This window comes from Struthio camelus, chromosome 1 (assembly GCF_040807025.1).
Source record: "Struthio camelus isolate bStrCam1 chromosome 1, bStrCam1.hap1, whole genome shotgun sequence".
In the NCBI taxonomy this organism is placed as follows: domain Eukaryota; kingdom Metazoa; phylum Chordata; class Aves; order Struthioniformes; family Struthionidae; genus Struthio; species Struthio camelus.
In genome coordinates this window covers 66,675,340-66,747,428 of record NC_090942.1, presented here as the reverse complement: position 1 = coordinate 66,747,428, position 72,089 = coordinate 66,675,340, and the positions used below count along the sequence as shown (strand labels likewise).

At 41.3% G+C, this 72,089-nt stretch overlaps 1 long non-coding RNA gene across 1 annotated transcript; it reads right to left on the bottom strand.

The window, feature by feature from the left end:
* Positions 1 to 24,177: 24,177 nt before the first annotated feature.
* LOC138067476 (uncharacterized) lies at positions 24,178 to 40,371 on the bottom strand. Its single transcript, XR_011141477.1, has 3 exons — positions 36,725 to 40,371; positions 36,415 to 36,568; positions 24,178 to 30,579 (listed from the first exon to the last, which is right to left on the bottom strand). It is a non-coding gene; the product is annotated as an uncharacterized lncRNA (long non-coding RNA).
* Between the last annotated feature and the right edge of the window lie 31,718 nt (positions 40,372 to 72,089).

The following is a 72,089-nucleotide window of genomic DNA, read 5'->3' as shown; positions in this document are numbered from 1 at the left end:
ATTGCCATTGCTTTGCCATACATCCCACCTAGAAAGGGAGAGGAGAAAAATCCCAGGAATGTCCTTCCTAATCTTCACTTCCACCTCCCATGCAGGAGCAAGCACCCCAGGAGCAACAGAAGGGCAATAGCTGAGCGGAACAGCAGAGACAGGCAATCACAGAATCACAGAATGGTTGAGGTTGGAAGGGACCTCTGGAGATCGTCTAGTCCAAAACCCTTCCTCAAGCAGGGTCACCTAGAGCACATTGCCCAGGGAGGGCGTAAAGGTCGAAGGGATATGAGGGCATGAAGTGATGTCAGACTGCTCATTTTTTAAGACCCTCAACGTGCTGCTCTGAAGTTACATTATCAGCACTTTTTTTCCGGATTTCTCTATGTGTCCTTATTCTGAGCCTGGCTACAGGATCATCTCTAACAGGTTCTTTGTTATCTGAGCTCAAGTGCAAACTCTCCCTAACTGTGGTTCAAGGCTCCACTCCCAATACAGCTTTCAGGCGTTTCAGCTTTGTCTGCCGCTCTGTGTGCACACAACTGGAGAGCCAATTTGACATTAAGACAGTGGGAGATGCACTAACATCTATTTTCTTACAGGAAATACAGCTGTAAATATAATAGGCTTGTGTAAAATAAGGAATGTTTCCTCTGAGGCATCTCTTCAAAAAGTGTAAATGCCCTGCCATGGATGCATACACACACAAAGTCTTATCACCCTATTTAAAAAAAAACAAAACACACACACACTCTAGAAGAAGTAATGCGATAGAACTTTCAAACATGCTCAGGGCACTTCACTGCACACCTTCTATTCATCTAATGACTAGATTTTATTACATAGTAGCCCAATTCTAGCTTAAGGCAAATTCTGCTTTAGCTGGAGGTTTGAATCCACTGTAAGTGCAATGAAGACTGAAACTGTAGACAGTCCCGCTGTTTAGAATATTAAACATTACTAAATTGCTTTGAAAATATCAAGCAGAGGAGTTTTATGGTGAAGTATTCACCCTGAAGATGTCTCTGCTGAGAAAGCATACCATACTGCTGAAGCCAGGAGGCTGAGAGCTAGTTTGCAGGCTGGTCAATATACAAGTTTTAAAGTAAAGCAATGCTGCTCACTGTCACAGTCATCTGAAGGTGAATATTTATGCTTTGCCAATTCATGGAAATTTAGAGCTGAAAACTAACTACAGGATTTATTCATGTGGGTCACTCAGGTATTGGCACTGAGAGTCCTCCAAAGCATGTGAAATCTTTCAGGCACAGGAAAGGGGTGACTAACTTCTGCCTCTGGCAGATTGTTAGGGGTAAAAATTAACATCTATGTGACCCTAGGAGTATCACTATGCTCCAAGGGAGCAGCTTTTCTATTTGGTGCTCCATACCAATGCCCATGCTGTCATTAAGAGTCTATATACACTGCTACTCCAACAGAATCTTTTTAAGAAACGTGGAAATGGGACAGGCAGGAGAAGAGCTGAGGAAGAGTCAACAAGGAGGGTGCCAGCTGCCTTTCTGTGGTCCACGCACAGTGAGGGCAGAGAGCTGGTGGTGGTGCTCAGGAGCTGTCATTCCTCCCCATCATCGGTACTCTCATATAGAAAAGATAACTTTTGTCACCTGGCTATTTTCCAGAAGGCTGGGCAGGTAGAAATTCCGCATTTTCCAGGGCTTACTGCAGAGATTTAGAATTGTCCCTATATGTCATCTTTTAGTAGTTCATTGTGTAGAATAACTTATGATCTAAAAATATAATAGGGAAAACAAGGCGATAAGAGATCCAAAGTCAATAGTTTGCTAGGTCTTACAAGAAAAATAATCCCTTTTTCACTGGAAATGGAAGCTCATGGTGTCAGTAGAGTTCGGGCTTTGAAGAGCTTTTGCCAAACCCAAGGTGGGGTCCACTTTGCCTTGACACCTCAGACTCTGTGAGAGCCCCTTGCAAAACTTCTGTCAAACAAGATATCTTTTAAATTTGTCTTGGCTCTATTTGAAAACCAAATCTGGGAGAGGGGACAAGCTCCTCTGAACCAGAAAGGCTGTCCTACAGCCAGCCACCTGCCTTGTTCAAGAGGCATGCTGCATTTGCCTGCTCTTACTCCAGGCCAGAGCAACAGCATCTGTGCCTGAAACAGACATTGGTCTCCTTTCCACTACAGAGATGGACAAATTGAGATTTATGCATGAATTGACTCGCTCACAGAATGAGTTAACGGTAAAGCTGGGGCTAGAAACCAAGAGCTGGTCCTTCCATTCCTCTGCCTAACACGTGAGGCCTCAGTTTGACACTCGGCTGGGTTGTTCAGCAACAGTGCCATATACCAAGAAGAGAAAGTAGTTTCCACAAGAGCTCAAATAGTACCCTTATAATTAGGAACACAAAGGAAAAAAAAAGTAGCTGTATATTAGCTTCCAGGAGAAGAAAAGAAGCTCTTTCAAAACCAGACTACTGGCAGTTGAATCTCATTATTTGTGATGACTCTTGCTAGCCTCTCAGCTGCAGTTTACAGCTTCCTGCACTAGTGATTTGGATGGTAGAGTGGCATCAAACCTCACAAGAGGCCAATATGAGCCTTACACCGGTATACAGTGCTACCCTGGATTTGTAAGTTGGAAGGTACCTTCACGCATTTTCCAGTTGCCTTCCTGCCCCAAAGCTCTCCCACTACCTTAATCGAGATGTCTGGGCTCACATTCCCAGGGGCACTCAGATGTTGAACTGTTACTTTACAGACCTCTGTTTAAATACCCAAGATTTAAATTCTGCCCATGCAGCTTTGCAGGTGTCTGAATTCCTTGTGGGCCCTGCGTTCCTGTGAAATTCCTTAAATGCTTCCATCACTGTCTCTATCCTAGAAACATGGAGCAGCTCACTTACTTACTCTTTCATACTTGAAACAAAGCATTTACAAACTAGATGACTGTAAATGTCCCTTCTCAAGTCTCATGTTCCACATCTCAGTCTTTTTCTATATAAAATAAATCAGGGAGCAGAGAGCACACATCTTTTGCTCTGAGACTTGACTGTTTGAAAACTCACCTGCTTTATAAGGTACCTCGGTTCAGACCCTTTCCCTGTGTGAGGGGATGTGAATATGTATCATAGAAAAGGACTCACAATCTTAAATTACAGCATCTTCTGAGATGGAGCTTTTTGGCTCTGTTGTTGAATCAGTTACTATCTGCAAGAGGCAACTAAATATTCACTGTGGCAGAGAGAAGGAACGTGAAGATGACTCTTCAGTGAGCGGTCACGGCACTCACACAGGAGGTGCAGGTCTTACCACCTGCTCTGATATTCCACCTTTTTTACTTGGAAGTAGAATTCATTCGGTTAAAAGAATAACGTTATAGACACCTGACTTATTTATGGAAGATGAAAATTCAAGCTGCCTCAGGAATAAAAGGTATTTGAACAAAGTTTTTTGGCACCTTAGCCAAGTACAGTAGCTAACTAACTAAGAAGAAATCCCCCTTCTGTTTTAGAGGTCCAAAGTCAGGAGAAGATTCATGTTTATGAACCTGCACAAAGACAAATAATTCCCACTAGCTTGAAGCTCCAAAGAGATACTAAATTTAATATGCCTTTTTCTCTTTGGTATTTCCTCTCGACTAGCTTAGCTAGTTTCTGTGTTTCAGCCTAGATTTATGTGAATCACATTCTCAGACACCAGACTCCCTGCCCTGTACAGATAGCCTGGATACAAAACTGGGGTTGTGAATACTGCTCTGAGCTAAGTTCAGCATGCTCGCAGTAAGCATAGCAACGCTGACCCATGGCCTCTCCTGAACCAAATCTTCATAAAATCGGTGTGCTAGTGTGACTGCTTTGGTTCAGTGAGGGTAGCACTATATGAAAAATGAAGATTACATTTTTTTTGCCCCAAATTTTCAAGAGAAAATGCAAATTTGTTTGTGAGGGTAGCACTATATGAAAACTGAGGATTACAATTTTTTGCCCTAAATTTTCAGGAGAAAATGCAAATGTGTTACTGCCCTATTTCTTTATCTGTATTTTTCAGTTCAGTTCCTCAAGTATCAGTCAAGGTGGTGGCACTCACACCAGCCCGCAGAGGAACGAACGTGGAGATGCAGCAGTCAGCATAGGTTAGCACGGAAAGTTACTGATGGGAGTCTGACTTCTTTCTCTCCCTGTGCCTTATACAGACTATTAATTTTCATTTGTGGTCCTGGGACAGTTGCTGATGTAACTGCCAGAGTTGCACCATTTGAGAGAAGCTATGCCGATTTACATCAGCTGATGAGGATGTAGTCCTTGCTGGGTAGTGCCCTTTACCCTTTCGGTAAATTAAACTTTTTAAAGATTTCAGGAAATCTGCTTTGCAACTTGTTGGCCCTCAGTGTAAGCTCCACTGGCAAGAGGCCAGTGCAAATATCAAGGCAGTGACTTGCAGTTAAGCAAAAGAAAATGCTATTAGCAGTGCTACTGTAAGATGAGGCCCAAAATGAATCAGACAAGAACTCTACGTCAAATCACTGCTAAAATCATAAAATAAGGTCAATTATTCAGAGAATTTCCTGCCTTTCAGCCTATAAAGTCAGTGTTCACAGCAGTGAACGTTCACAGGAGGCAATTTATGATTAATTCCTCAGAACAGCAGAAAAAGGTCTCTTCAGTAAATACAGCCATGAAATGTTAAATTCAAAACAAAAACAGAAAAGAGGTTGACAATATAAAACAAAAATAACTGGTGCCATCTCTGGAGCAGAGGGCAACACCAAATGATAAATACAGATTCATTACCATGAGTTATTACCAAGAGCTGTCAGAGCAGAGCTTTCTGCAAATTTTCTGTCTTAGTTGAGAACACAGCCCCAGATTCATTACAGTTTGCTGAAATTCTGAAAGTGTCCTGAGGAAAAGAGTGAAGAAAATGCTCTGGCTAGTGATTTTAAGACTATTAGATCAGAGATACAGTGAAGAGGGATTATGTAGTGATAATGTTAGAGGTGAATAATATAGTGGCACTATGTAAAGAGAGAGTCAAATGGGAGTGAGATGAGGCTGGATGATACATGGGATGAGACTGGATTATATAAAGAGGGTGGCAATACAGGGGTGCAATTAAGAATGAGAGTCCAGATGGAGATGAGGTTATGAAATCAGGATACACAGAGCAGCTCTGGATAAAAGGCCTGTGATAAGACTCAGACCAGTTGGAAGCACAGAATGACAGTTAGAGCTCATGTTTTCCTGCTGTGAAAAACTCCTCTGCTCAGTGCTTGTGTGGGACACCACACTCGCATTCCCGCCTGTTTATTCCAGTTTAGCATCAGTGTGACTCTAACCCTTTCTCTCCATGCTGACCAAGTAGAGCGTTCCAGCTCTTCCTTTCTCCTCCAGCAGCCCTGAGGACAAAGCAACAAGGTGCACAACAGGTGACCTTCCAAGCAAAATATGAACCTAGAGCAGAACACCTGCAATATGATCTTTCCTCAACCCCACCAAGCTTTTTCACATTCAGAAGTTACAAAGCAATTGTATTACTGCTGCAAATTGAAATCTTGCTAGTTTCTAGTTGCCTAAAGAAGCCCCTTAAACTAAGGTGGCAGTTTGCTGGTGGGGAGGATGCAGGATGTTAAAAAATCCAAAAGATTGGGAGGTCTGATGTTTGTCTGGCACTGCAGAACCACTGCACATGCGCAGATCTTCAGGGATACAATAGTTACTTATCTATGCTGCCAGTATTCTTGGCTGTCAGGCCTCCAGAGAAGCAATAAACCATTTTCTGAAGTAGTAACGTTTTCCAATACGAGAACAACTTTGGAGCAAAGGCCTTTGAGAGGATTTTCAGGACCCTTCAGTTTCTTTCTCTGCAGGATGCAGGCATCAGGCAAAAGGCAAACTTTGGGTAAATCACTGACTTTTCTCTATCTTGGTTCCCTGTGTGCAGAAAAGGGAAAGCAGTGCTGCTTTTGTTCCTCATCTATTTGTCTCTTTAGACTGTAAAAATCTTTTGTCCAGAGACTGTCTATGCCATACCAAACATGTGATCTGTCACTGCTGCTGAGACTGTGGGGTGCTACAGGCACCCAATCAATCCATCATACCTTGCCTCTGATTGTAGTGAGCCACAAAGCCAAAGGAAAAAGATAAAGGTTTATTCAAAGAGGCCACATCCCAATTTGTTGCCAAATGACCTAATCAGCAAGGATATTTAGCATGCAGATTTGTTCAGCAGCCCTGGGGGGTGAAAAAGTGACTAGAGCCTCCAAGTTAAAAATCAAGAAACCTGTGTCAGTGCTGGGAGGGGATGAGGACAGATGAAAGGCAACAGGTACTAACTCCTCACTTTTCTAGGGCTTTCCTCAGCTCCCTGTTGGGAATCAGCAACTTGATCATAATGATTAGAGCTGAGACACACAGTTTCACTGACAACACAGAAAATAACACACACAGGCTGGAAATGGAAAGGAGGTCAGGACCAATTAAATCACTCAGGCTGCACAGACTGAACTAGAAATCAATACCCTGTACGCATGAACTGCTGAGTGACAGTTCAAGACATACTTTTTCCCCCACATGCACCACTATTTATCTGGATAAACAGTGGTAAACACGATAGCACCTTAAGGCCCTAGACTGCCTCTTTTGCTCCCAGAGGGAGGACAGCTTCTGGATTTAACAGCTCATGATTATGGCTAAACTCTGTCCAGGATGGTAGTGGTTAGGGTGAAAGAACAAAGATGAGTTGAAATCAGGTGTGCAAAAGAGTTCTTACAAAGGCTTTAAAACGCTGCAGCTTTCAAGAGGCTCTCTTTCTCACTGTGATCCCTCTCTCTGCTAAGGCTCCCAGGACATCCTCTCTCCTTAGGTGTATAAATGCAGCGGAGAGAGAGGTAGATGGAAACTTCCCGGCTGCTCTGCACAGCCCAAGGGGCCATTCAGTGCTAAGGGTTTGTCCTCCTCCTCAGCGGTCTACAGCTGCCCAGCACCATGCTGCTTCATGACCTGAAGTGCTACACCATGGAGATGAAGCTGGCCCAGAGCCTTTATGAAACTGTTTTCAATAATGCCACTTTCCTACAAAAAATAAACAAACAAACAAAAAATAAAAACAAAAGAAAAAGAAAACCAAGCAAACAGAATCTGTGAGTGAATAATAGGCACCCAACAGTGTGTCTTCTCCTCCGGAAGAATAATGGATACACAGAGCAGGCTATGCCCTCACTTGAGAGGTTCATAATCTCTCAAGTTAATGTACATTCCAGTTAATGAGGATTGTAATCGCTGGCATCAGGCCCACATTTAGCTCAGCACCAGCCTCAGCACAAGGGAGGCATTCAGGAGTAGCTCACATGCAAAGGAAGGAGAAACGAGCTGCCAATTGTGTCAGACTGTTGCCTCAGGGGAAAATCTAGCTTGTGTTGCCACAGCCCGCTGTGTTTCTCTGACCCCTTGAAGAACTGGCTGCTTGTCCTGTGCCTAGCACCCACAAAGTGCCAAAATTAATAGCATATGGTTCTTATTATCTGCCAAGCTTTCTAAACTGTGTGCTGCAGAGTACATGGGTGACAATGCACCCAAATTACCTTTCATAGTGATAGGAAACACGTAGGCTACTTTGTTGTTGAAGCATTCTCACTTCCTTCCTTCCTCAGCTGGGTGAAAAAGCTTGAAAGCAAATGTAATGGAAAAAACAGCAAAGTCCCACCTCCCTTTTTTCTTTGAAGGATTAGACGTACGTGTATATGAGTGTATATGCATGTGTGTGCATGTGTATACATACAGAGAAAGAGAGTATATTGCTTAGAGGAGTACTCTCTGTGAGAGGGAAAATGTCTTTCACACCTGCAAAGCATGGTAATATGGAATCTCTTGAACCGCACAGATCTTACGTCTCTGATGTCTGCCCTTGTCATTCATCAGAATTTGTACCAGCTGCTCCTTGCATCCTGGGCTGAGCTATGAAGCTCCAAAAGACCAAAAGACCAGTCTAACTATCTCTAGACTTCCACAAAATCTCCTGTGAACTAATGGTACTGGCCACAGTGAGAGATTTAGCTTGTATTTGCAAGCTGAACAACTCGCTATTGCTAAGTTGCTTTACTTCAGTGGAGCTTGAGATATTATCATTGTCCCCAACTGTTTCTGTAGCACACAATAGCAAAAACTATAGTGGAGGCTAGATTGATCCTTTTTTTTACATCACCTGCGGCTACAACAAAGGTAATTGTTTACAGATGGTGAATATTGTACCGCAAAGAGAGGGAGAAAGGACTTTGTCCCTTTTGGAAGCAAGAAAATCAATGAAATTAAGTGAGCCTAGAGGTAGTAAGGCATTGTATGATGAATATATTTATTCTTGGAAAACATCAGTTAAATGAAACTGAAATTTTCAGGGTTAGGGGAGAGAGAATATGTTTACCTGTTGTGGGAGGAAATATTTCTAAGCCCAACTGAAACTGTTGGTCAAGCTATAAAGAGTCCAGTCCTCAACAAATAAATGAAATCTTATGATGCCTTGCTTCAAGATATGGAAAATCTGGATTCAATCCCTTGTAACTCTCACATCTGAGATAAGAGGTCTATCTGTCTATTGACTACATGAAAGTAAGTGTTCCTCAGGCTCATCTCTTGTCAGCACTCCATTTTCTACAAGTAAACTAGTGTTAACTCAGGCAGAGACCTAAACTTGGCTCTTCCGTGTCCCATGTGACTGTTTGACTCCTGGATAACACCTTCCTAACTCTTCTAATGAATAATTATTTACACAAAGTGAAACCCTTTTAACAAAAGAAGAGAAATGAAGTACAATCTCCTTCTCTGAATGGTATTGGACTTGTCTTGATATAGATAGAACACTTTTGATGCTGGAAAAAGTTTTGCAGGGCAGGAAGCCTGTTTTCCACTCAGCATTAATTGTGGCCCTGTAACATGAGATATGATGAGCAAAGCTAAGCTTAACAAATCTCATTAAGTGGGGTTTGAGTACTAAAATCCAAACCAAGCTTGGTCTGAATTCAATAATTCTGTTGAGTCCACAAAGCTCAAAGGAATTATACAGATAGTTCAAAAAAACAGTTCCAATTTGGCTTCTCTTGGAACTAGATTGTTATGCTAGGCTCCACAGAGAGCGGTAGTGAGTTTCTATCTATAGATACAGGTTTTATGATTATCCTCTTTGGAGAACCATTCAAATATCTAACGCAAAACACGATGTCTGTGTGCCTGTCTCCCTTTCATATGTCTATATTCACACAACTGCGACATCCTATCTTTAAGCCAGAGTTCTTATATTAGGTTTCCTCTAGTGCAATTTATATCTATAACAACATGGCACTGCCTGGAAGAGCTCAGCACTGAGAGGGTGCAGAGGTATCGCTATCCAGAGTGCAGGAAGAACAAATGCATCAGGTTTAGAGGCCAGAGAGGCCAGGTACTGTCAACAGAGCTGGAGGAAGGTATGATGGGAGCTGGACAAGAAGTTACCAGCTCCATCTCACTCTTTGCACCAGGGCTGGTGACAACAGTCCTACACAGCTGGCATAGTGGGACTAACTGTTGCATCAGAGGCTGCAAAGCTCTTATACTGCTCTCATGCAGAAATAAGGTGGCCAGGAAAGTGTGCAGTGGTGTAACGGGAGATAAGGAATAGTTCCACTACTTCAGTGCTGCAGACCAGATAGTAAAAGGGAGAACAGAGGAAGGAAATGCAGAAAAAGAAAGAGGTTACCTTCTAGCAAATGCAGGTATACTTGTAACATGGAAGAAAAGGTTTGAGTTAGAGTGCAGAGCATGGCTGGAGTTCAGAAAAAAAATAAATAAATTCTCTCTTAGCATGAAGTGCTAAGTACTGTACTCCTGCCCCTCGCTTGCCCAGAAGAGCCACTCTCCGCTTTAACCTCAGTAAATCTCTGTGGGTCAGAGACTCAGGCAGTTGAAGTGGCTGTTTACTGACTACTCAAGAAACACAGACAGCTTACTTGGATGTGCATTTCTACTTAGAGGTGCCTGAAGTTGAGTGAAGTGAAACCCATCTTTCCCACTCCTCCTCTCTGCTCCTCTCTTTGTTCTCATTGCAGTGCTTACTCTGGACTCTGACCCCTGGCACTAGCCTGAGCCAAAAGCAGGATTGAAGATTCACCCATTCAAAGCAGAGTAATAGCAGCATCAAATTATACATGTGTAAAAAAATCTCCTCTCCATTCCCAACCTGATGTTTCCACTGACTATTACAGGAGCAGATTTGCCAGGGGGCTCACTGGGCTGTGAGCATCCCCCCATTCCCCCCAGACACTGAGGGAAGCCTGTGGCCCATGTCAGGGGATGAAGAAAGGGCTCATCCACTCCAGCCAGAATGGTTTCCTCCACTTCTGTATCCTTATTAAGTCTCTGGGCTCCTAATTGACCTCCTTTCCTGGCTCTTCAGCTGGTCAGGCTGGCTCAGCTGCGAACTTCTTGGACTCATTGGCCTGGAGTCAGCTTCCTTCTAGGGCAGGTCTCATGCCTGTTGCCCACTAAGGGTGCAGGGCTCATTGAGCATAGAAAAAACATGAGGTAAATTTTACCTAACCACAAGTTGACACCACCACAGTGATGCCAACTGTGTTGTATATAGTGTGTGCTCACAGGTGGTTTAGAAACCAAACAGCACTTTAAAAAAAGTAGGAAAAAGCAGCATGACACAATCCCCCTGAGACCATTACTATGCCCAAGCAATCTGTGAACGTACAATGTATACCACTATTCAGTTTATTATTTTGTAACCTCCTTTTGTGACCTATATAATGTCTTGAACATAAAAAATAAGACAGCAGCACCAGATGTGTAGGGGGTTACAAAATGATATACATTTCCCTTCTAAAAGGTCCTGCTATCTGCTGGCATAATACTAGCATTTGCCAGCATAATTGAGGGAAAAGCAAAATGTGACACTATCTTTAACAGCTGGTTCTAACAGTTGTGCCATATTTTAGTAAAACTGGGGGAAAGAGAGACAGATTATGCTAAAGCAGATGCTGGCAAGTATCAAAGTGAGATTAAATGTAAACGTTAGTAACTGAAGAAGCAGAAAAAAAAGGAATTTAACATAATCCTTTTTGAAATTTCAAATTAAAGACGATTGATCCCTTCTCTTCTCTCTCTCTCTCTCTTTCGGCCACTATCTTCCCTTTGTATTTTTATTTTGACAGTAAGCTTAATGGAAAACATCAACAGCTGAGCTAAGTATCTGAAGCCTCGGACAGCAAAAGGAAGGACGAAGGCAGCTTTATAGATTTAGCAGGTTACTGCCTCTGTGACAATAACCTCTTTCATTTCCTCCACCCCCTCCCTCCAGGGATGTGCATGTCCTGCTGTCTTTAGTTGGAAAGCAGAAAGAAATTTAGGAGATAAATGGGTTCAAGCATGTGTCCCAGGGAGATAATAGCTCTGACGTCATTCTAATTTTCTGCTAGTAAGCTGGGGCTTGGTCCTGAAATACTTTCTCAGGCAAGGAGCCCTTACATGTAAGAGGTGTCCCATTTTCCTCACAGAATAAGATTTGCAATAGAGTTGTTAGATCTTTATGGCTTATTGATTGGGGAGGAACCTTATATTTGGTATTCGACTGCCAGAAGAGAGATAGGCCATTCAGAAGCTAAAGGAGAGACTGCTTCCCCCAGTGTGTCCACCAGCGAGCAGCCACAAAGCAGGGAGGATTTAAATTCTCTCTGGGAGCTACAGTTGATCTGCATGTTGTTTTTAGCTCTTTGTCCCTCCTTGTCCTACAGCGTCCTCTTTTAGTGACCCAGTGTCTTGCTTCCTCCTGTTATCAGCCCCTGGGGTAGGATGAATGGCAGGAGGATAGCAGTCTTAGGAGCTAAGTGTGGAATGCCAAATTTGTGGCTTTGAATTGTTTACTTCTGCTTGTTTACTGTGCCTTCCTCCTTGCTCAAATGCAACTCTTATTAATTTACTCAAAATTGTAGTATCTGCAAGTGCCTGGTATCTGTGGTTCCTATGGCTTGCTAAACAGTCTGCTGAGGCATTACTGAATTCCAGGATAGACAGTGAAGAGGTATGTGCCAATGTCTCCCTATTGCCATCTCTCTCCCACATGCAAACACACTCACACAGAGGAAGCAGCTGGCCCCTTGGCAGAAGAAGGTAACCAAAATGTCCAAGACCCCACCCAAGATTATTGAAGTCATTACGAAGACTCCCAACAGACTCTTGGTCAGGCTTATAATGAACACATACTTTTAAAATTAGTGTTCACCACTGTGACAGGGAAAGAAAAAAATGTGCTTTATTTAGCTTGTGGCTGTGTCTTGGCCTGAATCTTCTCTGTACATTTAAAACAGGCTTCTATGCGGAGCAGCCTCTGACCTGGATTAGAGGTGTTTTAAGCCTGGAGGTTATAGCCTAGGCTCTGCTTGGACTTGGGCTGGTATCCCCTTTCCTTGCACTGACAAAACACACATGAAAGACATCTGCAGCCTCAACCCTCTTTCCACAGTTCACTTTCCACTCCCATCCCCACTAAAGGCAAGTTTTCCTGCAGCTAGCTGGGAAGGAGCTCTAGACAATCCCAATATAGCTGACAGGTAAGACCATACGCTGTCTTGCAGGGTGCTGAAACCAGCCTTAGGCTAAACCAGAATTGCATACTGGGGAGTTGAAAGGAACCAAAAAATGTTTGGTGTCCTGGTACACTATGGCCCATCTCAGCTCATGCAACACAAGTACATAATGATGGAGGGAGAGGTATAATTTTTCAGTAGAACCAAAGAGCCTAAAAGATATACTGAATGGCTGCCATACTGTACATATGCAATTTATCCTATTGCTTTCTGCTTTTCAAAATTTCTTTCCCCCCTAATTGGGAGGGAAGACAGGGGACAGGAGGTACAGAAACTCCTTATGGAAGCAAGCTGTGCAGTGGTGCTCTGCAGTGTCAGTGATAACAGGGAACACAGCGTACGTTCCTACCATCACCATGGCAGGTCATCTGGGAGACCGCAGACAGAAATTTCACAGTGGTTTGGAGGCCCCCTTTGTAAAACGGGGAAAGTTGTGTTTAGGCAAGAAGAAAGCACACTTCTTCCTCCCATAGAGAAATTAAATGTTCAAGACCTCAGACTTGGCATGAAGGCTAGGAATCCTATTTAAATGCAATATTTGTTCTTAACAAGAGAGCATTATATAGCTGTTTTTTTTTAATTAGCAATTTGTGATGAGCAAATAAGACTGTTGATATTTAGTGTCTGTGCCAGCTAGGAAGGTATATTGTCGTTTGATATGCATTGCATTTTGTTTAAATTGTCTAGGGAAAATAAATATTATATTCTTTCCGGCCTTAGAGCAATTAGTCTGGCCCTGGAGCTATTTCTATGTAGATTGTTATGAAGCATGTTCAAAAAGCTGACAAGGAAAAGACCTTTGTAATACACTTGGGAGGACCATTTTTAGCCTAGCTGTTGATTTTTATATATCACTGTATCTAAAATGCTTTGCCCAGCAAACGGGGGCAAAGAATTCTTGATTTCAGGAAGAAATGTTTCAATATATGACTGACTGTAAGACTAAAATTATGCCTACAAGGTGAAAGTCCTTCTAAAAATACCCATATATATGAGAGCTACATATAATTAGAAGAACAAAAGCGCTTGTTGCATACAGATCAATATTTGGAGAAACAGTGGAAAAGGTTAAGAATTAAGGAACTAACCTACGCTATGAGTAATCTGTAAAAGCAAGTCTTAAATTATGTGGTAGAAAGAAAATAACATAACTTACTGTAACTCAAATGAACATGCACTGAACAGTGAATATATTTCCTGAATGCCTCAATGGGAAAGATGTCTGCTACCAAAAAAAGGCTGAACTCTTGGTGTTGCTATGTAAATATCACATTTGGTAGCTGCCTCTAAGATTTCAGGTCTGAGCTTGATCAGTGGAGACTTGAATCTGATGCAGCCATCCTGTCCCCAGGACCAGAGCTCAAATGCAAACCAGTTTTCTCTCATGCAAAGGTGTCTGGCTCACTCCAGATGAGATGCAGAGAGAAAGTCATCTTAGCAGTATTGAGAACAAAGCTAATACAAACGTAGTTTCAGCTAAAAAGGCCAGGATTTCAGTCTGAGGCTTCACTGACACTAGAAGAGAAGGAAAAATTCTTTGAAGATGTTCTTGATGACAGCACCCGAAGCACACCCACGGGCTCTGCAACCTCTCTTCTAGGGCTCCAGTTGCCTGTATCCATGATCTGATATGTGACATGGGTAATGTGACTGCGGGCTAACCTCCCGGCTGCCCGGTGGCCACGGGGCCATGGCTGAGCCCAGTCTCCATCGCAGCCTGGTGGTCTGGGCAGCGAGGTCTTTGCCCTGCTGTGCCTCCAAGCAGCCAGCCCCCACTACTCCCTGTAGTGGTCAGCTACAGAATTTAACTAGGAATATGCTGTCAATAGTAAAGTGAACCTGTAAATTTATACCAATCTTCTACTTACCCCAAAAAATGAAGAGAAAAAAACAGTAGGAATGTTTTGTCCACTTTTTCTTCTTGTTTTCTGAAATTTCAAACCCTGATGAAAATAAAGAAAGAGACTGGACTTCACATTTAAGCACAGACACAGCTAAGGTTTAAATTTCATTTGAATGCTGTTTTTCCTACCTATCGATGGTTGTAGACTTTAGGACTTCCTTAAAGTTCCTTTCCGTTTTGGTATCAAGAAATTTTTTTTGCTTTTACAAATGATGTGTTCCTCCTATTTCAAAGCTGAAATAAACTTCAAGCTATCAACTTGAAGTCATAGGGGGAAAAACAAGAGAAAAGAAGAAAGCTTTTTGAATTATTGTTTGGATATCATATATCATCACACTTTTGGAAAACATGCAACAACTTTTTAAATAAATATTTTTAATACCTTAATTCAAACTTGAAATGACCTATTTTTAAATATTTTCTTAGTAGTGAAGCATGATCTATACTCTAGACTTTTGGATCATAACAAGTCAATTTCACTAAATTTGTAAATTCACATGATTCATTTTATAAACACTTAATGGAGACAAGAAGTCACCAATATGTGCCATGTGGTCAGACAAAAACAGAGAAAAGGCCTTCCGAAGATTCGGCTATTAGATGGGACTTATTAAGCCTTTTAAAACATTAATGCGTTCTGAAATAAAAGGAAATAACAAAACCCTTTTAAAAACTAGCTAAAAGATAGGTTGTTATAAAGAGACCTGAACTTCAAATAATGCACTAGTTCTTATTTTTAACTGACTAGTATTGCGTTTCTAGCTGACTCATGACACTTTACCCTCAGATCAAGCATACCTCTTGCTGTAGTGCTAAGTATCCTAGTATGTCCTCCACACTGCTGTGTAACAAAGCACAAGGTGTTCTAGGTACAGTCTGATCTGCTAAATGACAGTGCACAAGCACTCCAGAAGCTGCCACACAAAAATACTGCTCTATTCCTCATTGCCCTTGAACCTCTGGACAGATACCGACAGACTACTGAGAGGCAGAAGAAAACATGTATAGGTGGGGACTAGAAGCAAAAGTGCTAAAATGGCCACCTTCAAATTTATTAATTCAGTTAAAACATGAAAAGGAACTGTGAAAGTCAAAAAACTGAGCTATGGCAAAGCCTGAGTCACAGAGCTGGATCCAGTGATTTGCGTGTTTACTCCATTGATATGTGGTTGACTTACATCTTTAGCTATTCTGTCTGGGTAAAATTATGCAAATTTACAGTGAATTTACCAGGTCTTTTCTAAATTTGTTTCAAAAGTCATTGTTCTCATTGTTATAGCTGCTCTTTACATCCTCCAAGTAACCAGAAGTCTTTGCCAAAATGAAGCAACTCTAAGGAGAGCAGGAACATATCATCTACCAGAACTGGCCAGAACTAGATTCATATGTGCCAGACAGATGTCACCATGAAGAACTTTCAACCTTTCTAAATACAAGGAATATCACTGCTTAAATGGAACTTACATAGCCCTGTGGGTGTTAATATGAAACGAAAGGATAAGGGGGACAACCAAGACTCAGAACACAGTCATGTGAGCACATAGGCAGAGGAAAGGTGACTTTCATAGTAGTACAGCAAAGGATAAAACTCAATATTACCAAATTCACTGAGTTCACAGCAATTCATGCTATGTGACTTTGTTGTCATTTTGTGAGCAACATGCATTCAGAAAGCTCTGCCACTGTATATGAATAATACCTTACACCAGCTTTGCACAGCATTTTGTGGCTATACACAGCAGACTTGGCCTTAACTGCCACTACCGTGCTTTCAGACGGTGCAGCCAAGATTAGTTCACCTCGTCAAGCTTTGTCTCATTATCAAGACTGCAGTGCTTTAATTCAAAGTCACCCCTGCAAAGAATAAAATCATAAATAATCATATACTTTTTTAAAAAGACATTCTCTGCCTCCATTACTGAGAACCTGAAATCCCCAAGGTTTCCTAGAAAATGGAAGATTAATGAAGACTCCAGGACTGTTTGTGCTCTATTTTTTCTGCCTATAATGGCAACAAGCTTGATCAACAAAGCTTATTTTGCACTTCTAAAGGTCCAGTAACCATTGTTACGGGGTTATGTCTCAATTACAAGCTTCTATAACTGAGCAAAGGACTAAACTCTCGTTCATTTATTCTGTAATTTAGTTGTGGAGTATTTTAATATTTGCCTTGATCTCTGACCCAAATGTAGGCAAGAGTAGAAATGGTTGAGTACAGAAATGGTAGCAAGCACCAAGTGCATGGACAGGTGCTCGCTTTGTATTTTTCTCCCAGATATATACACTGTTCACGTTGTAAATGCCTTATGTTTCATCTCTCAAGTTAATTAGCTGCTCATATACTTGGGTAGCTCACAGACAAAAAAGCCAGTTTTTTTTTTTTTTTTTTTAACTTGTTGTAATTACTAACTCCATTAAGATAGAAGGATAATTTGTTATGCATTTCTGGTGCATTAAAACCTCTGTGGTAACTCAGTGTTTTGCAATGAGAAAAAAGTAAAAAGGTTAACTGAAAGTGAAACAATTTCCTAAGGAAACTTTGTAGAAATATAGACTCAGTAAACAATGTATACACTTAACATATAAACAACCTGTACTAAGGTTGCATATCAAGTTGCAGGAAGCATGGTGATTTTGTGAGGCACTGAACTGGCACCACAGACATGACTTCAGACAAGCTGCACTGTCTTTAATACGTCATTCTCCTGGGACTCTTCAGCAAGACAGGCTGAATGGAGCCGCACAGCAGAGCTAACATCACTATGAACATCACCTCGGCTTTATATTTGCAGGAATACTAGAGTGTGGAAAAGATGGCATACTGGGAGGTTGGAGGAGGACAAGGGGGAATCCTTTTATGTCTCAGTTTTATGTCTCCAGCATTGATCTACATCATAAGCGTCAACATAAAACTACACCTTTGAGGCTCTCAGATACTTTCTAAGAAGCTATAAATGTACATGGGTAAAAAATGAGATGATTTCAGTCTGAGTAAGGAAAAAGTGACATTGTATCCATGAGAAGAGCTGACTGAAGTCTAAACCTCATGATATGCCTTCTCTTTGCTAGTTCACTCTTCCTAGCCTCCTGGTGTCAGGATCCAGGGTCACCCTTCCCCCTGCATGGAACAGCTTGTCTGCAATCTAGCTTCCCTGAATGCAAAAATAAAACCAATTCATAATGTTTCTGCAGTTTTCATGGCAGTACAAAAAAGCCTGAATTATCAATCCTCAAGACAAATAGAAAATCTCCAATTTAGCTAATTTAAAACAAAATCTCCAATTTAGCTAATTTAAAACAAATACACTGGATGCACACTGAAGTGCGTATTGGGCTGCATAAGGAAAAGCACGGCCAGCAAGGGGAGAGAAGCGGTTATTCCCGTCTCAACACCAATGGGGACACATCTGGAAGACTGCGTCCACTTTCAGGGCATGCTGGGTCTACAGAGAGCAGCAAAATGCAGAGAGTCCAGAAAGCAGGGTCAGGGGGCTGGAGCACATGAGGTAGAAGGAGAGGCTGAGGGAAGCAGGCTCGTTCAGCCTGCAGAAGAGAAGGCTAAGAGGGCATCTAGCTACTGTCCTCCCCTACCTACAGGGAGGCTACGGGGAAGATGGAGCCAACCTCCCCTTAGGGGTGCACGGTGAACAGTCACGGAGCAGCCATAGACACACATTGCAGCATGGGAATTTCCAAAGAGACAAAGAGAAAAAGGTCTTCCCCCAAAAGTGCTGCACTACTGGAGGAAGTATCCATCCCTGGAGATAAATTTTAAACTTTACTAGACAAGACCCTCAGCAACTTGCTCTAACTTTGAAGCTATCCTTGCTTTGAGCAGGAGGTTGGACTAAATGATGTCCCAAAGTCCCCTCCAACCTTAATTTTTCTGTGATTCTATAATCTCATCATTTTTAGGCGAGCAGGTGGAGAGGCCCAACTTAGAGATTCCAAACAGTCAGTTTACGCCTGTTTGTTTGACTTAGCTGGGGAAGTGTTGGTGAATCTTTTCTCTTACAGAGGAATCACATAAGCACCAAGAAGACCACATGACTCAATTTCCTAGATAAAATGTCATGCACAGGTAATGCCTCTTTCGCCAAGAGGCAACTTTGAATAGCTAGAGATTCTCATTACATTTCTAAGAAAGTTCCAGCGACCTCTGAAACGTGGGTTCCTGTGTTCCACAAACACAGGAAATCTCATCAACTGTGTAAAGCCACTCTCCTCATCACAGCACTTGACAGCAGTCATAAGGCCTATTGCAAGTATAAAAGCTTTTAATCATACTCCTGAGTCTAAACTGATTACCTTTAACTGCAGTCATGGCTAGGCTAATAGCACCGCATAGGACTATTATACAATGGCAAACCTATACAAACCTTCCAACCACTAAGTAGATGCTCTTTTTATGGCACAGAATGGCCTTAGTGTTCCACGTCTGGGATGGATACTTTTTAGGGACAGAAGAAGTGATTCTTGAACACCCTGGGGTGTAGAACATTTTCATCGCTCTCAGAATGAAATGGAGTAGGATATGATGAAGCATTAAGTGTAGGTCTTCTTAAGGAGTCTCTCAGATGACAGAATTGGACAAAAAGCTGAGATGTAATAAATTATTCCATGTGAGGTCATTCTGCCCCTATGCTCCTTTTGTGTTCTAAGGATGTTTTTGTTGCCGGCCGCATACTGTCATGCTGATAGTCTAATAATTCTTCTACAGTGATGTAAAAGAAACATCATAAATGCAGAAATAAAAGGAGAATATTCCCATCATAGCCACAGATCACAGCCTAGGATTAAATTAACTTATTTATTTCTAAATTAGAGGACTTGTTTGTTTTCATATGAACCTTGAATCACAGCAGAGTTGAATATTTATTGGACCATAATGCTGAGAGTAAGTTACACCTTATAAATAGCTGTCAGCCTAACAGCTCACTTCAAACTGAAGTGGGGAGAGGACTGTCTCGCATCCTGCTGCAAGTGCTTCCATGTGAGTGACTCTGCCCCCTTTTTTCTGCCACTTCTGGTGCTTATTTTGTCACCCTTTACTGAACCAAATAAGATTGGACTCTGCTCCTCTGAGTCCACAACAGGCATGCAAAACCCCACTGGTGTGGGGTTGAGAGTGCAGCTGAGACTGGGGGATGCAGCTTAGGAGAGGAGGGGGAAGGGGGGCCTTTTCATCTCAGAGGTAGGTAGTTATCAGATCAGCTTAAACCTTGTGTGCAATTTCATTCTCAAAAGCCACTGTTGTTTTATTCTGTAAACCACTTGCAGAAAAACATTTTATTGCTTTTGCAAGTGATCCAAGCCCCTTGACAATACTGTCTTAAAAAGCATTTTACTGGGAAAGCTTTACTAATACAAACTCCACAACAAATTTAGAATAAAATATAGATGCAGAATAGCAAATAAACTGAAAATGCTCTTTTTCTGGCAGTAAGTTATCTCTTTCTCTTTCACTAGTGTGGTGTCCTCTCCAGTTCTCCTTCCTTTCTGTGATTTAATGAGAAGCAGCCACCCCTGTCCCAGGCCTGTTCATAGAATCACAGGATGGTTGAGGTTGGAGCTCATCCAATCGAACGCCCCTGCTCAAGCAAGGTCATCTAGAGCACATTGCCCAGGAATGTGTCCAGGTGGCTTTTGAATATCTCCAGCGAAGGAGACTCCACAACTTCTCTGGGCAACCTGTTTCAGTGCTCTGTCACCCTCACAGTAAAGAGGTTTTTCCTCAGATTCAGATGGAACAGCTTGTGTTTCAGTTTGTGCCCGTTGCCTCTCGTCATATCACAGAGCACCATGGAGAAGAGTCTGGCCCCATCCTCTCGACACCCCCGCCCCTTAACATACTTGTAGACATTGATGAGATTCCCCCCTCAGTCTTCTCTTTTCCAGACTGAACAGTCCTAGCTCTCGCAGCCTTTCTTCACAGGAGAGATGCTCCAGTCCCTTCATCGTTTTCATAGCCCTTTGCTGGACTCGCTCCAGAAGCTCTGTGTCTCTTGCGTTGGGGAGCCCAGAACTGGACACAGTGCTCCAGGTGAGGCCTCACCAGGGCTGAGGAGAGAGGAAGGATCACTTCCCTCGACCTGCTGGCAACACTCTGCCTAATGCACCCTAGGGTGCCATTGGCCTTCTTGGCCACAAGAGCACACTGCTGCCTCATGCTTAACTTGTCATCCACCAGGACTCCCATGTCTTTCTCTGCAGTAGGTCAGTCCCCAGCCTGTCCTGGTGCATGGGGTTATTTCTCCCCAGGTGCAGGACCCTGCCCTTGCCTTTGTTGAACTTCAGGAGGTTCCTCTCCGCCCACCTCTCCAGCCTGTCCAGGTCCCTCTGAATGGCAGCACAGCCTTCTGGTGTGTCAGCCTCTCCCCCCAGTTTAGTACCATCAGCAAACTTGCTGAGGGTGCTCTCTGTCCCTTCATCCAGGTCACTGATGAATAAGTTGAACAAGACTGGACCCAGGACTGACCCCTAGAGAACCTCACTAGATACAGGCCTCCAGCTAGACTGCGCCACTGACCACAGCCCTCTGAGCTCGGCCATCCAGCCAGTTCCCAATCCACCTCATCGTCCACTCATCCAGCCTGCACTTCCTAAGCTTGCCTATGAGGATGTGATGGGAGAGAGTGTCAAAAGCCTTGCTGAAGTCCAGGGAGACAACATCCGCTGCTCTCCCCTCATCTACCCAGCCAGTCATTCCATTATAGGAGGCCATCAGTTTTGTTGTTTTTGTGTTGCTGCCATTGCTGTTGCTTTTGTGTTTGATATGGTAGAATGGAAAACTGTGATTCAAAACAAAACTTTTTTTCTGGTAAAAAATTTCCTATTTTTTCTTTTTTAAGGTTCATCTGCACTCCAGGCGTGTTTGTGCTCCCAGATGCTTCCAGATGGTATGTTTCACATGCTTTGTTTACTGATCATTTTAAAGGGCCTTTTATTAAATTAAAATAGAGCAGGAAAAAAAGACTACTGTAGAAAAGAGCACTATAATAAGAAATTTATTTTTCTTTATCTATATAAGTGCCACTGAAAGGAACAGTGGTGGTAGACTTTGTAGTAAATGTTTTCAGGAGGGAAGATCAGGGACAACGATGTCAAATTCTCATTAAAGTTTAATTTCAATGAATGAAGTAATAGAATGAGAAAAGAGAATGTATCTACTGCATGCAGTCCAATATCTGTAAGCCCTGTGAGAATAATATTCAGTGCCCCTTCTTGTCCTTAGACCTTGAAGTAGCTACCAAAATGTTTACATGTTTTGCCTGTCCTCTTCAAACAACACTGGAAAGGAGGGAAGCACAAGGCTTGAGATAATAGTTCATTACAAGACCTTAATTTAAAATAATTATACACACATACACCCAGTGCAAGTCTGTAATAACCTGTTGACTTTGACATAGGGAAATCCAGCATGAGCCTTTTCTGTGTAAGTAGATATCACATCTCTGCTCTGTGAATGGAAGAAATGAAGCCTAATCTCTGTTGTTACCTTTTAGTACTTAGCAATTTATTTTATACATACGTATATATTTAAAATATATATACATATATGAAAGTACTTAGTCATTTAGTATTTATATACTAGGCCATTATCAGCGCCTGGTTGCGTGATGCAGATATTTACGCTGAAGTTAACAGGCTGGATAAGCTTATTTGCACTGGTTTCTTATGGAGAGCTTGTCTTTCTGCAATGTTAACTGGCACTGAACGTCAGCCTTTGCCCCAGTCGGTACACAGAGCCTCACCTGAGCTGAGAGAGGCTTTATTCTAGGACTTGCTCACCTGCTTGCAGATAGGGGTTGACATTCAAGTGTTGCTGATACACATGCTGGCCGTTAAGCTGAAGTTACAAAAGTTCATAAAACAGTGAACTCAGTCACTCTTCTAACTGAAGAACTGTTAATTAAAATTGTTGTATTTTACTGTTGCTGGGTCTAACTCAAACTAATTTAATTCAAGGGGAGCTAACTAGAGATCACTGGCTCCAACTGTTACAGAATGAACAATCTCTGAAAGCCCAGTACCTGAAAAACAACAATAAAAAGTATACTGGAAAGACTTGAGCAAGAACTTAACAAGATTGTTTATTTTGGCTGAGCCAGTCCGTTCAGAATACAGAACCAGTAACTCCTTCATACAAAGAGGCACAAAAGAAAAGCATGTATATGTGCATTGCTGCGGGAGATAGAAAACAGAGGCACTCTTGCAAGATCTGATTTTTCTATAGCACTGTAAATGAAGCTGAATAGCTCAAAATGTTCTCATTTTCACAACCTGAAGGGAATTCTTCTGGGCTTCATACACAAATAGTACCTGATGCTTGATGTAAGAAGAATGTAGCTTCTCAAATAATACGTATTACAGAAGCTTTTACCTAAGCAAAGTTGCCTCCTAAACAGGACAAGCCTTGTAGTCAATAGACTTATGTGATCTACTTCTAAAAGTAATTGTATCTACTTTTATTATGACAGATACAGAGGCACTATGGAATAACCTGAGTGTGGTAGTTCTTAACAGTGTGCATCATATTTGGTTGATAAAGTTATAAAAAACTGCAGGAATTTTTATGAGTGTATTGTTCTGTGTTAATGGAAGCTGAGAAAGACATAAACTGGAAAAATGTGATGATACTCGGGGTGGGGGGGAAATGGGGGGAGGAATAATTGCAGAATAATAGTCTATTTTCAGGTACTAAATCACAGTAAGACATCTGCTCTGCCAATGTTGAAATCAGTCATCAAAAAGGCTGCAAAGCTAAGGTGTCTTGTTGGGAGAAGGGTGAGGAGGACACAAGATGTGAAGCAGTGTGTTGCGGCCCAGAGGTAACCTAAAGGAGCTTAGTTCTCGTAAATGCAGGAAATAGCAAATCTTAGGGTGCTAAGCAAGCATAAACTGACTAATTTTAAGGGGTTTGTCCTAAACATTATGTTTTAGGGAACCTGTTTATCTATTCAAGATCTCTCTCAGTGCTCTTGGAAGGAAGTGAAATGCATTGCTGCAGCCTGACCAGACCTGAGATAACTGCAACTGGAACAACAGGATGTAGCATAGAGGAGGCAGAGAGCAGAAGAGCATGGTGCCTCCCTCCACACAGAATCACAGAATCACAGAATTGTTTAGGTTGGAAGGGACCTCTGGAGATCATCTAGTCCAACCTCCCTGCTCAAGCAGGGTCACCTAGAGCACATTGCCCAGGATCACATCCAGACGGCTTTTGAATATCTCCAGCGAAGGAGACTCCACTACCTCTCTGGGCAACCTGTTCCAATGCTCTGTCACCCTCACAGGAAAGAAGTTTTTTCTCAGGTTCAGATGGAACTTCCTGTGGTTCAGTTTCTGCCCATTGCCTCTTGTCCTGTTGCTGGGCACCACGGAGAAGAGGCTGGCCTCATCCTCTTGACACTCCCCCTGCAGATACGTGTACACGTTGATGAGATCCCCTCTCAATCTTCTCTTCTCCAGGCTGAACAGGCCCAGCTCTTGCAGTCTTTCTTCACAGGAGAGATGCTCCAGCCCTCTAATCATCTTGGTAGCCCTCCGCTGGACTCTCTCCAGTAGCGCCATGTCTCTCTTGTACTGGGGAGCCCAGAACTGGACACAGTGCTCCAGGTGAGGCCTCACCAGGGCTGAATAGAGGGGCAGGATCACCTCCCTCGACCTGCTGGCAACACTCTGCCTAATGCACCCCAGGATCCCATTGGCCTTCTTGGCCACAAGGGCACACTGCTGCCTCATGTTTAACTTGTTGTCCACCAGCACTCCCAGGTCCTTCTCTGCAGAGCTACTTTCCAGCAGGTCAACACACAGTCATTGGGGCAGCAGGGTGATAGTTATGAATGGTGAGCTGGGAAGGCCAGTGAGAGCCAGCCTAGTGTCCATGTTACATTTCACTGATCTATTTAATCCTGAAACAACATGTTTGTATTTAAATTAGCACACAATTATTCTTTTTCACATTTCCCTCTTACTGCTGCTTTTCCACATCCCTCACACCTACAGCTGCAGCTTACAGATACTGGTCTAAACCGCAGCAGGACAAGCAAGCTGAGCTTGCTCTGCTTCTCAGGAAATACAGCATTTCATTTGCCATCTCCAAGGACCTCTGGCCTGGGAGTGCCCTGTTCCCAACCTGTAACTCTTAGTGCCAGGTTCTGAGCTGTCAGCCTGGCCGTTCAGCAGTGCAGCCCTGCTCCATACAGGGCTCCGGGGTGTGCTGCCGTCCCCAGGCATGGGGCAATGCACAGGGCAGTCCTTCTCACTTCTCTTGAGGAAGAAGAGCAACAGAAAGGCTTGGTATAGCAGGGTAATAGGCTAGGCCAGGAACCTGCAACCTCTCTGCCAGGCACAGATTAGGCTGACATTTAATAGGTGAGCTCTACTTCTACCTCCTCCAAAAACGCAGAAGGAAAAAAAGAAAGAAAAAGCCCATTTGTCAGCAATTTGTCTTGTAGGTGCTCACTAATACTAAGTTGATACCCCTTCCTTCATAGTACCTCACTAACAATAAAAAAAAAAGACTAAACACCCTAACTTTCCCTGTTGTTAAAACTATTCATTAATAAGCCAGTGCCTTTCCCTTTATATTTGCTCTCTAATGAAGATAAAAGTTCCCTTTTCTTCATTAAAGCATCCGAGGCAGGTCCTTCTTGAGGTGGAAGAGCTGCTTTCCTTTGTTTGAGGAGGATTTTAACCCTTTCTTTCCCTTGTTGATTGAGCCTGTCTGGTCCCACTGACCAGGATCTGGTACGACAGCTCAGGGGCTGAGGCTCTGCCTTGACTTTAGGGTCTTCCTCTCACTTTTTACCACTCTTTTCAGCACTTCAGATGCACTGCTTAGATTACACAAGGATATATAGGCACCTAGTTCCCACTCAAATCAATATGAGTAAAGCTATAAATAATGCAAAGGACCTGGCTAAGTTCTCTGAGGTAGGTGTTTCTGGCTCTCTGTGCCTACAGAGCTTTGGACAATCGAGACCTGATGTTAGGTGTGAATTGCTAACCCGGCTGTAACTTAAACAGTATTGATAAAAAACAGCCCTTAACATTAGGCAAGTGTTGGCTTATTAACTGCTGCAGTTGATTTTGTTATGAACAGAGGCAGGAAGAATTGAAAAGACTTTTAAGAACATTTTCAACAATAGCACTTTTCTCCAAAACCCTAACCCATGAGAAAATAAACAACTATTCCCTCAGGAACTAAGTACGATACCAATAAAAATACTTTTGGTAATATTTTCATAAATAAAGCCACAGATTGAGAACTGCTCATTTATTGCGTGTATGTCAAAGAGCAATGCCTCTGGGAAAAGCCAGATCTATTATGTATGAGCTGGGCTACTCCAGGCATGTGTGCCAAGCCCCGGGCACAGTGCCTGTCCTGTGAAACTGGAAGACAAACAGCATGTGGCCTTTCTCTCACACAGGCAAAAGATCATTACCTTGGCTTGCCCAGCCAAAAGCAAGGGGTGGGCATCATTATTTTAATCTGTTAAAGGCAATAGAAATAGTCCTGAGGGTAGGAAATGGAGCTGTGTCTCTTCAAGCTGAGTGCTTATACTTTCACACTGCTGCTAAGGCAAAGTAGATAGGACAGTTACTGCTTTATAAAGTAACCGACAGGTCAAAAAGTTTCAGCACTCGCTCTTTCAGGCAGAAGATGTATTCATGCTTCTTCCTGAGTGGATTCAGGGCAGATTCAATGGATTCACTCTCTCAGTCAGTTAGGGGGTCATGTTTGCTGTCTTTCTCTAGCCCCATAACCGTGCAGTTATTCCATGCAAAATTAGTCTTTTCAACAGAAAGAAGTGACTAAGTCTACCCAGCAGTAGGTAACGCAACACCTACTAGCCAAGTTACTGTGTCGGAGCTTCTTCACGTAGGTAGCAGATGTTGAGGACACAAGTTTTGGACTTAGGCACCTAGATTCCACTTTATATGTCAGCATCCTTTTGCACACTTGGGCCTTAACAACTTGGGTTCTTCTGCCCATTCAGTAGAGGAATTTTCAAAATTCCCTTTGGTCGTTCTCTGCGTGTTTAGATATCTAGATACCTTTGCAAGTTCAGCCCAAAGTAATGTAAACAGTTTAGATATTCCTTCTCATTTGTCACACAGCTCACGACTATCCCAAGTCGTTGATCCTCTAGGCAGAACATCCAGCACGTTGGCATTACAACTGAAATTGGGGGACTACACTAGTGTAAACATTCATGCAAATTTATATGATCACGACACTTGCTTAGGGCTTTGTTAGGGTGAACAGATATAATGTCATCTCTGTACGAGCAAGATGAATTTTAGCACCATTTGTCTCATTTTTGATGAAAAGAACAGTGAGTTACATCTTTAAGCAATAGGGAAATTATAATCTGTTTCTTGATATATGACTAAAAAAATGCACAGAACAGCTGAAGCCAGGCAGGCCGGAAAGAAGCCCTTGAATGTGACCACATTAGTTTAATTAAAAAGTGGTTAAGTTCATCTGGTATTTACTCTTATAGTCACATGGCCTATTCTTTCATCCCATAGAAATTTGAAATATCCCTGCATCATCTCACTTCTTTAATGATTTTCCAGAAATTCATGAAGTCATACAAGTACTGAAGTCTTGAACAGGCACTGAGATGGTGTAACCATCATGCTGTAAAATTCATGAATAGCATTTAAGGAATGATTAATAGTGTGCTGGAGCCTTTTTGTAGCATTAGATTCCTAGAATCAGAAAAATTACAGTCAGAAGGGACAAGGGGCCTTAGGACATCGTTTAGTCTAACCTCCTGCTCAAAGCAAGGATAGCTTCAAAGTTTGAGCAAGTTGCTGAGGGTCTTGTCTAGTAAAGTTTAAAATTTATCTCCAGGGATGGATACTTCCTCCAGTGGTGCAGCACTTTTGGGGGAAGACCTTTTTCCCTTTGTCTCTTTGGAAGCAGACATGCTTCCCAGCATGCCCTGAAAGCGGATGCAGTCTTCCAGATGTGTCCCCACTGGTGCTGAGAAGGGAATAACCACTTCCCTCCACTTGCTGGCTGTGCTCTTGCAATCCATTTCAGCATGTAGTTGTCCTTCACTGCTGCAGAAATGTACCACTGAACAGTGGTACATGTTCAGTTTGTCATGCACCTGAACTAGCAGGTCCTTTTCTGCAGAGCTGCTCCTTAGCCAGTTAGTCCCCAGCCTGTACCACTGAATGGGGTTATTCCACCTCAGAAGGACAACTTTGCCTTTGCTGAACTTCATGAGCATGCTGTTGGCCCATCCTTCCAGTTTGTTATGTCCCTTGTGGTGATAGCCCTTCCCTCTGACAAATTGATTACTCACCCTCTCTAAACTGGTATCATCTATAAACTTGCTGAGGGTGTTTTACATTCCTTTGTCCAATTCATTGATGAAATACAGTTCAGTCCTAAATGAATGGTATCCCATTTTTTTCATCTTATTGCATGGTACAGAGTTTAATGATGACTAGAGAAATCTGTCAATTTAGACATTTGCTGATAAGGACTACAATCCCATGCTATCATGGGATGACCAGTGGATGCCCATACTGTGTTTTTTTTCCTCAGTCCCACTTCAAAGAAATAGGCTTCAGGGTAGAGAGAGAGTCTTTCTAAGAAAGTTGGGTTACATTTAAAATTTAGTTGAAAGCTCGGAAACTGATCAAGATATCTTGCTTTATTTAAATTGTTGTGGCTAACTCCAGAAGCCCTTCCTTAGGCCAGACTCCCACTGAAGTTAATTCCAGCTTACATATGGGGTTGTTTGCAGCTTTTTGTCAGACTCATCCCTTACCCTAGCTCCTGATCTGGACTGGTTCAGTCAACCTGACTCTTCTCATTAGTTAGCAAGAGGATTTTTATGATACTTCTTCTCTCTTTGCTGAAAATATGGCACCAAAGACACAGCTGAATGCATTTATTCTTATAAGTTAAGCTTACCTGAACCCTCAAGAAGCGTGGGAAGAGGAATGAATGAGGAGCTGTAATGGGAATGGCCTGATTTTAAAGAGCAGTTAACTGCTCTTTAAAATATGTCCCCATTTCTCAGTGTTCTGCAGCATGTGTTTCACAGAATAATCCCTCTAGTAGCTTCTCATTTGCTCCTCCAGTATCTTTCTGTGTTGGCTCTCTTAAAGAGGCTCAGCACTCAATCATATCTGAGGCCCCAGCTGCAGCGACACCAGTTCCTGACCAAATCTCAGCCTCTAACAAAGGCTCTGGAAAAAGGAAAGGGGTGACTCGAGTGCATCCACATTCACTGGGGTAATGAGAGAAGGTGCGGGGTGGGAGAGAGCTCTCCCATTAGTTTTATCCTCTTAGGGTGTTGCAGAGGAATAGTAGCAGCACTGCTATATAGCTTCTTTTTCTTCTGCTCATCCATAGGTGAATATGGCTCAAAGAAGCAGCATGTGGAAGAAATGTGGAGCCAGAGGAAAAATATATTATCAACAGGCAAGAAATTTGGCAGGGATTTTCTCTCTTGATAGGGGAGCATAAAGGAAATATAATAATCTATGGTCTATGAAGAGGTCTGGGATATAGCACAGAATAACAGTAAATAGTACAAAGATTAGGTATGGAAATGTGACATTATAACAGTGCCCATATGACATACATATCTCAGGAAAAAAAAGTACTCCAGCACAGATTTTCAGCACAAATCCTACAAAGCATTCAGTCTTTAGAAATGCACAGGCCCTGAGCTTGCTTTCCTCACAGAGGGAGGTAAGGCCAGTGAAAAATATGATTTATCTAGATAGCAATATCTGGCAAAACCGAAATCTCAAGATAGTCTGGCAGACTCCAGCCAAAGAAAATACAGTGGGCTACTTCTTAAAAATTATGCAGTTTAAAGGCCAGAGGCAGAAAATTGCCTGTGCAATTCATCCCTAACACAGCCTAGCACCAACTAGATCCACGTTCAGAAAACTGAATCCATCATCAGCGCAGAGCAGGGAAAAGCTTTCTTACAAAATGTACTGTGGCTTGTGAAAACTTTTAGGACCTGAAATAAGATCACCTAATTTTCTTTCTGGAAAAATAAAAAAAAAAAAAAAAGGGAAAATAAATGCCAGCAGTTTTGGCATTCTGATCTAAAACCTCTAGGTTTTGGGGACTGGTTTTCAGCTGCACTACAGCTTCTTTCCTTTACCTGCTGGTGGTCTCCCTAGGCTCATTCTGGCTTAAGGTGATGAGTAACAAACCTTTACTGAAAGTCTGGGACCTTAATTGGCTCCACCTGCAGTGTGAGCGCAGGCTAGGAGAAGCCAACATATCCTCCCTCCTCCACCTCATTGCATGGCTGTGCATGGAAGGAAAGAGGTAGTGAGGAACATGGAACATCCCATGTGAAGCAGCACGTAATTTTTTTTTTATTTTTATTTTAAAGCAACCGGGTGCACAAGTGGAGCTTGTCACTGCGGACAGCCGAAGGGAGATTTCCTAGAGAGGCAGGGCAGAGAGACGAGATGAGCTGCCTTTGAAGGGAGCCTTCAGAAATCACACAGCTGGGAGTTTCCTGAGGAAAGGCTCCTGAGGAAATTAAGCACTAAGCCCAGCTGAAAGTCAGGGTAGGCAAATATCCATGGAGTTATATTTCAGTTCCCTTTGGGAAGGCCAGACTAGATTGAAAATACAAAGAAAAATCATTGAAATAATTTCATACGTGGACCTGTTAACAACATAAGCTACACTTCAGATTTTTGAAAGAAGTGATTCTGTTATGTGAAGCAGCCTTCTAGCTAGATGTGAGAATAAAACTCTATCCCGAGCTCTGGGAGATTCACAAACTGGAACCAATTTTGTGGCTTGGAGCTGTCTCAAGTTGACTAGCTTGGACTGGGAAAGGGGCCAGCAGAATGTCCATTGCCAGGAGAAAGAAAAAGGAACAAGAGGTACGTGGTGTAGCCAGTGCACATCGCCTACTGGCCCATGACAGCTTATGATAACAGGAGGGATGGGTTCCCATTGTGTAAATATCCTCCTTCCTCCAATAGCTTTCTGTCTGCTCCCCAGCAATGCCAGTGCTCATCAGTGAGGAGCTGTAATGTCAGCGAGTGATGACAAGGTCCCAGTGTAGTTGGAGCCTACAGGAAGAAAAAATAATTCTTAATCAAAGCTTAAATATGAGTTATATTTTTAGAAAGGTCAAAACCAACAGGGAGGAATTTGTAGTAATTATACAAGAATGTTATTGCAATTTTTTAAGACACTAGTTAGGCTGTGCATAAAAAAAAAACCCAGGATACAATGAAATATCTATGCTGAACTGACAAAGAGGCCATTCAACAGTGGGAATATGAAGTTGCTACTGGCCAAATTAGGCCCTTATTCAAATACATACAATCTTCTTTCCTTCACTGGAGTTGATGCTGTCATCAAAGGAAGCCCCAAGGAATTAAACAAAATGCCTGAGCCTTCTCAAGCAAAGCTCACCAATGGTATGATGTGATCAGCATATGTTTATTTAATGCATCTTTTTTGTGCAAAAAAAGCCTCATGCAACATGGTGATTTTGGTTCTTTGCTATTTCTCTCTCTACTCAGTAGCAGTGTCAAATCCTACCTTTGTGGCTCCATTTGCTGCATTCTCTTGCCAATAATTTTGATGTTGCTAGAAGCTGACATTTTCCTACACCAGCAAATACAAGAGCCTTGCCAGCTGCCCTGAGTACAAAGGCTGCAACTGTGTGTCAACTTGTTGCCAGCCCTGGTCCAGCTTTCCCTGCCTGCCAGCCAGTGGGTAAGCCTCCATGGCCCAAGGCAGACCACTGGACAAATTGGACAAATATTTTGACTGAATTGAGGGGACAGTGTCATATCGAGCATTCCTCGCTCTTCCTTGCGATCCCGTGCACAGGAGATGCTGTTGTTACTCTACAAAAAATATTTGCTAAGCTATCTCTGTGTGAGTCAGCCTGGAGACAGTATAACTGTGTCTACTTTGAGCTCTGCCCATGCTGACTCTCTCCGTTGAGTGGCTGCAACAGCAAATACATGCTAATACCTACATGAACAAACAATTTGACACAATCAGGGCAGATCAATAGGCTGAAGAATATGTTGTTGGGGGCCATCTGTCTATCCTACATGCAGTTTAACTTGGGATTAGATGTAGTCTGGTCTCCTGGACCAAACGTCCCTACTATGTGGTGGATTGAAATTCTCAGAAGGACCAGCGCTCTGTTTGTGTCCTTATGTCCCTTTGTGGCCTCCAGAGTGGTGTATCAGGTGCACTGAATGCATATTGTGAATCAGAGGTAGGATCCAAACTGCACTACTGCTCCAAACCAAAACTGTGTTATTGGCATGGCCACAGTGAAGTCCTGAGTCAACCTGCCTAACTTCAGGCATTTAACTGGAGTCTCTAACTAGCTTTAGTCTATCAGGAGAGCTAAGCAACTTCAAAAGTAGTTTGGAGTACCTGAGAACTGAAGAGCTCTCTGGAGCCCATCTCTCTCTGTGTTGACTTCCAGGGAACAGAGAGCAATTAAGCTCCATACTCTAGCACCTGGGCTTAAAGTTCAGTGGTGTGAATCGAGGCCTGCTCCCTAGATCTGATATCATTCAAAATAGATTCTGCCAAACACTTCAGACATATCACATGAAATCACTCTTTCTTTTAATGCTGGCCATTCTCCTTATTTTGTAGATAACATACTTAACGCAAAAATAACAAACCAAACCTAAAATTCTGTCTTTGACACCTTTAGTATTTCTGTGTCTGAAGGGAGAGTTAATAAAAAAGGAAGATGTCTTCAAACTTTCCAAACTGCAAAAAAAAAAAAAAAAAGATTTTTTATGGTGACTTCTTTTGTTGGTTATTAAGACTTCCGACAATCTTTTTTGTTTTTTGTAATATCCTTTTTCATTCCACTGCCTACCATCGTCAGTCATTTTTCAATTTAAAGCATATGTGCCCCAAATAGCATTTTATGGCTATACTTTTTGTTCTAACCTGTGCTTTCCTTTTCATATTTAAGTCAGCAGAATTGTTTTTCATATTTTGTGCTACTTAAAGGGCTGTGGGAAAGTAGGTCTGCTAAAGAGATACATCTGATACTTCTTCCCGTCAAAGGGTGGTCTGCAGAGTTACTGAGGCAGTTTCGAGCAGTGAGGCTAACACAGGTAGCTTTGATCTAGCTCCATGACAGCAGGGCCCTGGATGGACTCTGCCAGAGATGAAAGTGGTACCCCAGCAGCATGGGAGATGTAAGACGCATGGGAGAGATAAGAGAAAAGGATAGCCCTTTTCCCCCATGAATTTCTACTACCTATTCCCATCTTTGCTAGAGAAAGACCCTTCCCTGCCTCTGTTCTCTGCCCTTATGCCCTCTCCCCACACAAGCACATTGCTCTTTTCTTCTCTGCCTCATGATGCTTCTAGCAGCAGGACTCTTGAGCAACTGCAGTCCAGTAACACTGACGTTCAAATGTCTGCTTAAAAAGCCTCACTTTTTCAAATTATATAAATAACTCGAGCATTAGCTGTGGAGGATTTGATCTCTGACCAAGACGTTTCTTGTTATTGTCCAGTTTTTGTTTTGTACTACTAGTATCACTGGATTCTTTTGGATATGAAGTCTTCACTGGTTTGCCAAAAATCACAGAGGCTGAGGCCCTGGTGATACAAGTTTTGTTCTGCAAGTATTTCTGAGTTTCTCCTTTTCCTTTAAGTTTCATTTCTATCCGTTTTGATCAGCTTGGATATTCTTTACTTAACAAAATCACACCTTAGGATGGTTTGAGTTGGTGGGTTACGCTAGTTTATTTTTTCAGGTGAGAGATAGCCTGCTGTAGAATCCCACAGCTGACTGGGAGAAATCTGGCACTCTGGAGTTTTTCAGTAGTAAATCTCATGATTCAGTGTATCTTCTCAGACTGAGAACTAGAAAGACTACATAAGCCTTTGGATGAGAAAGTTGAATATGCCTGTTGAAGGTTTTGGTCCTTCAGTGTTAAGGCTGGGGACTTTCTCTTTGGATAGTGGCCTCCTGAATATTCCCTCAAACATTTATACATGGAAGCTCCTGCCCTTCATTTCGCACAATGTACAACAGAATAAGCAGGGAAGGTAGGGAAAATGACTGATGAAAACAAGTTTGCGCGTAACATGTCAACCTGGAGGAAACTCCTTAAGCAATGTATATATGAAGGAGTGGTTTGATATTTTCTGTGTTTTCCCACAAGATGGCACACTTTTCTTATGATAACTGTACAGTGCAGGCTAAAAAACATACAGTAATGCCGTTTTACAATAATACAGCAGATTAACTTGCTTTATAGCAGTTCATTGCTTAATTTAGTTTATAATTAATTGATTTATGCTAGCTAATTGCCTCAGAGAAACCTACTCTCTCTCCTCACTTCCTATTCTCTTCCCATCACTTCCTTTCCCAGCCTTCACAGGACCATCCCAACGTAGCCTTCCCATTGGCTTCAACTTCATTGGGTGATGCTTGAAGAACGCCTTATAGGAGCTGAGCTCTTTAATTTGTTGACCACTTCGTCTTGTCGGTAAAGCACAAATCATTTCTGCTGTCCAGTGAGACCCTGCTGTCCATGCTGAGCTCAGGAAGAAAAGCAGAGACAAGGTAGTTTCTCATCAAAATATGTCTGGAAAATTCTGAGTCTGTTTCTGTTTTTTTGTTTTGTTTTGTTTTGGTGCAAAACAGGTCACCAGTTATCCCTTATTCCTATCTGCGAGAATGTATTTGACATAGTCCAGGCTTACTGACAAACTAGTTACAATCTATCCAGGAAGGGTCTGTCATTCAATGCTTTTACCAATGATCCTTACACAGTTTTCTTGACAAGATTTTTTTTTTTTTTAAATATGGTCTATGTTAAACATAAATAGATTTGGAAAGTCCTTTAGTTTCTGTTATGAAGTATCTATCATAATTGTTTCTTTCTAGCTTCATACTCTCTGAACTGTCCCCCAAACAAACCTTGTGAGGTATGGTCATGAGTAAACTTTCTAGATGCTGTGCGTGAATGTACCAAACCTTCAATTAGTTTTCCTTGGTAGTGGCACAAATTCAATTTACAATGTTTTGTCTAACTCTAGCCTATTCTGTTTGTCGGCACTATGACATTGCCAAATTTTTCAAATGATGTTTACATATGATCTTCAAAGACGGAGGGAAAATCCTAATATAATGTGGAACTGATACTTTGGAGAAGTTAGTGGAATGGTGAAACTTGTTTTGTAATCTCTGTGATTCTATTAGTTTCAGTCATGAGAATTATACATGGTATGAAGCACTGAACACCTTCTTCCAGTGCCATATGATATTACTGCCATTGTATAACAAATAATCGTAGTATGGAAATTTTTGACATACAGCTGGGAGTCATCTTTTTTAGAAAAAGGAATCAGCGTCCTACAGTGCCCCAACTACTTCATAGGTTTACAGTCAAGTCTCTGCTCCATCCCAGGCTCTCTCTATGACCTGGGACTAACTGCTAGGTGCCTTATTTCTCCACCTATGAAATCAGTTTTTAAAGCTGTGGTACTGCTTTCACCTTTCTTTTGGTGCTGGAGCTCCTAGGAGCTCAGGTGCTGGTCAGTATTCAGCTCTGAGCTTCACAGCAGGGAGCCTGGAGCCTAGGGATTCCCAGGGAACTCACGTTAAAGCTTTCAGAAATTTCAGGCTTACTACTGTGAAAATAACACTTTTTTTAAGCTAGGGGAGAAATGAAAATGGAAAGAGACTCTAATAGATGCTAGACCTTAGAGCCACAGAGCCTGGAAATCTCAGCTCCCATGTACCGGTGCTCAGGATCCTGGGCAACTTAGATGTCCTGGAGTTGTGGCCAGGTGAGGGACTTCACAGCCTGAAATCCCTGGTTCAGCTTAGTTTTAAAAATTTCAAAAATAAACTTTGTGCTATTGACATGCCTATGGAAGCTTTTGGAAACTACTTTTTCTCCTTCTGGAATGACAGAAAAATAATCTGAATGTCTTATGGGATAATAAGTCTTTGATGCTGTTACAGACATGTTAGGAACCAAAGCCAGGCGCTTTTAGTACTCTTGTTACAGAAAATACAAAACGCTGCAGCTGTGTCACTATTAGAGAGCTGTCACATGGCCTTCATCTCTTTCTTTATGTAAACACACTTTATTCCATTTTTTTACTCCCTTACTCCAAAGAATGACTTACATTTTCCTAATAAAAAGAGGCAATTTTATTTAGCAAGAACTATCTTTCTTAGATCTCAAAGTCTACCTTAAGTCATAAAAAGAATCTTAAGATATCGGGAGGAGGAGGGCAGGTTTGGTCACTTTCTTTAGTATTTTTATGTAATGGAATGGCCATCCAGCCAACCAGTAACCTCAACCTTTTCTTCCTGCATAGCTCAGTCTCTGTATGTTGTAATTAAACATAATTTAAGGTGTGCCTCTACTGTACATGCTCTATGTACACTCAGTAGAAATGTCTGTATTTAATATGCAGCAAATAGTACTACTGTTTCATCCTGTTGTACAGAGAAAATAAACACAGAACTCACTGCTACCAGTTTAATAGAAATCTTCATATTAAATAAACTGCTAGCCTATCTTATTAACTAAGCCGAAATATTTTCTAACATATACTTGCACCATCATAAACATATTAATACATCTGTGCAATTGCTATGTAGGACTGTAGTAACCAAATCAGGTGGAAGGAGAGAGAGAAAGAGGGAATTACAGAGTAGAAGGAAATGCTTCAGCATGAGTGCATTGGTGCATTGAATCAACATGATTAGTAGCTGGAGAAGGAGAAGGAGCTGGGAGAAACAGTCAGCTAATCATCTGCAAGTCCTTTTTCTCCCTCAGAACTGACAGCACAAGCTGAAAAGCAGGCTCTCCATCAGTACAATTTGTAGCACTGTTTTTCTTTTCTCTTGCACACCATGAACTTGTCATCTCTACCTTAAAGTTTGCTGTGGATGCCATTTGGAACAAAATACATGCTGAACTTCTGCAACAAGCTTTTCCTTGGGGAGACGGCACTGTTAGACACTGAGATCTGCTCCTTTCTGGGTGAGAATATCTTCTTCCTTTGCATCTGTCATGCCAGTGGACCCTGTCTCCCAGATAGAAAGGCAATAGAGTATAATTCATTATTCAGAAATATGTTCTACCTGAACACCTAAAATTCTGTTATGTCTGAATTCAAACGATTTATTTCCATGTTCCATCATAGGCTAAGCTCTTTTATCTGACTCTGTATTTCCCCTACCTAGTACACTGTAGCTTCATCTCAGAGCAAATGGCTGGCCAGTGATCCGCAGCATTGGCAGAGGTATGTTCGTCGCTTGAACTGACTTCAAATAAAAGGTTTCAGCTGTGTTCAGTAAAGCAAATGTTCTAATTTGGGAACATCAGAACAATTCATTTCAATCAAAAGTGTTAAAACAAAACATTTCAAATTTCCAAAATATTATTTCAAAAGTGATAAAATATCAGCAATTCCTCTGGGATGGAAAGTCTAATTCATAATCTATTCTACCTATGGGCAAAGGGAATCGGTATGTGACGGAGATCGAAAAAGACCTTCTGAACAAAATTAAAGGAAGGAATACTAAAGATCCCTCCTCCTCCAGTAGTCCCTCCCCCACTACTGAGGGTGAAATACAGAGGAGAGTACCAAAGCTGCCAACTGATTGTGCATAAAGGCACATGAAAAGATGATGTCAGGAGTCCAGGTTTTAATAGTCTCTGGCACTTATGCAGACACGAGCCCTCATACAGACCTCTCAGTATTCCTTTTGAGGACAGTGATAAGTGCTGAGCAGGGTAAGAGATGCACACCTCCCTGCTTCACCTTCACAAGTCTGCCACCAGGCAGAAGACAATCGCACGGGGAAGCGTTGGCTTTATTGATTGCTCCGCAGAACATCTAATGCTTGATCTTGCTAAGGAGTCAGTCATCTTCTGACATGCTGCTTGTATTTGCTTAGGGTTTTATAGATTCTCCTGTTGGTGTTTTTCTCTTCAATCTTTGAGTGACCAGAACTGACCCAACAATTCCACTTCTATCTTTGTTCCTGCTTTTCTTTCCTCACAAGGCTTTGGCTTATGCACTCACTCATAGACCAATTGCACCTTTTTTTAGGGGGGAGAACTGAGCCAAGTTCACAGTCAGGGGAGCCTCACTACACTGCGGCCTGTGTCTCTCCATTGAAGGGAGAACCACAGCCCCTAAAGCAGTGCTGTGGATTGGCTGATGCCCAATCTGTTAAACACTCGCAGCTTGCAGCCTCTGGAGCATGCTGGCTATGTGCACACTGCCTCGGCCTTGGCCTGCTGTGTTCACTGATGCCCCTATTGGCCTTGTGTGCATATAAGCTTTCAGTTCAGTGCCGCAGAAGATGAGAGAGTGGTGCCACAGCCACCAACTGGTTGTCTTCATAGCATACTGAAACCACTTGTGAATCTTGACATATGGTATGGCGCATGTGGGAGTACACATCATCCAAGAGGGTGCTGAAAGAGGGAACCAAGCTTCACCTGAACTGTGTCCAATCTCTTTTTGCCTGGAGGGGACATGGAGCAAATGGCCCTGCCGGCAGCCCCCTAGCTTTCTTCTGGAGGAAACAAGTTAGCTCAATCCAGCTGTGAACCAGGGAGGGAACAAGCCTGTGTTCAGTATGAATGATCATAGAACAAGGATCCTTGGATGAAACAGTGTGCATATACCCCTGGAAACTTTTGTTCAGAGCCAGGTATTTAAACCAGACCTCCTGAGGTCAGAGCCCTCAGACTACTTCCTCCCTTTCCCAGTCTTCACTGAGAAGATGGAGAGAGGGGTGGACAAGAAAAGGTCCCTTTAAAATTTCCCATGTAAGTTGATTTGGTGACCACCTCATCTTTCCTCGCTTACCTGGACAGGCCTCCATCTCATGGCAGAAAATGGTATCTATTTGTTTATTTGTTTGTTTTTTAAAAAAGGACATTCATAATATGTTATTGACTCTGTTGTACATATCATTTCAAGCAAACTCTCATCCTTCCCCTACCCCTTCTGTTCTATCCTCTTTCCAGCCCAATAAGAGACAGGCATATCAATAGGCACACATTGTAGAAAAAGAGTGTGTGAAGCTATGGCCACTCCCTTTTTCTCTGAGTAATGAAGTGGAAATAAGTGGTGGGATAAAACTGCTAATACAGGCATCAGTGAGCCAGTTTATGACCTCCTGCTTTGCATCTGTGGCAAGGTGATATGGCTCAGTAGTTACCTTCCTGCTATTAAAGGATTTTTCCCAGCAAACTCTGGAGCAGAAAGATGGCTGTGGAGAGGATGAACTCTGATTTTAACTAGCCTTCAAAGTATCTGAATTTGAGAGAGGGTTTTTTTTTCAGTCTTCTTAATCTTTTCTTCTTGCTCTTCTTCATTCTAATCACTTGGGATGTAAATTGTATTCCAGTTACAGAGAGATAAAAGAATGTGTGCGATTGATTGTAATACTGTGCCTCCTATCCCGCAAACACAAGCAGAGAGTTTCCTCCTGAGCAAGGTTATTATTTTCAAGATGGGGAATGATGGGGGAAGACTTCATTTTCTTGCGTGCAGGGACCTGTCAGGCCCATTGAAGGCCCCTGTGCTCCTGTTACCCCTGACTCCAACTGTGCGCACGCTGCTAGTCCCTGCCATTTAGCCATGCTGTGCAGCACTCCCCTTTCCTGATTTTTCTCCTCTACTTGCCAAGGCCCAAGTGAAGAGGCATAGAGTAGGACACAGATGACACTAAAGGAGAGCCAGCAGTGAAATTGCCTTTCACAGAAAGCAGTACAGGCTACTTTAAAGATGTAGCTTTTCCCTAGTGCCTTTTCTCTGGTTATCAGGCTGTGAACGCCCAGCCGTTCTCAGTAGGCTCAAGAGGCAGCTCCTCATCTCTTTCTGAGGGGCCACCTCCCTATACAGGGCTGAGTCCCACCAGGGCCTGGGAAAGTGGTGCTGAGCTAGTGGCTCACATGACAACATCCCTGACATCAGCTTTAGGGAGAAATGATGGGCTGCATCAGCCACTCAGCTCAAGAGGAGAAGCACAGGCATGAGGGTGAGAAGGAGTCATGGTCAACCTTTGCTCCCAGGGCTGGCAAACAGGCACAGGGTTGCAGGATTCTCTCCGACATACTGGACAGGAGGGGGCTCAGATCTTTGTGCTGGCTACTGAATCTATGAAATCGGACCTTGTAATTTCCTTGCAATAGGAAGGAAAGAACCTCCAGATCAGCTGGCTGTTTTTAATAATATACACAATATAAGAAAGAAAACTCTTTGCAATAGAATTTTAAATATAAGATGTTTAAACACAAAAGAAGTGAGTGGCTCCTTGGCCTCAGGTCAGTGTGCAGAGAAGAGAGCCAGGTCCCTACTGAGATCCAGCTGTGACCTAGGGCCTCAGATCTCTGAAAGGCCTTTAACGAGGCAACTAGACTCTGCCAAGCCGAGGAAATAAGGCAATCTCAAGTGAAGCTTATGGAGCATGAATGATGTGCTGGCATTGCCAGCATGGTAGAGCTTCCAAAGTAGTAGAGGAAATACTAACTTCCAGGGTAGAAAGGAGTATGACATCTGATTTTAGAAAGCACAAAACAACACCCAATGTGGTAACTGGATTAATGTCCTCCTTTTACAACTGGGGAATACCTCACTGGATGACCTCACATTGCCTGAGTTTTTAAGTATATACAAGCACCATTCACTCACACAAATTACTTGTAGGTACATTTGGGCAACACTATAGCAAAAGATAAATGGATGTACTGGGTGGGTGGCCACTTGCCAGCATGGGAACTCCAGTCCCAGGGAACAGCACCAGATCCGCACTGTCATAGCAGCACCTCAGAGGCAACTGAATGTTATTACAGCCCTAAAACATTGATGCGTGTTTAGAGTACTATGTTACATCACCGATGATTGTTAATTATTATTAATGCAATGTTTATCTAGAAGGTAGACATGTTCATATGTACTTTCAAAAGATTTTTGCAAGTCATTTGCGCTGAGTTGAGTTGTGTTAAACTAGCATTATGAAGATTAATTATTTAGCATTTGGATACTCAGTGAAACAGACCACACCCAAGTGCCACACTGATTTTTCCAGTATGACTCCAGCTTTGTGAGGAAGAAGACCAAAATGTTGCCAAATAAAGAATCATATCATCACTTCTTGACATTGTGTTGTGAACATTAATGACTAAACAACCTTGTACTGGGCATACAAAACCGTACTTCATAGCTTGCATAGAGAATTGATTGCCTGAAGATGGCAATTTAGAAAGATAAATCTGGATCTCAACTAAAGGACTCTGGAATAATGCAAACATTGGTACTTCCTTCTGTGGATTTTACCTTGCACTAGCACATATTTCTGATTTCTCTTTCCTTTTTTTTCCCTCCATAGGGTCAGGCAAATGCATTGCCATATAGCTTCTTACTCCCACAGAATGTTCAGTCTAAGAGCTGCTCTAACTAGGATCATCGTGAAGCTAAATTAAGTTTCACAATGAATAATATATTCCATCTCTTTTCTTCAAGTTTTCTTTCTAGAACCAAACCAACCAAAAAAAGGCTTTGGTATAGCGGTGAACGCTTTGCATGGTAACATCCCTATGTAGCAATCTAGACTAAAGTGCAAATACTAATCCAACTTTTTACTGTCCCAGTGGGAAAATTTAGCAATATTACAGAAACCATGGCGCATCAAAATATATCAAAGTCCTGCCTGCAACTCTCTCATTCCTGAACTCAGGTCACTGTGTCTGAGACTAAGACAACAATGAATACTTTTATGTTTCACAACTAGCAATAGAAAAAAGACATATTTCTTTTCCATGGTAATTTAAAAATTTTGAGCATAAAATTTTAAGTTACATACCAATGCGAAATACATTGTGAGATTTTCTGTGGAAGATTAAAATACTTTTAATTATTGATAAATAATCCAAATTTTTGTTTTGAAATGGAACTCAGCTCAAGCTCTGAGGCTTCCAGCTCAGCTATGATGCCCAAAATGTTGACGAATCTGGATCTGTATCTCTAGCTCATGAAGGGGAAATAAAGAGCAATGGGTGACTAGCAGAGTGCGTGCAGCAGCCCTCAAGCTCCCATCTTCACAGAAGGCATCTTAAAAGCTGTTAGACACGCCCTCCTCCCCCTGCCTGACCCCCCCATAAAAAAGGTTAGATATTATAGTTAGCAATTTGTGCAAAAGTTACTGGGAATAAGGACTGGATATTTGGTACGACGTGATAGCAAAAACTTAGTAAAGTTAATATTTAGTAAAGATAGCAAAAAGATTTGCTTGTGACTTAAGAAAAAAGAATCAAAGAGAACCAGAAGACTAGAAATAAAACTGGTAAAAAATATCTACTTTACTCTCTGTCAGAACTAGGTGTTTGGGCATAATTTTTGAATATTTTTCAAAAAATTTTTTTCCTCTCTTAAAACGCTTTTTACCAAAGCTTGGAAATACATTTCCTCTCCTTGCTGCTCAACACAGTTTTATTTCTTGTTTTACCAGTTTTGTGCCTTGGTCACTCAAGCTTACTGTCAGAGGTCAGCGTTTTCCAGGATCTCATGGGATTGTCCTTGCACAGAAAGCGAAGGTTTGAATCGCAGAATCAGAATCCAACTTTAATTTTGTATATAAAGGGTTTGGTATGAGCGGCATGCCACAGTAAAAGAAATAATAAGCATGAGAGTTACTGCTGGTGCAACTGTGGCCTTTGACTCCCCACTGACACGCAATGTGACTTTTTTCAAATACAGACATCTTGACAATACCCAGGCAATTCCAATCTGAAGTGATAGGTGGGCTCAGGAGTGGTGGATCCTAAGGTTTTTAAGTGTGCCATTGTAGACAGGAATGACTGTGGATGAAGTGATGCAACATAATCCCTGTCCTCTTCAGAGGAACGTTCTGAAATTTGATTGCCTTATTGTAAGTGCATTCAAATATCTATGAATAACACGATCAATTATATTGCAGAGCACCCACTAGAAGGAAGAGAGTACCTACTGCAGTTTGCCTCTGACACCACTCCTGAAAAGGCAAGGTTTGACATCCAGGGCTGTATTTTTCTTTTTCTGTTTCCTTGATGACAGTTCGTACCCCTCGCTTTCCTTTGCCAATATGGTCAAAGATTAATAACAATGCTGCTAGCAGGAGATGAATAGCAGTGTTTTGGGTTGGGATTTTTTTTTCATGACTTGTGTTGCTATTTTTTTCTTTTTTTTTTTTTTTCCTTCTGATAATTGTAATTGTACATTTTCTCATTAACTTAAGGAAAATAAGAAGAGAGCCTAAAGTGTGTGGGTTTTTTTTTTTTTTTAACATGAATATGTAGCCCTAGGCACTGTCACTTAAAAAGCAGGATGCTGGAAGAAGAAGAAGAAATGTAGAAAAGGAAATAATGAAATAATCCAGGAAGGAAGAGAGATGGCAAGATGTAGCGAAAGCCTTATGCTTTAAAGTCACATTTATTTTCGGCAGTTATGAGTAATTCATTGCTGAGTAATAGGATAGGAGGGAAAAGAGAATCCCTTGGCTCTGTGGTGTTGACAGGTAACAATTACACTTCTTGGAGATGTATAACCTGGAATTGAAAGCCATTATTTTCAAGAATTTTCTTAAAACTGAGGAATTAATCCCAAGGCAAATCTCTGACTACTTGCTGTTTACGATGTGCTTGTTCAGCTCCTACCTTCCCATGTGTAAAAATATGGAAATGATTCTTCATTATAATTGCAATAGACCCTTGATTTAGACAGAAACCACACAGATTATACAAGGACAATCCCACTCTCAATGGTATTGAGTATTCTGGCCTCAAAATGGCAAAGCCATCAAGTGGAGTCATTACTTTCAGTATGGACACAGTTTCCCTGAAATAAGTATGCTACTCTGTGCGTAAGAGGTTTGCACAAAGAGTGGATGTGTATGGTGTACTAGCAAAGTGAATCTGCAATTTCACCTTGGGCTGGTAGGCCCTACTTTAAAAAAAAAAAAAGACTAATACCTATCTAAAATGCATTGTAGCTAGAACTATTCCTACAAGTAAAATTTGTTAGGTAGTCTACTGCAGAAAGAAAGCACTAAAAAGTGTCTGACATGCTTTGAAATTGTTTTTTTATGATTTGGTACGATTTGAAATTATTTCAGTCAGTGCTGTGTAAGGCTTCTTCAAAGCTCTTCAGGCTGGCCTGATTGTAAAACAGCTCTGTACTGGTGTAGACAAACTAGTGAACTACTCTCAGGAAGTAGAAGATAGCCACAAGCTGGGCTAAGGGCCTGAAGCAAGCTAACAGTGGGAAAATCAGCTGTGAGTTATTTGAGATGTTATTACTCACAAGGAGAACGATAAGGATTGCTGCCTCCCTTCTGCCTCTGGGTCTCCCTACAAACCCACAAATAAAAATTAATAGCTGCAGTAAGGTCTCAGCCTGTGTAACAGCCCTGCCACAGTGCTGAGATCTGACAAGTATCTACTTAGGTTATGAATTTGCTTGAAAGAATAGAAGAAATTACACAATCAGGGCTACAAAGACAGATTTTTCTGTGTATTTCTAGTGTGTTTCATTGTGCAACTTCAATGCTTCCACTTCTAGAAGTTGATAGGATCCAATCTGGATCTGTTAGTGAACATCATTAAAAATAATTTGGTTCTAGCCTCTGTTACTGTCCTGCATAGAAAATGAGTGATAGATTGGCTGATAGAGGGGAGAAAGTGAATAGGACTTTGAACTGCAGCAGATCACTGTTATGTCAACATTAACTGAAGAGGAAACTGGGACTATTGGAAATAGGCTGATGGAGGTATAAATTGCACAGCACATCTACTAAGCCTCCCAGTAAAGATATCTACAGTCAAGCCAAGGACGAATAGAAAGTTACCTAAAGGCAGTACAATTGAAAACAGTACTCAATTACCAGCCACAGCCCAGCATTCCCAAGTCATTATGTAAATTTAACAAAATGGGGCTAAATTGGAAGGGAAGGATACACCATCATAATTCTTTCTTACTTTAGGGAGAGTGAAAGAGCATTGCCACATTTGCTTGCCATTTTCAAGCCTGTTTAGTGAAACTCCCTCTTAAAGGGTAAAAACTGTTTTTATTTTCATACTAAACCACTATCTTGGTGCTATACACAGTGCCCCCTCCTTGAAGAGCAGGGAGTAGTCAGGATATCCCGTATAAGCTGATTCATATCTCAGTCACACTTCTTCAGTCCAACAGTGGACACTCATCCTGCTCCAAGGTAAACAAAACTAGAGGCTGCTGGAATAAGCAGCTGCAAAGAAATCCACAGATAGCCATGTGCGTGAAACAATTGTCTCTGCTATAGCCTTTATTGCACTGTTCTGGCTTGTCTTGCTGGGATGGTGTTTGAGTGGATTCCTGTGGAATTCATCATGGGTGGTTATTACACAAAGGGAAGTCAAACTCAGTTTGCAAGTCAAGCTCAGTTTTAAGAAGCAGTTAAAACCTCCACTGCTTTAATGCTTCTTTCATCATTTTACCTTCTCTATCACCTTGCGCTTGTAGCAGGGTACTGTGTTCAAGAGTATGCATGTAAGGGAAGGGGACAACAAGAAGACAAGGAAAACCCATCTTACAGACATTATCAGAGGGGAATCTGTTAGGACAGTCAGCCTCCTGACAGAGTTTACCTTTAAAGAGATTGGAGTTGTTTGGTCAGGGCGCTGGAAGACTAGACCAGTGCTGGTAAAATTAGAAAGTAGACATATTGGATGTAAAGGCAGAGCAGCTCCCAGGAGGCATCCTAGGCGTGGGAGAGCAGGAAGGTGAGACACTCCAGGAAATTTGCAACATGCCTTTGCTTTTCCCCTCTCTCACCTCCACCATGGAGGTTCCCACCTTCCCAAAAGCATGTACTTGGAGCCAAGGGGAAGAAGAAACAGGTGAGGAAAGCCAGGATCAACACTGCTGGAGCTTCATCAGGGGAGGAATCTGGGAATGGAGAGGAGGATGAGAGAACGCTGGCGCACATGGAAGTCCAGGTTGCAGGGGCTTGGGACACAGGGGTTTGGAGGAGGCTGCTAAGGAAGGTCATATACGTGTGAGAAGATGAGGTGTGGGGGGATAACAGACTGCTACAGAAAAGATGACATGAGAGAGAGCCTCCAAAAGACTTGCAGAACCAGGGCCACCTTGCTAACACACAGGAGCTTCAGTTACTGCCCCGAGTCAAACAGCAAGCAAGCACCATGCAACCCAGGGTTGCCTGGTCAGTCCTAGCATAATATTCAATTGTCATAGCAGCAACAATTGACTTGAAAGCCATGTATGACTCTTTAGGAACCAGTGCATATTTCTTAAGAAGATCTTGGGTGTATCTGGGATTTTTGTTTCGCTCTCAGGAGGCTGCTTGTAGCTGTCTGCATTTGCATTCACTTTTCTCCTGCTAAGGGCCAGAGAAAGAACAAAGATACATTCCCCAACACTTTTTCTTCTCCTAATAATGGGATATACAGAAAGTTTTGTTCTGTGTCAGTGTTACATTAATACTTGAGGATGACAAGTTAAGCAATCTAACCTTCGAAAAGAAACGATGTTTTATATCATGGTTACTAGTGTCTCTCAGTCTTCATTGCAGAATACATCAGTGTTTTGAGATAAATTTAAGTCCTGTTGCTGGGGCCAGAAAAAACTTTTGCTCAAAATTCGTAGTGTCAAACAGAAAATTTTCATTTCAGGTGGTAGGCATGCTGATGACTTATAATCTGTAACTGTATCCTGTCCTGTCCTCAGCTTTTGCAGCGGCTGAAGGTAAAACAATAATGAAGTATTTAGCATTAAATCTGTTGCTAATATATTGATACACTGAGATTTGTCCATAATAAAACATCACCATCCCTCTACAGGACAAGACTGCTCTGCATTGACAGCTCATATATGGAGGCTTGTCCTTCCAAGGCTGTCCATGCTGAGGTGTTCTCTTTTCCCAAACGGAAAAGAGAATCTCTCTTGTCCATTGTCACCTCTACAAAAGCTTGTTTCAGAGGCTTCAGCTGTACTAAAGAGAATCTTAAAAGTTCCCTAGTACTGCAACTTTGCAAGGTGTTGTGAAAGCAAGAAATCTAATCCTAGCAGGATACTTCAAAGCATTCCTCTAGCATGAGCAGACTGCGATGAACAAAATGCCCTGGCAGTTTGTCTTCATTTCTAAACATTAAGTCATTAATCCTCTTGCTCCAGACCCAGTGTCAGGTTTATATGCTCCGTGACACTGCATTACTCACACCAGTTACTTCCTTTTACATCTGTCTGCTGATTCTTTTGGAGTAATCAGATAGTTTCAAGTATCCTACCAGGAGATACCAGCATCTCAGGTACAAAGGAGATGTTCCGCTCAGGAACAAAACAATGTTTCTAGCACTGGACACCCTATCAGGTTCTTGTAAAAATATGGGCAGCTTTTACAGCGTGAATCACAGCTGGTACAGGCAAAAGTGAAGCTCCATGTCTGTATCATTAAGCATTAATATTCCTCACCATTTCTTTATTTTTGAGTTGCTTGATGAAGCAGAAGGAGATGTTTGCATCTGAAAGTTTTCTCTCGTAAATCTTTGAAGCATCTGTGCACCTTCCACTCAAAATCAAGAGTAATAGGAAAATTCATAGAAAATTCTTGCTAATTCTATTAACAAAATCAACTTCAGAACTTTTCTTTTGGGACTGAGGAAGACTGGAAGGATTCTGAGTAATTTTGGGTGTCAAGCTCTGGCACCTTTTGCAATGTTATCATAGGTTTTCCAGTAATGAGTATTCAGTTGCATGCTAAGGTAGAACTGTCAGGAGAACAAAAGGTATAAATGTCAACATTTTTAAAGCACACAGGCCTTGGAGCATGGGATCTTTTGACTTCCTTAACATAGCGCAATCTCACTAACAGAGTGCCCATACGAGCTTCATTGGATGCAGACAGAATGGTTTAAGATGTTACTAGCTTTTTTGTTATTGACCTTCAGCTGAAGATGATGAGCACTGCGAGGGATCACAGACTCCTATTCTATTTCAGAGTAATAGCAGATAGATTACCAGCAAAGGTAAGATATAACCCAGATACCTTCACAGTAAATTGGATTAGAGACAGTTGTACACCTTTGCTGTGAAGGAGAAGGTAAGTTCATGTTGAGAGGCTAAGGAGCATGTCACTTCTTAAACCTCTGCACCTGCTCCTGAAATGATTATATTATTATCCCCACCATATATCCTATTCAGACAATAAAAGAACTGCAAACCACAAGCCAGCTTCACCAGTAGCTGCCTTGCACTTCCAGAGCAACGTGATACAGCTGGGAATTGACCATCTTGGACCACCATGCTCCATCTGCTTTGTACTGCCTGGTGATTCTGCTCTTAGAAGGAAATTTAAAAGAAGATTTAGAAATTAAAATAGGTATCATGTCTGTCATATCTAAGATGTAAAATGTGTCTTACCTGTCTTTAAGTGCTCAACAATGAACACTTTATTTAAAAAGAAATAAAGGAATAACATTTCATTTATGATTGAAAGTGTAGATCAGCATCCAAAGTTTGAGAAATAAAAGATTAGACCACTATTATTGTTCTTCTCAGACCCAGGAAATTCATATTATAAATCATATTTAAAAAATAGATTACGATATAGAAATATAAGGTAAGGCATTTAAACAACTTTAACTCCAACAACTGCAGAGTAGCATTATGAAGGGAAAGATATATAATTCCCCCCAAAACAACCCATCGGATATTACTTTTCATCTCATTTAGGGGCATATATATTAAACCTCTCAAATCATAATATCTTTATTTTACCACTTTGGTGATGAACAATAGCCTTAAATTCAGAATAATCCAGGTCTTAACTCTGTTCTCACATCAATCTGACATGATTAAACCTGCACAGTGATGGAAACATGGCTTTGTGCAGTTATTGCCTCTGAAGTAGTCCCTAGTCACCCTAAGATGTAAGATTTAGATCACATTCTTTCTGATATACACACTCTCACACATAAGGGACTGTGCAGTCACAAGATGGTAAAAAAACGCTGGCCATGACTGTTAAGCAGAGAAACCAAGCTTTCAACTTTAGCCTTGTGGCTTCTCTTCAATTCCCAAATCTGCCGTAAATACAGAAAAAAGTGTAAGGTTAGCAGCCTACCAAATAAACAAACAAAAAACAAACAAACAAATAAATAAAAAGCCCTCAAACCTCCAAGTTAAAGGAAACTACTAACTAGTCCAAATGGCCTCATAAATTAAATTCTCTTCTATTCTATTCTAGCACAGTAGCTGAGTTTCATCATGCTGCAGATTTTGTAACTATACTGAGACAACAGCATAAGAAAGATATAAAATACAAAATTAAAGCAATGTGCAGTAATGAGAGACAACTTAAATTTCTTAATACGCACTTAATATGGCCAGTCAAGTAATGGAATTACAGCTGGCCCAAACAGATTCTTGTAAGTGTTTACTTTTGACAAGTTAAGTGTTTTCACAAAGAAATTGTGTCAAGCAGCATGTTCAGCCCACATACTTGTCTACTCCCTGAGGATATGAGCGCTGGCCTTGATATACAAACGAGGTCAGGGGAAAATTTCCATCTCTTTGCATTTTCTTGCTGCCTTTAAAACAAAAAGAAGAAGAGGCAGATAGAACATGAGGCACAGCAGAGAGTTCTCAACACCTTATGCCTACGTGGCTTCCTTGGACATGGGCCAGCGAAGGTCAGATGTGCAAGGCTGAAGGACCTTCTGGGTGCAGCGGTTTTTGTCTGTTTGTTTGTTTGTTACTTTGGTCAGTACTGCTGGAGCTAATTTATCAGCTTACTAGTAGCCCAACTGCAAATTGAAGAACTTGCAATGAAATCAGATTTTCAGAATAGACTCAGAGCTTTAAACAGGAACAGGAGATTGCCAAGGACATAGCTCTGGATGACATACCTAGGGTTATTTTAGCAAATGAGTGTTTACAGTGCAATGCAGACGTACACACAACGACACCGCAGGCTCAAGAAAAACACTGTGCTTCATATATAGTGCTATGCATGAGATAGGCTTTATTGCAATTTTGCTCTGCATAGCTGTACAAGAGAGAAGGCAAGCATCACATATTGCTTACCAAATAAGTGTAAACTTCATAATCAGTGAGAAACACTGCTTCTATTCAAATGTAATTTACATCATAATAGAACATTGAGGCCTCAATCAGGAAAGTGACCTCACTGTACCAAGTGCTGAGCAAACCAGGGATAATCATTCTTTCTTGAGTTCAATTCTATGTGCGGTGAAATGTTATAATTAGGACACGGAATCTATCAAATAACCTTGTGTTTAGAGGAAACAATCTAAATGTGTTTTCATCAAATGCATAGGAAGCAATGGACTGCCCTTAAAACTTGTCTCATGAAAGGTAGACACCAGCCTAATGAATCTATTGTCTGTATAATGAAGCTGTCCAACACATTCTTTGGCATAATAAACTAGCACACCCCAGTGCAAATCATAATACATTCTTCTGTGCAATAACACAGGGCCCACTGAACTAAAAATCTACTCAGGCACTGAAGTATTGGCCCTTCCCAGGCTTTTCTCTTGCTCTGGAAATCAGATTATGGAGATTGCCTGATTTTTATGGGCTCTAGGCATGTTACAGTGACATGGCTTTCCAATCGTTTTTTTGAATTACCTCCTTTTGTCTTTCCTTGACCTTTCTTCAGCACCTCCAGGGCTACTTGGCAGAGAGATCGTCCTGTCTTCTGGAACGCTATAGACATTCCTTACCAAGGAGGGGCCGCATACTGGAATTTGGGGTGGATGGATCCATGCAGAAGTTGCTCCTCTGTGTGTAGGCTTTCTTTTTCCTTTCTGATAACCAGACTATTTTAATCTTTTCAATGGTAATGATGCGTGCAAGGAATGATTTTGCTGTTTATTGAAGCACTTAAGCCATAATTGCAAGGAGAAGGTAAAGGTGATGGCTTTTTCATATATTTGTTGATATCATTTCTGTGTCAATAATACTCAGGTTGCTACGACTGAGAAAGAACATATCTGCCTATATTTATCTATCTATCTATATAGATAGATATGTGGGGGGGGGGGGGGAGTGAACAACCCACAAGCAGGGCAGGAGAGGAGGCTAAAGAAAGTAAAGAAAGAAAAATGCTTGTCTCCATCTAAAAGGGAGGGTGAGGGTAGTTAAGACAAAGAGAATTTTGCAGGCCTGACTGATTTCTTCCCTGGATATCTGACATGAAAAGAAGAGTTGGCTGCAGCCCAGTTTATAGGACCATTTCAAAGGTTGACCCCAAGCCAAAATAGCCTGCTGGGTCTGTGTGCTCTGAGTATGAGAGTTTGGTTAGCTACAGCAAGTCAGCTGAATAAAACAGCTAGCAAAATATCCAGCAACCGTTGACTTCCTTCTCTGAACAAGCAGTAAGCCATTTTATAGCTACAAAGCAGAGGGTAGGGTTTTGATATGAATGTGGCAAGAGATCTGGACTCATGCTACAAAACGATGTTTTCACTGTTCTGCCACACAAGGATCTATGGGAGCATATGGGGAAGACGATCTGGTTATTGCTATGCCTGTGTGTTTTATTTAATCGTTTAACTACTGCCGAAGTGAAGGGTGGGATTAATTTTGCTCAGCTCTAAATGTTTGCTGAGTAGTCACCCGAGCGTCCCGTTATACTTACTGGTCAAAAATTGATATTTTTAGGGTGCAACGCATCTTAATCTGGTAAAACGTGCCCTCGAGCACGAGGGAACTAGGCTGTGTCTTTTTCTCTCCACTGACTACAAGGGGAGGTTAGACAACCAGTCCAGATGTAGACATCTATGATGCAAACAACTCAAGCTCTGTAAAGTCCCAGAAAAGGTGTCTAGACCTAACAGAAACAAGATATATCAATCAAGTTATTTCTACAGCCGTTGGTAGCCTTGTTTCTGTTGGTCCTGGCTGGAAGAGACACTAGTAGTATTTGTCAGGAAGACTCTTCCTCACTTTCTTGGGCCCTGGCAACACCAGCTACCAAAATAACTTGGATCTGATGGAGTTCAATGTTTTTTACTCACTGAGACCACAAAAGCTGCCTTGATTCCCTGGGCTTCTCAAATTTTATGTATATACAACGTTTAAATAAAGACTTGCTGTCTGTATGAAGTCAGAATCTTGTTGCTTTTTTAGTTTCCCACAAATCCTTTTAAAATGCAAATTAAAATTAATTTTTAAGTTTTACTCTATGAAAGGAAAGGCAGATGTTCTTAATCAAAAGCTGAAGACACACATAAGGAAAAAAGCATAAAAACAATAACACTAATACTTGGAATATACCTTGATCTCCTGATCCAGCTTGCTTTTACATTTTTGTTGTTGTTGTTGTTTTTTGCGGGGGTGGGGGGGAAATGAGGGCAGAGGGGCTAAACACATCCAGGAAATAAAGATCCTCACTCAAAAATAGTATTTCTCCGGGGTTCTGTTTTCCAGAGAGAGAACTTCTCTGTATCTCTATTTCCACTCTTTGGGGAGAGATTTTGCTTCCTCTTCAAGATAAAACATGTTTCAATCCACTCTCTCCCTCTTTTTCCCCTCACTAATTTGGGGGTGGTGCAGTCTTGCAAATAGCTGCCTGGCACCCAAGAAAAGGGAAAATGGAATATCTTTATGGCATCTAAAAGTAAATCTCTCTTATGAATAGAGAGGGACCTCAGAGTGCTGTTTTTTATATCCTATCCTATTGCATTTTTCAGAAAGTCACATTGATCTCACTTATAAACTTACATTACAACATTTTGCAAACTATGTGTCATAAGAGTTTTCTTCTGTCATGAGCAGTTTCTTGTTATGCTTCACCAGGGTTCTGCATTGCCCACACATGATAAGTTAATATGTGCTGGTCTTCTTCTGGCATTGTCACATCACACGTGACCCAGCCAAATTCTGTATTATTTAATTTTGAAATATGCAGGCATTCCAGTTTAGGTTTGAAAAAAATGCACAAGAAAGCTATTACATTTTGGAAATTATGTGTTTGTTTGTTTTTTGGTTCTGTATCATGTGCAAAGTTTTTTTCCTCCCCCGGAAGGATTTGTGTGAGCGTAATGATTATTTTGTTTTTACATTAACATTTCCATTGCTGGTTGTGTCCACTTCATGAATTGTGCCAATAGGGTCATCTGTGTTTCGTTATTCAGAGAAAGAAAGCATGTCCTTGTCTGTGTCCTGCACTCTACTGGCACTGTAGGCCTCTTTATCAGGCTGCAGGGTATATATTCAGTAAGGCCATCCTCTTTCTGATGTCAAGGAAAGAAAGGTTAGCATTAGCAATTTCTGATTAAGTTAAGTTTAGCAAAGTGAGGACATCTAGAAGATTAGCAAGATTGAGCTTTATCACCTTTTGCTTATTGGTTCAAGACCACTTCAAGTCTTCAGTGAATGAAAAATAAATCATCTGTAGTTGATTAGAATTCATGTCTGGCAGAAGGTATTTCAAAGAGACTGTAACCTCTGCCCAGCTCAGACTGAGTTAAGTACTCATCTTGAAAATCCACCTCTCACTTCCTTAAGGCAGATTCAGCAAAGACAAAGGAACATTGATGAGACTGGGGACTTATTGAAAGGGAGAAAGTCATAGAGAAAGTTTTTCCCAGGGCTTTAATGACAACTAAAGATGCTCTGATTTTTGACTACCATTTCTCCATCACCTTTCATGAACAATGCTTTCATGAAAGTGCTATGAAGAAAGTTTTCACTGAGGATGGCTAGAAGTCTAGGTTTTGTTTTATTTTAATTTCATTTCATCGTTATTATGGACAGAAGCCCTGGTTATTTTAGTCAGGAAAGTGCCACACATTTTCTGAAAAGCGTGAAGAGTCAAACAGATGTCTTAAAGACGTAAGAAAAGCTATAAAGAGAAGAACCAATTCAGCAGTATTAAGTCTGTAAAACAGCCTATCTTACATTGTTTCTTGTCTTCAGTGGCATAACAGGAAATCTCAGAACAACATTTCTAGGGCAAACATGACATATTGGAAGAATGGGAATGGAAGCCAGCCGTTTTGAGATATTTTGCATGGTACTAAAGGGATTATATTGTAAATTGTGCTTGTTTCTGTTGTGCTGCTGTACCTTACTTTTATTAGGCACTGACCGATTGCCGAGTCAGCTCATGATCACAGAGGAACAAAGGAAGGGGAAGAAAGAGACAGCACTACGGTCCTTGAAAAAGATGTAATTTTATGCCTTCAAGTTCCAGAAATGTGAACAGTTAAAGAAAAAGGGAATCTTCGGAGAAGATCAAGACAATTTCTTAGTTCAAGCTACTGTTGTAGTCTGTAGTTATTTCTACATTTTTACCTGGGGTAATAGCAAAGCAGCCAGACCAAAGCTCAGAGAATCAGCTCTGAAGTTATTCCTCATGGACTTCTTAACCTGGCTTGGAGGTGCTACCACAATATTAATAGGCCTTTTGATATATGTGCACGTGAATACTACGCATGGAACAAATGAGTAAGGAATGATATTTCAGTGGCCTGAGCTAGATTCTTCTTTAAACAAATCTATAGCTCTGATTCAGAGAAAACACCATAGCGGGTAGTCTAACATACTCGCCATACCACCTTGTCTTAAAAGAGCTGCTGATGTGATTTCTTTCCCTCTCGTTAGGGGAGAAGGAAGTACTTCTCTTTTCTAGTGTAGAAGAGGCAGTGATGAATGAAGGAAAGATGCAATGGATGTCACTGACATACATGAAATACTGGTTCCTATAAAAGCCGGTTGGAAAGACCTTGCTGGGTCTATCGTTACTACTGTCCTATATCCGAGCTTGGCCTGAAGCAACTTCACCATGCTCCCTGCAACCTGTAAACTGAACAAAGGCAGGAGTATCTGGCTACCACTCACAGTCCAGTCCTGTTTGACCAACTCTAGGGAGAGGTGGTGTAACCGAACCAAGAATTGCCTCTCAGTAGTTTTGAGACCAGATACTGAAAAAAGCACTCCAAAAAACCGAAACTCTAGAAATAGAGCGCCCCTTTCATTTCTCCCATTTTTTACTCCTGTTTCCCTGCCTGAGATTGTCCTGTTGTACTTTATGTTGATTCTTCTTCTCTGTATGCATTGTATTTCAAATATTTGCAAATATGTATCTCAGGTAACCAACTAGGATGATTCAGTATTAACCATTTGACATGTCCAAACAGCTGAGTCCATCCATTGCCAAACAAAAGCTACATAACAGAGAATTGTATGAACATTACCATGAATACACAGAGCTCCCCAGGCTCTAAAGTGACTTTTGGGGGAGCATGTTGGGGGGTGTCCTCCTCCTTTCTCTCTCTCCCCTCTCCTTCCCTCCCTCAGTCTTTTTCTGCTCCTTCTCTCTGTTCTCCTCCCTGGTGGGAGAGTTAGCTTTCACACTGAAAAGCCAAAAAAAGGCTTCCTTTCAGAGAACAAGAGGGAAAACCAATTCTTATCCTGAATTGATAAGCTCTATACTCAGTTCTCTGTAAAAGGATGCTCAACCTTTCACTAAGCAGTAATTACATTACCTTGGAATTTCTACTTTGAACGGTATGTTTAAATCTAAAATCAAACCTTGAACAAACAGCATCTTTGAAAGCAAGAAGAAAAATGAGCAGTGTGACAGTGCATGCCCTTTACCACAGTTTCATAATTCCTCAGAGCCCATGTTGTTCCCAGTGGAACTATTTATCTGCTTTGAGCTAGGAAAGAGTACAAGACGTGGCAGGGTGGTGTCCTGATGGGAATGTTGATCTCCGAGAGCAGAACTTTTTTCCCCTTCAGCTAGCAAGACTATTTGTATCTGCTTGTCTCCATGACTCATGCAGTGATTCCCCTACGGAAGCCAGAGGCTACCAGCTCATCTGCTTTTCTGCAAGCAGTAACTCACTTGAACTCTCTGGAAAGCATTCTTACATAAATAGTCCTGCTGACAAAAGTCCCATTTCAGGAATCTACATTGTTTAAATGCCACTCATCCCATTGAAAAGTTCAATGTTTGCTAAAGCACCTACTAAAAATCAAAGTTAAAAAGAGAAAGACTGTCCTCTCCATCATAGCTTTATTGATGACTTCGGTCCTGCACTGGCCCTCATGTCATAGAGATGCTATCTCAGCAACACTACCAATATACTTCCCTGTTTTCTTTTGTGGCTGTTAAGGACTCACCAACCCAGACCTCTGTGTGCACCTAATAGAACAGCAAAGTGAGGGGGAGATAGAGCAAACAGAGACTTTAAAGTGTAATCATTTCCTCATTTTTCTAGCAATTGAAATTAATTTCAGTCACTATTTCTGTAAGGCAGAAAGGGAGCCAGCGTGGAAGACTGGTTGTTGCATGGTTCATGTACATCAGTAGGAAATACAAAGACATCACAGAATGTATCTCACTGTCCTTTTTCTGACACTTTAGTAGCAGACGTTTAGAGTACAAGTAAGGTAAATAAAGAGAAAAAATTTGTCTGTTAAGTCCTGCAGCTCTTGAAAATATGCGTTTTGGGGACTGGAAGGTGCATCTGCAACTTTATCAACTTTATTAGACCTTGTATGTTTTTTTTTTTTCTTTTTTTTTACTTCTTCTCCTGGAAGGAGCTTCTGGCATGTACTTAGACCAATCCAAACTCCACATACAGCCTTTGCAGCACACAGAGCTGTAAGAGTGTAGATACAGGTAAGTCTTATTTAATCTGTGAACCAGAAAAGGTAGGGGGTCATTCCGATTACCTCTTAGCCCTCCAAAACCTAGGTGGCCTGGTCCAAGATGGTCACAAACTACCCTCGGTAGGGAGGGAAGAGCGGCTCTCTGAGAGCATGCCTCATTCTGTGACTGCAGCCAAGAGTGCTGAAATGCATCACCTGCCAAGGGCATCTGTCATCCTCTGTGCACTGCGGAGAGCACCAAACTGCCTGCATTAGGTGCCCGAGCACTGAATAGCCAGTGTAAAGGGAGATTAATCTCTTCTAAAGCAAGGGACACAAGAAGACTCAGTTGCTAAGCCAGAAAACATTTCCATCAATAGATTTCATGTACTTAAAATTATTTTCCTGACAGCTCTTTAGCTTCCTACTCCTGCTATGATAAGATCTCACACTAAAGCATTTGGTCTGCTACTTAAATTAGAAATTTGGTACATATGCAAAGTGAATAGAATGCAAATCAGTATGAGATGCAGTTCTTCTAGATGAAGAGCCCTACATAAATGTAAGGAATTAGTTTAATCTTCCGTAGCCCAGAGTATTTGTGTGATAAATCATGTGGGAACCTACAATTTTATTTTAAAGAAAAGACAAAAAGAATCTTTTAAATGAATTTTCATTTGACTCATCTTCTTTCAATAAAATGTTCCTCTTGAAAGAATCGCAAAAAGAAATTTCTACAGTTTGAGCCCATCCAGCTATAGATTACTTGACATGTAAAGTTTTATATAACAATAAACCCTAACTCCCTATTATTGGCATGCCTGTATTCATTTTGTCTCCCAGTGTAAATTTTAAAATGAATGCTAAGCAATTTGCTGGCATGATACAGAAGATATAAAGAACATTTCACTTAAAGCTCATTCATCTGCTGCTACCACCATCTACATGTTCTTCATCTCAAAAATGATGCAGATAAAGCATTTCACATGCTGAGGAAGCTTTTAGCATACTTATCCAACACACATAGGGAATAGAAAAATCAGTCAACATTGTCCCCAGACAACGGAGTTTTTGGACAAGAAAAGAATAGATTTTTCTTGGACCTTCTGGGAACTCCCTCAAAGTGAATTTAAAATATAAATTATATTTCTGAACACTCCTGTGATGCCAGTTAGATAAGTAGGTAGTGCAGCAGGATGCAAGACCTGCAGATATAGTCCCTCAAGCTTGTCATTCTCTTCCACATAACAAATGTACTGCAAATAGCTGCTACGAATGTCACACAAAACATCTGCCTTCCCAGCTCCCTTACTTGTTGAACAGCTGTCAAGGGTTTCCTCTCCACGCTCAGTCCAGGCAATTGCTAGAAGCAGAATTATACTGGGTTCACCAGTCACAGCAATTCGCAAGGCAGAATTCACTTTCCCACAGTATTTCTACATGCAGGCACACAACAGGGTGTCAGACCCATACAGTAGCACCAAGTACTATGACCATTTGTTGCCCAGGTGTCAAACAACGCAGTCTTTTCCCTTGGGACAGTGTGGAATTGTAAAAAAATTAGACCTGAAAGGGACCTCAGTAAAGCAACTAGTACATTTATCTCCACCAAGGCAAGATTTACTGTACTACAGCAATATTGCCAGATATTTATCTAACTCTGTTATTTAAAAAAAGCACAAGTAACAAACACTACACAACTTCTTTAGGCAAATTATTCCTAGATTTGTTATCCTTGTTGCTGAAATTTTGCCAAATATTTTATCACCATATTTGTCAGTGCAATCATAGTTAAATTTAATTCACTTTGTTAAGAGAACCCATTGAATCTCAGACTACATAATTCTATTTTCCTTTTATGATTTCTCTGAATCATTGACTTCAGCAGGGCACAGAAGTGGCAGTGAGTACCTCTGTGGTACTTTTTTCTTGTTTGGGAAGGGATTTCCCAACATCAGCCTTACAGAGTACCAGAAAAGGGTAGCTATCACTCTCTGAGTAGTTGCTTTCAGCTAGTTACTGATAAACATAGGTCTTGTTTATTTTTAAGGCTTCCTTTGCAAACATAACAATTATTGTCTTGATTTAAAGAATAAATTACGTGCTTGTGGAAAACGAGACAAAAGCTTTAGAGAAGGGCTAGTATCCAACCAGAAATCTACAATAAACAATTAGCATGGATGCTAGGCACCCTCAGCACTATAATACAAGCAAGAAACCTACCCTTTGCAAAACTTTATTCAAGTAGTTGTCCCTTCTGTTTCCAAAGGTTGCTCCTACAATCCAGGAGGCAGATATATTGCTTATTAATTGGGTGGAAAAGCTGTCTGTCTTTCTGAGGGACTTGTAGGAAGGGCATTGGAGCATTCAGTCCCCACTGCTTCCTAATCAGTTTTTAGATAGAGCCCACCTGAACCCCAGAGGGTAGCCACCTCCCCTCACCCAGTATCTTCCTTGAGAAGATGAATTGGCTCCAAAGCAGCACTCAAAGTTTTTCTGTGTAGATAGTAGGAGAACTGGGGAGAAACGCATAGTAGTGTTTGGGATACCTGCATAGTGAAGGTGTGTATAATGTGAGCCCTGACAATACTGTACTTTATCAGATCTATTCAAGTGAAGGAATGCCTTAAAGTTTATAATCTTGCTTTTCTATCTACTTATATATTCTACACCTTCTACAACTCGCAGACATGCCCTCCTTACAACTGGCCAGACATTTGCCTCTCTAAGAGATGGAAGACAATAATCAATATGTAATGGGCAATTCCAGGAGGCATCACGATCCCACCCTCTGACTGCGATGCTTTATCGAAGCAATAGGTGAAGTAATGCCTTCTTTTGTCTGAATCTCAAAAAGAATAGGTACCAAGGCATGTCTGAGAGCAGTGCACTTTGATGTCTTTCCAATTCCCCTTCCCCGTTAAATAAAATTTTATTTTTTAAACATTCAGCTCTTGCATGAGGAAAGGTGTCTATTCCCACTTCAGGGACAGGGAGAAGCATAAAAAAGAGATGGGAAATCAGGTAAAAATGTTAGCTATTGGGATTTGTGATGGGCAATAAAGTAATTAACAGCACAGCTGTTAGCAAGCAGCTGGAGCCAGTTTGCAATGACCCCGGCAATCAGAAGCAAAGACAAGGAAGGCAGGAAAGCAACAGAAACTAGAGGTTTTGGGCTGTTAATGGAAAATAAATTGGTTGGTTCTACCTCTTCACACTAAGTTGTCAAGTAGGCACATCTCATGCTCCCCAGTCAGCAGCGTAGACTGCAGGAAAATAAGGACTGAGGGACTTCCCATTTCCCTCATCAGATTCATAATCTTCAGAATAACACGTTTGCTGAAAAAGCCGTGAGAGAGGAACTGAAAAAACAGCTGACTAGAGATCTAGGCTGTTGGAAGCCACCTGCATAAAAATGTGCAGGTACATGCACTTCCCCATTTTTTATTCAGGGTGTGAAAAACGTTCATTGCCATAGGAAGTATATTGTGACGTGCCTTTTAATTAATCTCCTGGGGCAAAAGGTTGAAGGAGGCAGGAGGTTCTTAACACTGAGTGTTGATCAAATTTTGTATTCTGACCAGGAATGCTTGGCTGAAACAATAAAGTTTTTGAACGTAACCTTAATTTGAGTCAATCAAATGACACTGATTATTCTTGCTAAAGAAAACTGAAATTCGTTAGAGATTCCCGGTAGCAACTAAGACCCTCTTCTATCTGAGCTGGGACCAAGTTATTATGCCAAGGCAGCATTTGCCATGCTGTAGGCTGTGTTCCAGGAGTTGCCTTTATCTGAAAAGGCAAAGATTCAACCACTGTAAGCATAAAATTCGCGGAAAAGAAGCCATTTAACAGTATCAGAAACACTCACGGAATAAGTACGGAAGCAGTATCCTATCCATTCAAGTAAGCCATTAGAAAGCTCACTTTTCAGTAGGAAAGAAAAGTTTTCCACAGAATGGCAAGAATACAGTAGCTTTGGAGAGATCAGAGGTAAGGGTGCTAGCCAGCCGTGATAGTTGGCTGTGTGAGGCGGGTACCCGCCTGCTACCAGAAACTGGACTGAAACTAGCGTTTCCTTCAACGAATCACCAAACTAGCCACAGGGTCAAAGAAATGACACAGAGGTAAAATTGTCCAAGAGTGTAAAAATCCTAGAGCTGTAACCTGGACTTCAGCATCCCTGTTCATGACTGAAAGAGACCTGGAGAGGAAGAAAACTCTTTCAATTATTGCAGAGATTTTCAGTCAGCTGGATGAAGTTATTTCGGCTTTAAGGTTTGTACTAATTTTGTTTGCTTTGCTTTGCTACCCCCTCTACTGATCTTGCTAGACAGAAAAAATATCCAATACAATAAAAAACCCTGCCTTTCCCACCTTGTACTCAGGCATACAACAGTTATCTCCAGAGATAGCTGTGGGTCGTTGCATATCTGAGCTCAGCACATGCTACATCCTTAGGGAGAAGGAGAGAAATATGCATCTGCCATCATCAGTGATTAATAGAAGGTGAAAGAAGAGGGGAGGCTGACTGTGACTTGCAAGATGTGGATGTTTTCTGCCCTACAGAAATAAAAGCTCAAATCCTTTGTTTACTTGATCTTTCATCATGCTAGTGAAGATGTGAAGAAAGAAGATGAAAAAGAAAACTATTCAGTAATTCAGAAAGAAAACATTTCTATTATAAGAAATAAAATTAATGAATTTTTAAGACCAAAAGAGAAAACTATGATAATCTAATCGACCCCTCCCACTAGTCTTTCCTTTAACAGTTTGCATTGAGGCTGAAGCAGTACCTCCTTATCAAAATCTCTGAGAGCTTGATTTGAACATTTCTAGTTTGCAGGGAATCTACTGCAATCAACGGATAATTTGTTTCAGTGACCACTCAGACGCACAGTTAAAAGTCAACCTGTTATCATTAGCCTGGGCTTGCCTTGATTTAACTCCTAGACATTGTTTCTTATTTTGTCTCAATGTGCAAAACTGAAGACTGCTATTCTTATCAAATTCTGACTTCCACAAAGAAATCTCAATATACAGTTTGGGATCAACTTGGGGGTTACCTGTGATACTGTCATGAGAATGTTGGTTGCTGTTCATTATATTACTGACTGGAAGAAAATTAAGAGATAAAGAAATGAGTAGGTGGTTTCGGCATGTCAGCATGAACCAAACTCCAAAAAATGTTCCAAAAAAAAAGTAAAATGCTGGTAATTAACTAACAAGTCACCGTTGTATTCCAGTTTATCTTTTTCAGAACAAAACAGCTGGTAGTCTGGGACTGCCTACAACTCCACGTACCCACCCGTGAGTCTAAGAAGAAAGGCAGGTGCCTATCAGCCTCAGGAACAACAGCTCAAGCTGAAAGCTGAAGGGGTACAAGATTTCTTGCTTTGAAGCAGGATATCACGGCAGTATAACCTACCTTCACCAGCGTGCTGTGCTTCAGGGTAAAAGAGGGAGCACAGCCAACACCAGGTTCAGACTAGGGGTGCAACTGAACTAGTCCTGAGGAGAGTCCTGTTTAGCTCAGGAGACTCAAATATACCACGGGGAAAAACCACAGGCTGCCCGTCTGTCCCAGCAAAGTCAATGTCCAAAAGAAAAAGGATTTTGAATTACAGCAAGAAGATTGAAAGCTAACAGAATATGCTTAATGCTCACCACTTTTGAATGTCATAGAGTCTACCTAGGTATCTAAACCAACATTCAGTGTTCCAATTTTCAGAGACACATTTTTTAAATTATTAACTAGGAAATCTAACGGGCAGTACTTGAAAAAGACCATGAACAGTCCTTTATAACCACTACATAAAGTGAACTCTTAATTAAACACAGGTCATCATATTAAACTTCAGTCTATATTCTGATGGATCAGGAAAATCACTACTGTTTTTATAAAGATTATTTTTGCAGTAGAATAAGCATATGTTTGGCTGGCAAATTGACTGTGCAGAATAAAGCATACTGAATTTTAAACACAGATCAATTAGATGTACTATTACCCCAGTAAATCACTTGCAGCTTAAATAATAAAACCACAAGTTCTGATTGTATTTACAACTGTATTCTTTGTTCAATATTGCCAGTTCTTCAACCGTTATGTCAAGCAGCACATTACTGAAGCTTTTCATTAATTCTCCAGTTGTACGAATCAAGTGATTAGATGAACATATGAACATTCCCCTAAATAACAGCAGATTTCTTATAGTCTTTGCTGAGAAACAAAATTTAAAAATATGACCCAAGTGTGTTTCATGACTCAAAATATGAGTTAAAGAAAGAAGTATTAACTTATTGTTATTAAAAACACACACACACACACAAAACTAAGTAACAAAAGAACCGCAGAGATTTTCAATAGTATCTAATGTCCCCTAAGAGCGTCCATGAAGTTCCTATAGTGGCGATACTCTTCACTGGAAAGAACTGCCTTACCTTAAAGAATCAATACTAGATGACTTAGAATAAATTGAGAAACTGGATAGTGTAAAATTACTAGGAACAGATGATATTTATTCAAGAATTTAAAATATCTCAGCTATGGAACCACCATGTTGTGTAACCTGAAGTTAAGCACAAACTAAGTGCTACAGGAATAAAAAGTGGCAGCACCAATCTTTAACAAGGGCTCCTTGTCTGTTCATGAAATTCACACAAAAAAATCCCAACTTCCATAACATGCAGCAGGAGAAACAAAGAACAGAATGAGTAATAAATATGATATATTTATCAAAACAACTTTTGTAGAGGCAAGTCATCCATCATACAGAGGGAATCAATGCTGAAGCGATCACTCTACAATCTTCCAAAAAAGGTCTCAACAATGTTTCTTAGCAAAAGCTCAAAAGCTCTCACAGGTTAGAAAGAAAGGTCCTCTTAGGAACGGATAACTGCTTAAAAAGTAAGAAAGTGGTTTAGCCAAAAATTTAGTTTAGCCAAATTAATGTCTTACTACTGAAAAAATGTAGGAGGTCTCAACACCCCCCCCCACCTCCTCCCCCCTTCTTTCTTGTTTCTTTCCATCTCCTTCCCTCCAGCCTTCCCTGCTCTTTCCTCCTATATCCACTGATCCTTTGTGTGTGCTACCTCAGCCCGACTCTGGTACCTGTCTGATCACAAGGTAAGCCAGCTCAACTCACCAAACTAAAAAGGGAGTTTCTTTTTTTTTTTTTTTTTTTTCTCCAAACGAATTTTCTGCCATTTCAGTATATTGGCTTCCTGTGTGATTGGGTGAGCACCAGAAATGCATGGGCAAGTTGTGGTTTATGAATTTAGGGGCTGGGAAGCAGAAGCTGAAAGAAATAGCAGGACCTTTCCCTTTTGGCAGTATTGAACTGTTAACTTGGCTCAAGCTGTATTACGAAACCATAAGCTTACGCTCATTTCTAAGCAGCTGCCACTGGTCCTGGAAAGCCAATTACCTTAATTATTCTTCATTCTGATGCAGCACTGCCATTTGTATAGTCAATGAATCAGCCTTCAAAAGCAATAGGGATAGTTACTTTCCAGTCATGTAAACGACTCTGTGAAGACCATCCCAGAACTCTGCTGGTCTTTTCCCATTAAGTAAGCACCAAGTTAACAGATCTTCCAGTTCTCCCTGTTTAACAAATCATGGAGAAACTTACCTAGAGAAGTAAATTTAAAATTTACCTAGAGAATAAACTTTATTCATATACTTATATTTATGTATATGAATATATACATAGCTTTACTCATATACGTACACGTATATATATACACATATACATGTATGTTCTTGAGTCTCACAATTCTTTCTATGCTTTAAAATGGAACACATCTATCTTTACTGGATTTTTTCCTGAGCACAGAAATAAATATGTTGCTATAGTCCCAGCAGAACTGCTACAGCTAAACTCATTCTGCCATTTTGGAAATATAATGATTTCATCACTATTGTGAAGTCCCATTTGTTGCAAAACTTAGCACAGAATGAAATGCTGTAGGGATTAATTACATGCTTCGAGTCATACTTTTATAAAGCTATCACAAAATGGCATCCAAACAGTACTCAGAAATGAGTGTATTTTAACTTTTGAAAACTTAGGGCCTCAGAACAGAAGACTCTGCCTTCTCTGATTTGGGGTATATTTGCCCTAACTTGATATACCTATCAAATTCAAAAACAGAAATGGTGGCCAATTAGTCAAAAAGCTCCTCAACTTGGGATGAAGGCAAAGTCAGTCAAAGAATGTACTATTCTTAGATGTTACTTTCTTTTTTTTCCTGAAAATATAAACATAGCAAAAAATCACATAAACTAGAATGTTTAAACTGAATAAATTCCAAGAAATAAGAATCTCTGGTTGCACAAACTCATGTTCCGAAGAACAAGCCATCCTGCTTGTCCTGTTACTAAAACACATGGGGTATGCACTGCAGGGAAGCTAGCAATGCAGAAGGAACGCTAATGTACCTAATTTTTGAGTGCTTAGTTTCTAAAGAAAAAAGAAATGTACTTAGCAAATGTGTTAGCTGATCTGTTGTTAATTAACACATTTTAAAGCCAAGCACATTAGGCCCACATTACAAATAGGCTTAGGTAACGTTGTGCTTAGACGTGTGATTTCTGTAACTTTTGTCTGCTAGAAAAAGCTCTAGAATGAATAGCTATAACCATACAGATCAAAACACCAAAAAGCTCTACGTATCTGTTTTCTAGCATAGCTTGGTATAGCATTGGCCAAAAACATTTTAAACTACACCACACTTATTTTCCAAAAGCATGACTGTACCTAGGTTAAGTGCAAATATAGTAAGGACTTTATATACCTAAAGATTTTTATGCAAATAGGAAGTCAGTGAAGTCAGGATGCTAGCCCGCCTTAGATGGGAAGCTGCTGATATTTAAATGAACATTACAAATAATAGTGGTAACCCCTAGAGAAAAGTAACAGTTAACCATAAGCAGTTAACAGATTTGTTAAACATTCTCATCTTCCTGGTCTAAGTGGAACTATGAAAGTGCATTAGTATAGATATTTGCATTTAAAATATTACAACATCCTGTCATGAATAAATATGAGTCCAAGCGCAAACTCTGTTCTTCTACTTTACAGTGAGAGTGAGAAAAATATACAGTACTGTACTCTCTACTTCAGATATCCTCACCCTGCAGCAGCAGCACAGGAAGTCAGTTTGCAAAGCTATGGTAAATCACTGATAGAAAATATGAAGGAGGAAGGTAGTTCATGGACAACATCTGGTAAATAAGGCCTAGGCTGAGATGGGGGAGTTCTGTCCTGGCTCCAACATGCTGTTTGACCTTGGACAAACTGTTCTCTTTTTCCAGCCTCCTGCTTACTGTTTCTCTTCAATAAAGTTTCTCTTCAATATGTAAGGTAAAGTAGTCAAGGTGCAGAAGCTCAGCTGAGCACAAAGAAAAGTCCATTCAGGCATTTAGTACCATTAAACTGAACACTAAATTTTGGGTCAAGGATTGTCCCTTACTTCACACCTAGGCACTGCCTGGTGCACATCAGGCCTTAAAATGACTTGTTAAAATCCTAGAAGATCGTCTACGTAGCAATGTAGGGTTGCTTAAGAAAGGTAAGTGATTCAACATTAGGCTTTTGTTCTTCTCAAGCTAATTAGATGTTGCAAATTAAGACTTTAAAAAAGGCATCTGTAGAATCTGGGAGTTCAGCATATAGATATCTGGGCAAGGAAAGCCATTTTGCATGCCTGCGGAACTGATACCAGAGCTTGACAGTTATGAAATGTGTCTTCGATGTTGGTCTAAGCACAACAGAAGCTGTTGGTCTGCTGGTGGGTTGTCTGGGAACAGTATTAAGATGTAAGTGGGAGAATTCAGAGTCCAGCTTCAGCACTGCTGTATCTCAACTGACGTGAAGCAAGAAGGATTGCAGTGAGCAGAGGACAACACCAGACATCAGCTGAAGAGAAACTGTTGCCCACTGACATAAAATACGTTGCCTCTTCCCTCCCAGCAACTTATGGAGCGTACAGTAATCATTCCCCTGTCCTATGGAAACCTGGGAAGGAAATTACAATTCTCTGTGTGCTGTAACAGTGTTGCTGTTCTAGCTGTGAAGGCCAGAAGTGGTGAAGCTTGGAGCAGAACTAGCATCTTTCTCCAGACCAGCTATAAAAAGCTTTCAAGCACAGAGCGACCTGCAGCAACTCAGAACCTGAGAGCGCATCCGATTTTTCCAAATAGATCAGTGAGGCTAATAAAAGATGCTACCTCTCCCCACCAATCTTCCTTTCCTGCAAATATGATTGTGTAATTACCTACCACAAGAAGTTACAGCAGAGTAAAAATTATCCCAAGAGTGAGGCCAGGGGAAGTTCCTGTATCAGCAGTGAGCAGTGCAAGAGAAAGAGAATGCGTAGTGACAGACAAAGTGACTTTTCCCTTGTTAGCAGTGTTTAAGGACCACATTTTTTATAGTTTGACTCTCATTTACCATTGGATTCAATGGATGTGGTGTGACACAAGTTCGACAGAAAGCATGACCTCACTAAGTATTCTAATATAGCTAAGCAGACGTGAACGTAAGAAGGAAGAGAAATGTATTCTTAAATGAAAATGAAAGACCCCAGTCAGTATGGACTGAAGCAACCACTCTCTCCAGGTGTTGGTAGGGTTCTAGCAGTTTCTGCTATGATTGGGTTTGTCACATGAATGATTGTTCTTTTTGCAGACAGTGCCTTATAAAACTAATTCAAGAATACAGTGATTAATGCTAACACCATTCATTATAATCCTTCTATGCAATCACCCACAAAATTCACCTCACTGGCTAAATGGAAATGACTTTCCACTGGGGCAGGGAGACTAGTGACTGAGACCAGAAAGTAAACCGAGAATGCTAGCAAGCCAGCAAGGAGAGTGAATATTAGAAAAAGATTTTAAAAATATAATAATTAGTGTGAATGCAGCAAAGACAATTTTCCGGTTTTATTGAATGCTGATCTCATTTCTCTCCAACCAATGAAAGAGGCTACATGTTATGCCAATGCAGATGTATCACACTCAGGAGTCTGTGTTTATTCTCGTTTGACCACGGCCCTTTTTCATTGTTGAAATGCATGCTATGAAGTTGGCTCTGACAGTTGTCTGCAAATGCGCTCCCTAAATGAACACAATGTGATAAGAAACCAAATTCAGTTCTCCTTTATGACTGATTTTCCTTCAGCTGCTATCATCTTTGAAGGAGATATCGGAGTAGCTAGTGTTACTTGCTAATCTCAAATAACTTCAGAGAGCAGACTCTAAAACTAACGTCTTTCCAAAACAGCCCTAATCTCTGAAAAACGCTATCAAGAACTGCAGTAAAACAGCCATCCATCCATTCTCAGCTCTTGTCACAGTAACTCAGAAAGATATATAGCCATGCTGATAGGCACTGAAAGAAAGTCAGACTTCAACGAAGGCCATCTGCATGCGAAACTTGTTCTGTCTGTGGCCTGAAATAATACCTACTTCTATCTTCTTAGTTCCTCTGTGTGTGCCTCTGTGTGGCTTGTAATAGCAGTTGCTTGAGGTGGGAGCAAAAGTAGAGATATCTCAAGCATAAGGCTAGAGTAATGACAGTGAGCATATGCATCCTTTTTGCCCCAAGAGCCGTGCTTCTTAATAACGTGGTCATTGTCAGGAAAGTGTTGTGTTTTAGGATTTAGTACTTTTATGTACATTAAACTAAAGAAATTTAGAAGTATTAAATCCTGATTTCATTTAATTTCTGTTCATCTCTCCAGCTTCTGTCTTGTCTGCTATTCTGATGCCTCCTCTTCCCCCTTTTCAGTGCATACAAGACTAGCTTTTCCTGCCTGTTTTCTCTGAACTGAATCTACTTCTAAAATCTCTATAAACTTAATAAGCAACCTGAAATTTCGAATTCACCCCTTCAATGTAGTTCTTGGTGCTGTCACAAAAAGTCAGACCTTGAACATCTCTAAATCCCAATGTTTTGAAGACAAAGGGAGGGGTGGGAGAGCTTTAAAAATAATAGCAAAACGATGCCATAGTTCCCTGTCAGGAAGGAAACTGCTGGCATAGAAGGAAGAATAGCCATTTCAAGGGTCAACTCACATTGCATTTGTGGTAAGAAAAGGAACCGCTACTGACGTAGTGTGATGGCACCGACTTCAAAGCAAGCCAAAGGCTGAATTACTATAATTTACTCCCGTGAATGTTGCATTTGAGAATCATCCTCGCTGTGCTCAACCCAGATGTCCTCAGCCACTTCCCTGAAAAAATACAAGTGCCCCATTCTTTGTGAAGGGCAGCAGCAGCCTCTAACAGAGGCCTCCCAGCTGGGAGAGGAGCATTAGAAAAGCTAGAAAAGTAGGGTCTGTAGCTGAGCACATCTGCTAGACCATCAGAGAGCCTGGCCAGGACTGCACAGCTTTTTGGACTAAAAAAGCCTGAAGGGACAAGTTCCATAAAGTTGCAATAACAGAGCTGTTCTGTGCTTTTTAAGCAAAATTATTCCTCCGAGACAGACTCCAAGAGCTCCCCATGGAAAACTTATTTACATATTTGAGTGATGCATCACTTGGCTATGTGAACAATTCACAGGACTGTAAATCTGGTAGCTAGTCTAAATCTGTGATATCACTGTGGCTTTTTAGCTTCTTCCCTGTTACAGGCAGAGAAAAATTTAAAGAGATAAGCCTTATTACAAGTGACTATTTATCTTATTATTGAAGAATAAGCAGTAGCAAGATGAGCTGCAGCATTTCATCCAAACAGTTGAAAGTTTTGTAACTGGTTTTGGCTCTTGGACCACAGACCATGGCTTTGAAGACTTGCAGTCCCACACACCTTTCTCTCTGAAAAATGAAAAGTGTTGTTGTTGTTCTGGCTTCTAGTCAACACAGTGATTTTTGATCACTGAAGCAGAGGAAGTCTATAAGACAGCTCAAGCTCAGTCCATTAGCAATTTTGGGAATCAAGGAAATGACTTTTAATATCATTTGGTATGAACCAGAGAGCTAATGTATTCATCAGACTGTAGGACTCAAAAGTCACAGGAAAGGTCTCCAGACTATATGTACTTCACTCTGCACTGGAGAGAGGGACTCTGATACAGGAATTGTATGGGATATGAGAATGGTAGTAGTAGTTTATCGACAGCAGTATTCTACAAATAATGCACTTTAGCAAAAGGAGAGCGGCAGGGTCTTTCCTCCGCAGCCTGTGGAGCAACAAAGTTTTAACTAAACTCTGTTTTGCCTTTGTGAGACTAAAACAGAAATCTGATTCGAAAAAAAGACTCCAAGGTCTGATTCACAAACACGGGTGTTGAGATCCTCAGTACTGTAACAGCAAAGAGGAGTTTGGCCGCAGCAAGAGTTAGCACTATGACTGCACAGTAGAGCAAGACTGCAGTGATGGCCTTCTTGTGCATGAAGGCACTTTTAAGGCTGGAGTCGTTCTGGTGAATATCAGCATCAAAATACCTAAGGAGTTGCATAGCCCCTTTGTGGGGACATAGAGATACCTCTATGGACCCTGCTGAAAATGCTTTCCTGTGGAAGCAGATTTCCTCTCGTTCTTCAGAACAGACACTGAGGACAACAAGACCTATATAAAACCATTAGTATCCAGTGCTGGGCCTTACTGTTGCTTTACAGTTCAGAGGGGAAGATCATGCCCCCTTCTCGTTGGTGATGACTTGTTTCCAGCAGTGATACTGCTGTTAATAAATTACTCGATATAGGTCCAGACCTATAGAGTATATCTCTGTTCAGGATTCTTTCTTTTCTGGTGAACGTACAGCCTCTCAGAAACAAGGCAGAAAAGCTGATAAAATGATCAGATTACTGCAAGATGGGGGAGAACAGGTGGAATTGTAAACAGCAGCAGACATGGAGGGGAGACATAAAGACATGAACAAGTAGCTTTTGTTTCCAGCTAATAGCAGTGTCAAGTTATTCCAGCGTGACCAAAATTACAGCTAAGGCAAACTATATCGCAGGGAATCAATTATTACTGGAGAAAAAAAAAATGGCACCAGCACTCTACAAGCACTTCTATGAGGCAATTATGGGTCAGTTGGTGACAGATTCAGCTGATGACTTGATTGGAGAGGGGTACAGAGAATAGAAAATGTACCTTGAAAGTAGCAGAGCAAAGCCAGGAGAGCTGTGAGCTGTGTACATACCAGAGCCCTCCTTGGAAGGCTGGCTGCAGCTCTCTGGGGCCTGTTTTCTGTGTATTTCTTCCTTGCTACACTGCTGTCCTCCGCTCATCCACAAGTAAGCAGCATGTGTTAGGTGAAGAAGAAACACTTACCTCTGGAGAACATAATCAAATATAGAGATACAAAGTGCAGGCCTAAAAAACAAAAGGGAAAGAAAAAAAATGAAAGAATGAGGCATAAGGAGACTGGAAAGGGAAAAGATACTCCCCCTGATTTAAACACGTCAGAGTCAGAAATAGCTTTTCATTCAGAAAGGGCTTGCAACACTGCTTTCTCTGCGTACCCAGCTCTCCTCTTAGGAGGCAAAACGATACAACAGTGTGACCAAACACCACTGCGAAGCAGACTAGGGCAGAAAGCCAGGGCTGGTCCTTGGGAATCCAAAGGCAGTTCCAGGCTCTCCTGCCGGCTCCCAGCTCTGTCCTTGGCAAATCACTTCATTTTTCTGTGTCTCAGCCTGCTGCCTGAAAATTGTTACTAGTGTACTTCTTTCCTTGTGTGATTTGATTTGCCTTGTTAGACTGCACAGCGTTTGGAGCAGGGACATCATCTCTCATTCTATGTATGAATAAAGCATCAGCATCAGCTGGAGGCCTTCTATCTCAGCCAGAGCCCCTAGGAGCTACTGTAACTAAAATTGTGCGTTTGCTTGTTTGAATATTCTGGTTTCCTTTAGTAGCAGCAGCAGCAGCAGCAGCAGCAGCTGCAGCAGTGGGAGGTTGCCAAGGCTGAGGATCCTCTGAAGCTGTTAGCACCAAAGCAGAGGGGAAGGGAGGACGTGTTCAGGGATCAATGATCTTTCATTGTCACAAGTTCTTAGCAGGGAAGGAAGGAAAAAACATCTCAGAATGAACAAGCCGATCAACTGCTCCCTCATGACATAATTACAGATGAGGTGCAACCAAAGGGCATGAGGTACGAAGACCTTCAAAGGACATGCAGTTCTAGACCCAGAAGAATGTTTGGGACATCAAAAAGGAACTTTTAGACCCTTCCAGAGCAGGACCCTGAGCTAGGTACCTGGCCTTCTTGCACAGGCCCTGGGGAGTTCAATAGCTATGTGTAATTTTGTTCTTTAAAGAACTCAGAAAAGGAGGTTGGTACCCTCATTTCCAGTTTACAGATGAGAAAACTGAGTCACAAAGAGGACAAATGCCTTGGCCAAAATTACAAGCATATCAGTAGCAGAGCTGGGAACCCATGTGTCCAGATGTCTAGCCTGGCACTTTTATGCACTCTAAAACTTCATGTATTTATCTTGTTCTAGTTAATTTTTGTATTCAGTTTTGATTTAGCCTTATGACCTGAAGGAATTTTTGTTTGTGAGGAAGACGCAGTCTGATCCAGTTACAAGTATGCCCTAGCTTCTTGTATTCTGTCACATAAACAAGGGGAGAGAATTCTGCTGCTCAGGATTAGGCATATACTACCCAGACTTCCTTTAATATCTTACTGCAGGCATCTTCTGAACTAACTTTCTTGCAGAGACAGAGTAGCTGGTTCATCAACAACAAAAACTGCAATGTCATCAGTACTGTTAATCTTTTCTGAGAGTTGAAGTTTGAAAGGATAGGTAATATTTTGTATAAAACCAACTGAGTGCATTAGAAAAGTAAACAAGACAAGATTTGGAACACACAGATTTTCCACCAGGCCAAAAACAGAGCTAAAGTCTATACATTGGCTGAGAAGAGGCAGAAAATAATCCTGCTAAGTGACAG